Here is a 72,089-nt window from a genome sequence, read left to right on the forward strand (position 1 = left end):
AGATCATTAATAAAAATCTATGTACAGTATCATTTTGTGATAAAATAAATTTCATTTAATTTACATTTAAAACATGCTACACAATCAAACAGAATGATGCTCGTAGGTGTACATGCAGCCTGTTTAAAATTTGGTGACCGGTATATTTAAATTTTTGACTCCATTAATTTTTTTTAAGTACAGTTCAGTCAAAAAGAGAGGGTTACATTACACGGAATCTAGCGCCACTGTGTGGTACATAAACGTACCAACACTCATTCCTTTTGTACCCTGTTCTGGATTGCTGTAAATCCATAAAGAAATCACGCGCGGTTGACATAACCCGGTGGCATGCATAATTTACTGCTTGTGTTTTTCCGGTTTGGTTTTCATGTTCGGGTTGATGAAGGTATTCAAATCGAGCCCACCCTTCGCGTCACAGCTTTCGGGTGTGGCACAGGTCGCTAACAGGAGCTAACAGGTAGCGTCAGGTAGGTCGCCAAAGAGCAGCCAGCCAGCCGTTCTCCTCCTCCTGGGCAGCTCGGAACTCGAGTCGGACGGCCAAATATTCCGAATTACGTGCGGCTTCTTTGTTTAGTCGCTGGGAGGAAGGAAAAGGAAAAACTCGGGGGACTATAATTATCCTCAAGAGCCATTCCCCCCCCCCTGTCGTCGTCGTCGTCCTCAATTTTCATTTGAGACGGGAGACAACGACGCCGGTTAGGAACATGGAGGCGCGCCACTACTGACAAAAAAAAAAAAACCCAAAAAACGAGATAAAACAAACAAAAAAGAAACTCAACGAACCAATCGACGGACGATTGAAAGTTTCACTCATTGAAGTATCGAGTCGATATTTATGTTCGGCTCCTATGCCCACGCTTCACGTTGAAGTTTGAGGTGAGTTTGCCTGTTTAAATGACACCTTTTTGTCAATTTTTTTAAGAGTTGTATTGAATGTTTATTGTTGTCTTAACACAAAGGTTTGACAGGAAGTAAACAACGTATTGTACACTACTGTATGGTTTATTTCCCCTCAGGCTAATGAGTTTTCAACGACATTCGCACGGCACTGTTTTTCATACAGTATATCTATCTTGGTGTATCTATCTCGAAAGTAAATACGTTTTTTTTTTTTTTTTTTTTATAGTACGTGGCAAGTTAGTAATTTAAATAATTGTCCAGTAGAAAGCATGTCTCACCATCAGTATGTTTTACTTTAAAAAAATAAAATAATGATTTTAGGGGTGTTTCTCCGAATTGAAAACTCTTATCTCAATTTAACTAATTTGAAAAATATCTGAAAAAAGATTTTGGGTGTTTTTTTTTTCCAGAGGTAAATAGCAAATTATAGTTTTTTTTCTTTACTCAAATTAAATTTCTATTTCCCTGAAAAACGTTTTTTGTTTTTCTGAAAGCAGCACATCCTACAAATAACCCACTCCACTCCCCCAAAAAAAAAAAAAAAAAACCCAACATACCCTTCTCAAATTGTATCTTATTTATTCTCTGCTTTTTCTGTGATTGTTTTCAAAATTTAATTTTTATTGCCAAAATAATGTTTGTTGTTTTTGCAAGTGAAAACCCCCTCACCAATCTCAATTGTATTTAGGCATTTTTTTCTTTTTTGCAAATAAATTACCTTTTTCTAAAAACAAATGTTTTTAAATTTTGCTTCTCCCCTAAAGATTTTTGTTTTGTTTTGGGTTTTTTTTAGACCTAAAAAAACACACTTCTCACACTTTAATATTACAAATCAAATTTTCTCTATATATGTATATATATTTGTCTGGGAAATAATGAAGCTAATTTATTTTTTGCCTTTATCCAAATTTGTGATTTTTTTTTTATGATTAAAAAAAATAACAACATACTATTAAAATGCCTGCTTTGCTGGCGTACAGGTACGCAGCGGCAATGGCCGACGTGGACCTGGAGCAGCGGGATCCGTTCCCCGTGGAGCGACAAGATGAGAAACTGGGTCGAGATGACCTTCCAGATGGGAGGCAGAAACTGGGATGCTGCGAGAAGTTCCAGCAGATCATCTCCAGGTGGATGCTCCCGGCAGACGCCCGCAGCACCTACTTGCAGCGGGCCAACTGCTGCCCTCCACCTGTTTTCATTATTGTCATCAGTGTTGTAGAGGTAAGAGATATGAAATGAAGAGCCCGTTTGGATACTGGCACAGAGTTTGTGTAAACTGAGCCTCAAGCATCACTTCCTTCCTCCTCTGTGGCTCGTGATTCATCATGTGGGCTCAAAGGAGAGCAGGAGCCTTCCAAAAATCACATTTGCTCTAAACAGTCCAGTTGAATTATGGTTTTAAGGGGTAAAATCCATTGCGGGATGGTGAGATCTGGGTACATAAATAGCGTGACATCATAGCGTGGCAACACCCAGTGTAAGGGACCATTCAGTCCAAGAATAATTCGCCTAAAAAAAACTTACTATGAAAAGTCGTAATTATGCAAATAAATTTGATGAGAAAAAGGTTATTTACAAGAATGGGCAATATAAGTTGTAATATTACAAAGAAAACGCATGATTATATGAAAATAAATCTGAAACTTTGAGAAAAAGGTTGTCATTTACAACAATGGGCAATGTAAGTTGTAATATTACAAAGAAAAAGCATGATATGAAAATGTAAAACCTTATGAGAAAAATGTTATGGGTGAGGGTAAATGTAATATTAAAAATAATAATTTCGAGTTATTTATGAGAATGAAGTCACAATGTTGTAATTTTTAGAGAACAAAAGCAAGGATTCATTTGTAATAGTGTTCCCTCGCTATATTGCGGTTCACCTATTGCGGATTCAATGCATTGCAGAGTTTTTTTCATATTCATATCACATAATTCATCATATGGCAGGATTTTGAGTGTATGCTGTAATTTTTTGTGGTAAAATCAACATTTCCTAGCCTAAAACATCAAAACTGTTAAAAAAAAAAAAGGGAAAAAAATAATTACAACACACATTACAAGGAAACGTAATTAGTGTACAATACTACTGTGCATTACTGTATGTTTATAAGTTTAAAAGGTGTTTAAGTGTATAGAAAGTGTTTATAAGAGTATGGTAGAATGGTGGAGTTTAATAGGAGTGTTTAGATTAATGAGTCTGGAGTGGTTCATACAGCTTTAAAATATTTATAAATAATTTTAAAAAAATGTGGTCACTACTTCACGGCTTTCACCGATTGCGGGGGTGGTCCGGACCCTATCCCTCGCAATAAACGAAGAAATTACTCTATAAGTAAAAAGCTATTTGCGCAGGTGTAACGTGGTAAATTCAAAGGAAAAATGTTTTGACTTTTTTTAGGATAAATTTGTAATTTTATGATAAAACAGCTGAAATGTTACAATTAAAAAAAAAATAAAATTTGGCTCATTTCTGGCTCAAAGTCCTAAATATATCCAGAGATATAAAGATATGACCATAAAAAAAGCAAAATTTTAGTGGAAGTTTGAGAATGTCGAAAGTCAAGTTATTGCGAGAAAAGGTTGTAATTTCCAAGAATAATTTGTAATATTATGACTAAATAGTTTAATTTTTCAAGAATGAAGTGTTGTGTAGAAAAAAATCTTTGAAAACGAGTAAAGCAGTAATACGAGACAAAACGTTATTTAAAAACAAAAATAATTAATCGTCATATAGTGAGGAACAAATTTTATGTCTACCAATTAATCACTGAAATGTCTCTCCCACCCTCTCTTGGTGTTACCCCAATGAGAGGGTACCAAAAAGTGTTACTGGTACAAATTAGTTATTTTTGGTACCTCTCACAAGCTCGAACAAAGGACTTCAATGCCACTAACGGATGTTTAGTTAATACCAAAGACTGTTATCTCTGAATATAATCTGGATTCATGATGACTTTTGCAGATGTTAGCCAGTCATACAGGAAGCGTTGCAGTGATGTGTTCAATGACACCCCCCCCCAGAAAAAAAACCCAAAACATTTTCAACGTCGGGAGGACAAAATGGTCACAATGAGTTCAACGCAAACAAAGTGTGCATGTGCTGTTATATGTCCAGCTTTCCATGTTCATCTACTACGCTGTGTGGAAGCCTCAGAAGCAGTGGGTGACTCTGGAGGAAGGCATCTGGAACAGCCGCCTGACGTACCGACCCGAGTACAGGCAGGAGGCGTGGCGCTTTCTCTCCTACATGTTTGTCCATGCCGGGTGAGTGCAGCCGAACGTACAGGCTACGTCAGAGAAGTATCCAATTTATAATATCCATCCATCCATCATCTTCCGCTTATCCGAGGTCTTGTCGCAGGGGCAGTAGCTTCAGCATGGACGCCCAGACTTCCCTCTCCCCAGCCACTTCATCCAGCTCTTCTGGGAGATCCTGAGGCGCTCCGAGGCCAGCTGGGAGACAGTCTCTCCAGCGTGTCCTGAGTCGTCCCCGGGGTCTCCTCCCGGTGGGACATGCCCGGAACACCTCAACAGAGAGGCGTCCGGGAGGCATCCGAATCAGATGCCCCACCCACCTCATCTGGGTCCTCTCAATGTGGAGGAGCAGCGGCTCTACTCTGAGCTCCTCCCGGATGACCGAGCTTCTCACCCTATCTCTAAAGGAGAGCCCGGACACCCTGCGGAGGAAACTAATTTCGGCCGCTGGTATCCGAGTCGAGGTCAGCAGCGCCCCATCCCCACTATACACAGTGTTGATGGTGCACTGCTTCCCCCTCCTGAGACGCCGGATGGTGGACCAGAATTTCCTCGAAGCAGTCTGGGAGTCTTCCTCCATGGCATCACTGAACTCCTCCCATGTCGAGTTTGGCGACCACCAAAGCTGCATTCCGCTTGGCCAGCCGGTACCCATCAGCTGCCTCAGGAGTCCCACGGGCCAAGAAGGCCCGATAGGACTCCTTCTTCAGCTTGACGGCATCCCTCACCGTTGGTGTCCAGCAACAGGTTCGGGGATTGCCGCCACGACAGGCACCGACCACCTTACGGCCAGAGCGCCGGTCGGCCGCCTCAGCAATGGAGGAGCGGAACATGGACTCAGACTCAATGTCGCGGCCTCTCCCGGAACATGAGCAAAGTTCTGTTGGTGGTGGGAGTTGAAACTCCTTCTGACAGAGGATTCTGCCAGACGTTCCCAGCAGACCCTCACAATACGTTTGGGCGTGCCACGTCGGACCGGCATCTTCCCCCACCATCAGAACCAACTCACCACCAGGTGGTGATCAGTTGACAGCTCCGTTCCCCGTGGACCCGAGTGTCCAAGACATGCGACCGCAAGTCCGATGACACGACCACCAAATCGATCATCGAACCTAGGGTGTCCTGGTGCCAAGTGCACGTGTGGACAGCCTTATGCTTGAACATGTTCGTTATGGCCAATCTGTGATGAGCACAGAAGTCCAATAAGAGAACACCGCACGGGTTCTGATCTGGGGGGACTGTTCCACCCTTCCAGGTCTCAGTGTCATGCCCACGTGAGCATTGAAGTCCCCCAGCAGAACGATGCAGTCCCCAGCAGGAGCGCTCTCCAGCACCCCCTATAAGGACTCCAAAAAGGGTGGGTACGCTGAACTGCTGTTTGGTGCACATGCACAAACAACAGTCAGGACCCGCCCCCCCCACCAGAAGGCAGAGGGAGGCTACCCTCTCGTCCACCGGGGTGAACCCCAACGTACAGGCGCCGAGCCGGGGGGCAATAAGTATACCCACACCTGCTCCTCTCACTGTGGGCAACTCCGAATGGGAATGAGTCCAAACCCTCTCAAGAGGACTGTTACCAGAGCCCAAGTCGTGTGTGGAGGCGACCCCGACTATATCTCGTCTGAACTTCTCGACCTCACACACCAGCTCGGGCTCCTTCCCTGCCAGAGAGGTGAGATTCCACGTCCCTAGAGCCAGCTTCTGTAGCCGGGGATCGGATCGCCAAGGTCCCTGCCTTCGGCCACCACCCAGCTCACACTGCACCCGACCCCTATGGGACGGGGGACCAACGTTACCCTTTCGGCCTGTGTCTGGCCAGGCCGCATGGGTGCTCGCTTTCAAGCCCCACCTCCAGGCCTGGCTCCAGAGGGGGGGCCTGGTGCCCCGCGTCCAGGCAAGGGAAACCTCAAGCCATTAATGTTTTTCATCATAGGTTCCTATTTGTCTGGTCCCTCACCTATGCCATGGGTGACCCTACCAGGGGCGGGAAGCCCCAGACAACTTAGCTCCTAGGATCATTGGGACACACAAACCCCTCCACCACAATTTATAATATGATAAAATATTTTATCTGTATAAATATTACAACTCTGAAAAAAATAAATAAAAAAAACAAGAAAATAAAACTGGTGGCGCGGTGTACGACTGGTCAGAGCGTCTGCCTCACAGTTCTGAGGACCGGGGTTCAATCCCTGGCCCCGCCTGTGTGGAGTTTGCATGTTCTCCCTGTGCCTGCGTGGGTTTTGTCCGGGCAGGAGGCGTCTTGAAGCTGTCAATACAAAGAAAGGCTGTTGTCCAAAGTATTAAATAAATACCAGTTGGTGTGTTCAATACTTTTCCCCCTGTGTTATTTCGCATTATTAAAGGACAGGGAGTACTAACTAACTTCAAACTGTCAATGGCTTCCATTCAGTGTGGAGCACATCGTGGGCAACCTGTTCATGCAGCTCCTGCTGGGCATCCCCTTGGAGCTGGTCCACAAAGGCTTTGAAGTGGGAATGATTTACCTGGCAGGAGTCTTGGCAGGTGAGGAACGCTATAAACGTTACATTAATTTATGACACTTTTTTGTATAGAAATGAAAACATCAATTCCAACACGTTCCCTTCAGGCTCGCTGGCCAGCTCCATCTTTGATCCCCTGAGTGCCCTGGTGGGAGCTTCCGGGGGTGTCTATGCCCTCATCGGAGGCTACTTTATGAACGCTGTGGTGGTGAGACTTCTTTTGTACACAGTAGTAATCAAATCACGGGGTTAGGAGAATAAAAGTCATAAATAGAAGATTACAATGGGAATTTTGTCACAAAAAAAACTATAGTGAATATAGAATATAGTGAAAAGTCGTAACTGTACAAAAATAGTTGTATTATTACGAAATGAATGTGTAATTTTACAACAGGAAAGTTGTGATAAGGAAAAAGTTGTAATTTTACAAGAGAACATTTGGAATTGTACAAAAATACAATTACAAGAATAGTTGCAATATTGCAACAAAAAAGTTTTGATTTTATAATAGAAATGTTTATTTTACTGTTACAAAAAAAATCTTAATTTCTGAGAAAAAAATTTAATAGTAAAAAAAATTACGATTAAAATGTCATAATTATATGGAAAGAAAAATGGAAAAAAGTGTAATTGTCCGAGAATAAAGTTGTAATATTACAAGAAAAAAGCCACAAATTTTTGAATTGCATAAAAACTAAGTTGTAATTTTTTTATTGTAATTTAATAAATATAGAAAATAGTTGTAAATTTATGAGAACAGTCGCTATTTTATGTGAAAACGTTTTAATTTTATGTAGAGGAAAATTTTGTCGGGGAAATGTGTGAGGCAAAAATTGTAATTTACAAGAATAAAGTTGTTAAATTGCGAGAAAAAAGTTGCAATTATGCAAATAATGAGAAAAGGGCATTATTAAAAGAGAATGAAGTTGTAATTAAAAAAGGCCATTCTACCAGTGAAAAGTCATACTTGTACAAAAATTAAAGTTGTAAAGTCGTTATATTACAAGAAAATAGTAATTTTTCAAGAATAAATAAAATTTTTAAAAGTTGTTTCTTGCTGCAGAATTTCCGAGAGATGATCCCTCTGCTTGGAGTGTTTCGCATCTCGTCATAGTGATCATTGGTAGGCAGACCTCTTGTATTTAAACCAGCTATCTTGTTCTATTCTAGTCAGTTGAGATGTATGCTGTGTTGTAGTGGGCATGGACTTTGGCTTCGCCTTCTACAGAAGATTTGCCGGCGACGAGGGCAGTATGAAGGTGCGAGTATCTGGTTGCTGCGTGTTTGCTACAAATCCAACTTACTCGCCTCTTGCATGTCACATAACCTCGCCACAAAATGGCTGATGTGCCAGTAGATCAACTGCTCATGTTACGACTTGATTTATGCTTCTTATAGTTTATCTGCATCGAAGAAATGTCCTCATAGTTGCATTTATAAACCCAATAAATGCACTTTTTCTGTCATTACTGCTAGGAGCCGCCCCCTAAAACTCCAATCGCTTTTCGTATTGACAGTGGCGAATGACTAGTGACTCACAATCGAATTGTTACAAAATAATAGTCCAACAAATGAAAAATCCAATCTATTTGAAAACTATCTATTGAACCGGTAAGAGAGTACGCTGACACAATTTGACTTTTGACTGACACGTTTTTGTTGCATACAGAACACTTTTTCTATTTTGTTTAAAATGGCTTACTTCAAAAATGATCCCTTGCCGAACCTTGGCTACAGGTAGAATCCTGGATCTGTTTTTTCGCTTGTTGGTGCCAGAAATCCTTGCTAACTGACCAAGCTGCAGGCTTTCCAGCTAGCCTGAAGCTACCCAGCCACTTAAGCGTCACGGCATGCTGTGTTGGCGCCGCGACGCTCTCTAGCTATGGCTCTTTTTCTCTTCCGTGGCTTCCATGTTATCTGTGCAGCTCATTGGAGAGCAAGGCTACTTTAGGGAGATCTCGGTGAAGCTGAAATGCTTACATGTGCAGAAGTGCTGCGCATGAAGTCAAAATGGTGGCGGAAGTAAACAAAAGCGTTGTAACGCTTGTCAGAGTAAATACGTACTTTGATTTTTTTTTTCATTAAAATGCAAACATTATGATTCAAGATATAAAAAATAATCATTTTGATACGCTATTCAAGCCGAATTCCCACCAATTTATTCATAGTACTATCTTTCATATTGACAAAAGTGGAAGATGTCATAACTAGCTAGTAGCTAGCTAACTCACGAACAGCTAACTCTCTAACTAGCACTGCAATTAACGATTATTTTAATAATTAAGGAATTTGCTAAGAAAAAATTCTGGTTAATCGATTAATATGATTTAAAAAAAACATTTTTAATATACGTCCCTTTTGTCAATAATAGTATGTTATTTCAAATTGACAGTGCAGAAAATGCAGAAACATACATTGATTTTGATTCAGTTACTGGTCTGGATTAACATAACTAACAGCCAGATGGCTTAATAACTAACAATCTAGTAGCTACATTGCTAGCAGCTATTTTACAAGGAAACTAGTAGCTAGATTACTAACCCAGTAGCAGACTAACTAGTATCTACTGCCTAACTTGTATCACAATAATGACATAAGCAAACAGCAGTTCACTTACTGCCAGATATCTAGCTCACTACAAACTAGGAGCTATCTTAGTAACTAGTAGTAGCAGCTAACTAGCAAACTGCATAACTTGGATATATCCCACTAACAAGTGTATTAACTAAGCAGCAGCTGGCTAACTAACTCAGTAAATTATGAGCAAGTATTAGTTAGATTGCAGACATTAAGCAACTCAGTAACTACTGTAACTAGCTTCTCTCTAACTAAAAAGATTACTTACAGTAGGTGAACAAACTAGTAACAAAGTAACTTTAACAGGATCATTTTTGTGGACACCCAACTAAATTTCGGGCCATCGCCCCGTTTATAGATATCACAGACAAACTAGCAACTAGCTCACCAAATAGCTACCTACCAAACTAATATGAATAGCTAACCATTCTGATTAAATTTGGTTTTACATATATACATACATACATATATATATACATATATATATATATATACATACATATATATATATACATATATACATATATATATATATACATATATACATATATATATATATGTATATATATGTATATATATATATGTAATAAAGCCATTAAAGTAGCAAATCGGTCCTTCGTGCCTTTATTGTTACCGTCACCCAGCTCCGCTGTGCAACGAGAGAAGGGAGTTAAGCCCTGCGTCTCCCGACCACGGTCAGGTGACCGTAGCAGGAAAGGTTAACACTTCGTATAAAGAAACTAAAATACATTAAAATAAAAAAATAAGATGCTGTACTTACCATTACTGCTGAGTGTGAAAAAAGGCAAAGATACTCCCGGCGCACAAACACAGACAAGCACTATGCACTAGCTAAGCTGAAACACTATGGTGCTGGGACAAAATGGCGGACGAGGGACGGGCGTCGTAAAGTCAAAACGTCGTAGGTCGAGTACGTCGTAACTCGAGGACTTCATGTGTGTGTGTGTGTATATTCTTATTAGCTCTGATTAATTTAGCTCACTCATCAATTTTCCATACTGCTTATTCTCACGAGGGTCACAGGCGTGCTGGAGCCTATCCCAGCTATCTTTGGGCGTGAGGTGTGGTACACACTGAATTGGTCACCAGCCAATCACAGGGCACACACACATACATACATACATATATATATATATATATATATATATATATAAATATATATATATAAATAAATAAATAAAACATTCACACCTACAGACAATTTAAAGTCTTCAATTAACCAACCATGCATGTTTTGGGGATGTGGCAGTACCCGGAGAAAACCCATGCAGGCACAGGGAGAACATGCAAACTCCACACAGGTGAGGCCGGATTTGAACCCAGGTCCTCAAAACTGTGAGGCAGATGTGCTAACCAGTCGTTCACCGTGCCGCCAGCAGATAACTAATGCCAAAATGCTTGACTGATCCCTTGTAAAAGGCAAGTTTAGGAAGTTTAACGCATCATTTCCTGTGGCGGCCAGGTGTCGTTCGTGGCTCATTTTGGGGGGATCGTGGCCGGCATGACGGTGGGCTACGTGTTCTTTAGCGACTACAACAAGAAGCTGCTGAAGGACCCTCGCTTCTGGATGTGTATAGTGGGCTACCTGGTCTTCTTGCTCTTCGCCGTGCTCTTCAACATCTTCATCTCACCTGCGTCTGCCTAGTATAGTAGCTCACTATTTGTTAGTTTTAATTTAAGTGCCTTAAGGTTTTATTACAGCATTAAGTATTGTATTTTGTTTTTTTCATGCAAGTTGCGATATTAAAAAGTCGGTTTTTATACTGTGTCTGTCTTATGTGGACAATTGTAGTGCATTTAGTGAATGAAGCTAATGACTCGTATGGGAAATGACCAGAATAAAGTTGCTAACTAGTTGCTGTCTTCCTAACAGCTAGGTAACAAATTAGTAGCAAGATAACTAGCAGCTATTCTAGCTAAGTAACTAACAGCTAACTAAATGTAACAAAATGTTTACAAAAGTTGAAACGCAAACGTTTGACTTAATTATGATTTTAGAGTGTAATAGTTACTCTATTAGCTAGCTGTTAATAAGGTAGTTAGTAGTTTAGCCAGCTACTTTTTTAAAATTAGTAACAAGTAGTTAAATTACAGTGTATGCTTAAAAGGCAAGTTGAAAAGTAAATCTTTGACTTCATTATTATGAGTTTAAACCAACGTGTGAATTTAGTGAGTGGTCATAGATTCGTTTGGAATTTTGTGTTGAAATTGTAGCATGTGAATAAAGGAGTGGTAATAGATTTCATTTCAAACATTTTGAAACATCATAAATCGTTTTTGCAGAGCACCACGCTCATAGATTGAACCAGTCCTGTGTGGACAATAACATTGACGAGGGGTCCGCAATGTCACCTTTTCTGAATGTAACAAACACACACTGAATGTTAATAGTCATGTTATTTACATTGTGTACTGTATAGTATGATTATATGTACCACTGTCGTGTACACACCTCAGTGTATTGATGCGATATTGGATATTTCCAAACAATCCAGAAGCCCTGCAGTTATTGAAGTCAATAGAAACCTGACCTAAATGCACACAATGTTCCTGTGGAGCTGATGTTGACACTTTTTCCTGGACGTCACCGAGCGATGCATGTCACTCAGGACGTGAGGTGACGCCATCCAATTTTTTTTCTTTATTTTTGTTTTGGTAGACTTTTGTCGGGTGAGAAGGGCGAGGGTCGCATGACCCGTGGAGATTTAAATCACCATCGGCAGTCTGTCCGTGCCTGGGCGGCATCCGTGAGGACGTGCACACGCACTCCACGATGGTGGGAAAAATGTGGCTGACGCTGCTACTGGTGTTCCTCATGCTAGTGCTGGGCGTGGCGGCCGAAGACGTGGACAGACAAGCAGGACCTCTGCATCTGATGTGCAACTAAATAAAATCACTAAATCGCCATCATTTTATGGAAAGTCATTTTCACATAATTTGGCACAATTAAAGAAAAATCTAAAAGAACATGTCAAGACCTCCATAGTTTTATGGAAATCTGTCATTTCCACATGAACCAGCATGTGCAACTAGATTAATCAAGAAATTTACCCCATCCCTCTATAGCTGAATGCAAATTATTTCACATAATCTGCTAAATCTGGAAATTAGTTGAATTTTATTTTCAGATAATCTGGCATGAAAAACTTTCTTAGTTTTATGAAAGTGATTTGTTTTCCCACAAAAAAGCCAACCAATAGGTAAGTAGCATGTGCAAAACATGTTTTAATCATTCAGATACTCAGAAATGTGACAAAACTGAACCTCTACCTGTCTATTAAAATCAAACATAAAACGTACAGGACTTACTGTATAGTTAAAGTATTATGGTTGTATATGCAAATGACTCATTTCCTCAGCAGTGTTCTGCTTTAATTGAAAACCAGTTAGTCAATTTAAAGTAAAAAAAAAAAAAAAGTTTAGATTGATGTCAATATGTGACATTGCAACCTGAACATACACCTGAGCATACCAACAGACTTATGCAATTATGATCATCATAAACTACAAGTAGTGATGTGTGCCACTCAAAGATAGAAATCAGTGATTCATATTTTCTAAAGGCGTCATCTCCCTAATGTGCATTCTGAATGACTTGGGTGGTGATAGAGAAAGGCACCTTTTTTTTTCTTTATAAAAAGCTGCACTAACCAAAACAAACATCAAAACGTAAAGTAATCGAACCCCTTTGGAGTTTAGGCTGGAGTCTATTCCACAACAGCGCCGTCCTCAGGTGGCTCGTGGCGCTGCAGCTAGAGGAAGGGGACAATGTTAACTACTGGCGAATACAACTAAATCAAGAAAAACTCCAGAATGCAAAAAAAAAAAAAAAGATGAGGATGAACTGAAATGTGGTGCAATTAATTGAAACGAAGAATGTCTTGGAATGGTTTTAGTCGGTCCAAAAATAATTTGGGAATTTTACTGTGACGAGTTGGGAATTATGGAAATGTTTTAAATCAGTCAAGAAATATAGAAGTAGGAGGTAAGTATGTCAAAATCTCTTAATTTGGGAATTATACTATTAAAAGTGGGGAATTTTTAGAATGTGGGAATTCTGGGAGCTGGAAATACTTCCCAAGATGTCCTGAATAAGGCCTGGTACACACAAGGATTTTTCAAATCTTAAAAGATTGTTTATCTGTTACAAACCCCACAGATGAAGATGAAAAGAAATCAGTTAATTTTTGGTTGTACTGTGTCTGGTCTGTTCCGATATTCCCAACACACATTAAGATTTTGTCCCACCACCGATCTCGAATCTAGACCGCCAAGACAGAAATTTCACATGATCTTACAAAAACAAAGAAGAAGGACCACTAGCAGATATGTTGCGCTGATATTTCCAGAGTGTTTCTGAAGGGACTGCAGGCGGTATTCTTGTAGAATGGCGATGTTGTTACAACAGACTTGCTTTGCTGGAGAACCCACTTAACACAAGATACGACATCGGGTTGGACATGTTTGTTTTTATTCACGACACTTCCTTGTTCATCAGTCAGCTCACTTCTTGATTGGCTACATTCCGTTAGCAATGGTTTGAATCGGTCAAGTAATGTTGAAGTAAGAGTTAAATATATAAAATGCTTTAAACTGGGGAATTGTACTGTTAAAAGTGTGGAATTCTTGTGGGAATTCCCAACAAGTCCTGAATGAGCTGAACATTTTGAAGTTGGAATGGTTTGAATCGGTCAAGAAATGTGGAAAATATGTCAAATATTATATATCTTTAATATGGGAATTTTTTTGGTGACAATTTGGGAATTTTACTGTGAAAAGTGTATAATTTACGAAATGTGGGAATTCTTGTAACGTGGAAACTAGTTTCCAAGATGTTCTAAATGAGTTCAACAGTTTGATTTTGAAATTGGAATGATTGAGAGCTTTTTTTGTGGAACGTCTCATTTACTTGACTGTTCTTTTGTGTGAAAGGTGAAATTCAGAGAAAATTGGGACACTCACCCTGGCTTTGAGGTCTACGTTTTCTTCCTCAAGACGGGAACACCTCTGCCTCAGATCCACCACCTCCTGCTGCAGAGCCTCCGTGTCAGCTGCAGTGAGGCCAGGCGTGCCAAGGTGCTGCTTGACAAATCTGGATGGTTAGGGTTAAAGGTATCTAAATACAGCATTGGTCTTTAAAGCAAAACATGAGATTATCTTAGTTTATCTTAGCTGTGAGGATACTCCAGGGCGTTGGTAGGCTTTTCTGGTTGTTCATACAATGCCACTAACACTGAAAAGCGGACAAAATGCAACTTTATTCATACACTCATTTACTTAACTACAGTGACAGTAACATACATTTATTAGGGGGTAAGGAGCACTATTTGTACAAACATTTTTAACCTAGTTTTAAATTATGTTACATGTTTTGATTATTACTTTTACACAAATAACCATTAAAATCTATTGTCAGAGCACAATGATTTCGTGATTCTTTTAAAATAACAAAAGTAGATAATCTTAATAACAGCTACTATGCTAATCATTACCTAACAAGCTAACCAACAAATTAGTAGTAACTACTAATCTTACAGACATCTACTGAACTCAAAACAAATTGGCTAGTTATCTAACAAACAAACTAGCTAACCAACGAACTTAATAGGTAATTGCATAGCTTACTAACCGACAAAGTTACATAGTGGCTAACTAATTAGTACTTATCTATTTTATTTGTGTTTGTTATTTTTTTCAACAAATATGCACCTTAAAATAATGTAGGCTTACTGTCCTTGGCCAAATAATTAAAATGTAAATATGGTTTGGAACCCCAATTCCAATGAAGTTGGGATGTTGTGTTAAATAAAAACAGAATATAATGATTTGCAAATCATGTTCAACCTATATATAATTTAATACACTACAAAGACAAGATATTTAACGTTCAAACTGATAAACTTTATTGTTTTTAAGCAAATAATCTAACTTAATTTTAGGGCTGCAACACGTTCCAAAAAAGATGGGACAGGTGGCAAAGAAGACTAAGAAAGTTGAGCAATGCTCATCAAACACCTGTTTGGAACATCCCACAGGTGAACGGGCGAATTGGGAACAGGTGGGTGCCATGATTGGGTATAAAAGGAGCTTCGCTGAATTGCTCAGTCATTCACAAGCAAAGATGGGCCGAGCTAGCTTGTTAACTCACGGGCTAGCAAATGTTATAAAAGTTAATGTTCCCTTAAGTGTCTCTGTTGCGTGGATCTATGTGCAGCACATGGAGCCAGGCTGTGTGCAGTATTGGACGGACCCAACGCCACTCCGCCAGTTCATGAGCACTCGAATGCCTAATAGCTACTAGCTGCTAGTAGCAGGCCAATTAGCAGTGGAGCCGTCCAACGCGCCATTGGCTCACTGCGTGCGTAGGTCACCACAACAATGTAGCCCAAATAACACAAAACACTTCAGGGAAGATGCATTTTTCAGGTTGTAGGCATAGTTTGATTGCTAACTACTAAATCGTGTGAACTATTATTACTAAGTAACTCGCAATTGCAGTGAATAGCCACTGATGCAAAGATGGCGCTCAGTACTAGTATAGTAGGGGAGGGGCGACTCATGCCAGAAAGTATACACTCCAGCCCACATGCGTCATTGGGCTAGTTTTCACGTTTTCAGCACTTGCCTTCAACATATTTAATGTATTTAGAGAAGAACATGACAATGACTTTACAGGCACTTTAATATCCGACTAATACACGGGATTAGTGTGCTTATTGTTTTAATTGCATCACTCATGGCTATAAGACCTTTGACGAGTTTGGGACTGTTGTGAAGCATTAAAGACTTTTATTTATTTATTTTAACAGCCAGAGGCGCACGCTCTTATGTGCATGGCTGGCGACGTCTCCTACAATTGTATTCAAAGACAGCATCATAAATCGGTGAGTTTTTTAGCATATTAAATTAGGGATTGAACAGGATTTTGGGGGTGATGTGTTGACGTTAGTCTGCAACGGTATTTGATAGCAATATAAGGTAATAATAATACCAACTTGAACGAAGCAGTGTTTGTGAATTCTTCCAAGATGGCGTGTTTTTTTTTTTCCTGAAAAGTAGTCATGTATAGAACATGATGTACTGTAATGTTGTGTGTGTATATAATGTAATTTTATATTATACATACATAAGTAACATGTAATGTTGTATATTTACCCATAACATTAGATGTTATATATGTATATATAACTATGTAATGTTAGTGTTAGTTTTTCAAGATAGTTTTTATTAGTCTAAAATAAAAAAATATATATAACCATTATGTATACATAGTTTTAAATATTCTTTAACGTTCCAAATAGTTTGGAGGTTTAAAAAAAAAAAATCCACAAATTATAATTTTACAATTGAGCAATGTAGTAGTTACTTGTTCGGCAGATTTTGCATCCGAAATAAACAGGACAAATGCACGTTTTATTTCATTTTTATCTTACCACTGGTGAGACTATCAACAACACCGGCTTTCTCCAAGTATCTCCGAAACTGCTCTCTCTTGTGGTCTGGAGCCTGTTGTGGATTTAAAAAAAAGAACACAATACCGAAACTTTGACACGAGTTTCGCCATAAATGAGTTTTGCAACTCTTTATCAAATTAAAACACTGCATAAATTAACCATTGTTTAAATATTTTGGGTGAAATGAACATTTTTGCAACAGGTGTTTGGGCGACTAACTCTTAATTGCAACAACTATTCACTATGTTACGGAATAACAACCGCTTGTCAACTCTTTGATGAAAAGAAACTTACCTTATAATGCGACATGTTGCCCCGTAATGTTGAACTTTATCAACAGAAATGTGGTGTTTTGTTTAGTTTAGTTTAGTTTTGCTTTTTACGTCCCACTTGGTAACGAAGCTCCCCACCCGTGGTATGACGCTGGTCTGGAGTCAGCAATGACAATCTCCGGATCAGACCGGAAATAGATTTATTTTTGAGTTATTGCTGCTCCTTAATTGAATTCATTTTTGGTTTGTGATATCATTGTGCATATAGTATTACAGTGTTAACAAAAAAATCATGAAATTAAATTCAAGCAATGTTTTCAAGTTCCTGGGGCGTCGTGTTAATGACGTAACAGCGCCTTCGATTGATGTTACACTCGATCCTCACTTTGACACGCTGCCGTATTGTCACATCAGACAGCTTTATCAACAAGTATAAATATGGTTGGCGTATATGTTTTAAGCTTTCACGAATATTTGGTTATAATAGCAAGTGACGACGCCACAGTGCCTTACGTCATATCCTGATGTTACGCGAGCGTCAGACTTCATAATGAGTTGTTTACAAGCATTGTATTTTCGCATATTTTGATTGTTTTTAAAGTTGTATAAGATCGTGTCAAAGCTGTGATAGTAATATGAATACTTTATTTACTTTTCATGTTGTTAGTTTTGAAAAAAACGTATATATTATAGTGAATTTACTTTTATTTTGTCCTTGAAACTAAATATCAGATAGTTTCCGATATTTTTGTGAGCCCCGAATGTCTCACGGATGTTGTCACTGTTTTACAGTGCAGCCTCACGCCGCCTACTATTTTAGCGTGTTTTTAGTTTTAGAACACAATTATCCAGTGTTTTCGCTGACATAATAATATAGTTTATTATTTTTACTAAGAAAATAACAAAATAGTGTGGAAAAATGCTTCTTTTTGGAGTCTGCTCAGCAGGTCACGAAACAAGTCAGGTGACAGCGATGAGCCCTCTGCGGAGTGACAAATGATTTGGACCAATCGTATTTTGCATTGTAGGCCGACCATCCAATCAGAACCAAGAAGGGCGGGATGAAATGCCTACATTTTTCAAGGGAGAGGAAATCCGAAGGAAACGTGAGGGTTTAGCACGGTGGTCACTAGTCAAATGGAGCATTAATGGCCGGGTAGTCGCACTTTTTTCTCGGCTACACTTGAGTTGAAGCCCGTGGGTTGGAATACGGGCGTGGTGGCCGACAAGTGAAGGTTGGCACGGGACCCGGGAGAAGGGTGGGGGGGATACCAGGGGGATACTACCCGGGCGATAAGGCGACCGTCGCTTTTGGCCCAACATGTCGATCCAGTACGAGGTGGAGCAGCTGGCCGGCAGCTACGGGGTGGCAGACTCATTCCCCAAAGACTTCGGCTACGGGGAAGAGGAAGAGGCGGACATCGAGGACAGCCCGGCGCTGTCCGACAGCAAGCCGAGGATCCTGCTCATGGGTCTGAGGCGAAGTGGCAAGTCATCGATACAGAAGGTGTGCTAGCCCACAGCTAGCTATGTGCTTAGCCTGTAGCTACAAATATCACATAACCAAGTACTCTACTACTATTAGCCACCAGCAAGCCCCAATGCTCAGCTAAACTGTCTCCTAATTCGAAGGTGAGGCTATAAATTATTAAGCGGTCGGAAAATGCTCTCAGTGCATCTCCCTGATTTGTGTTGACATATCGTCATGTGACTTAAAGGGTATCAAACAGTGTGTCCGCACTGGCCCGAGCAGAGCAAAGCAAAGCAGCCACACCTTCCCTTTCCTGTAAGGTAGCGGTTATCAAACTTTTGACACCAAGTATCACCACCCAAAAGACTTTCTCTCTCTCCAAGTACCACCATGAACGACATTAAACTACAGTAGTGTAGTAGGCCTATGTGTTAATAATAATAATAAAAAAAGGTAGGTTTTATTCCGAAAACGTATTATTGTAAGACAGTCTCACACGATGCACAGTTTGAACATAAACACTGTGCTTAAATAAGGGAAAATAAAAAAAAGCTATGCTTCAACAATGGTTCCATTAAAATGTCATGCTCACAAAAGTTAATAAAAATTCATCTGTCCAGTTTCCATACCGCTTATCTTCACTAGGGTCGTGGGTGTGCTGGAGCCTATCCCCGCTATCTTTGCACGAGAGGCGGTGTACACCCCGAACTGGTCGCCAGCCAATCGCAGGGCTGAATAAACTTTTGAGAATCACAGCTTTAAGGCATAAAAAACAGCAGTGCAACTGCCAAACATTCCCTTTGCTTCTTGTTTTGCCACTATTCAAAATCATTTCATGTCAGTTTGTTTGATGAACTTCAGGTTTATAGATGCCATGTCTCCTGCACAGTTGGCATGTTGTTAAAGACACCCACTGCAGTGAGGTTAATTGGGTAGTTGGTTGTTTTTTAAAGTTTTTCTAAGCAGGCGAAAAGTGGGACATTTATTTGGATCTGATGTGTTTATTAAATTGTGGTGCAGCGTTCATTAACGCTTACGTGCTCGGTGACCAATTGTGGCACCGTATCTCAAAAAGAGCTACGGGCAAAATTTGAGCAAATAGTTTCAGGCATCTACTGCATTTGAGGCATGGTGTTTATTTGAATCACACCTGGCAAATAAATGGGCCACTGCAACAATCTGAGACAGTGTGGTAGTTTAAGGCATATATTTTTTGCGTGGTGTTTGGTGATTAAATCAAATGAACCCGATGAACCCAGTGATTAATTGGGGTGCAGTGTCTGTTACAGCGAGAGCCACTATTTGAGGAAATGCAGTAGTCTCAAGGATACCTAATTCCCTGAACCATACAGGCACTGTGTCCATTAGAACGCAGGCCACTATTTGATGTAAAGCAGCAGTGTTCATTTATTCTGGTAAACCATGCAATTAATTGGGGCACAACTTCAATTAGAGATGAGTGCCATTAATTGGCATGGTGTACATTAGAGCAGACACCATTAGGTGATAGAGGCGGTGGTGTTTGAGGCATCTTATTTGCGGTGTGTTTATTTACCCAAGTTAATAATGCACCTGTTGATTAATGTGGGTGTGGTGTCAACAGGAGCCCTCAGTATTTGTTTTTTGAGGCCCCTTTTGGTTACCCAAGGCTATATGTCATGTTTTTGTCTTGGCTGCACTGTGCTGGAATAAAAGACGAGACTTCCTGCTGTATTTTATTATTGGTGGTCAAATGTAACACCTGTGTACTGCAGGGCACGCAGTTTCTTTGCAGTAATCCGCTTTGATTAGGACCGGCAAACGTGATGTGGCTTTTTGCTGCCTCACTGCCCCTGCCACTTGAAGAGCTCACACACTGCTGCCAACAATATATATATATTTTCTCGTTATGAGCTGACAGTGCTGATTGTATGCTACTTACATGTTGTTTTCCTGGCACTGCTGTGTGCATGTGACATCTGGCTGATGTCACATACGAGCTTCTGAAACTGCCCTATAATACGAAAAACCTTGTATATAACGCATCAATCTGGATTTGATTGGATTACTGTCACTCTCAAAACCAGATATGCTAACTGTGAGATTAGGGTTTCAAAGTCTGGTTTCAAGCCTGGTTTATGGTTTTGAACAAAAGTTAGGATTTAAAGCCAGGATTAGTGTTTCAAAATTGTGTTTCACGCCGGGGTTGGGGTTTCAAAAGAGGGATGCGAGTCTAGGTCCCAGTTTTAAACAAAGGTTAAGATTTCAAATAATTTTTTTAAGGCTGGGTTAGGGTTTAAAACAAGGGGTTCGGTGGGTTTCAAACCTGGGTTGGGGCTTCAAAGCAGGGTTTCAAGCCTGGTTTAGGGTTTTAAACAAAGTTAAAGATTTCAAATGTAGGCTTTCAAGCCTGGTTTAGGGTGTTAAACAGGTTAGGGATTCTAACTAGACTTATGGGTTAAAACCAGGGTTAGGGTTTTGAAGTGGAGTTTCAAGACCAGGTTTGGGTTTTAAACATGAGTTAGGTTTCAAATTAGGTTTGTAAGTCTGCGTTAAGGTTTTAAAAAATAGTTATGATTTCCAAGTGGGGTTTAAAGCCATGGTTAGGGTTTCAAAATAAGTTTTCAAGCCCAGGAAAAGGCTTTAAACAAGAGCTGGGCTTTTAAATCTGGGTTAGGTTTTTAATCAAAGGTTAGGGGTTTCAAATTAAGGTTTCTTTTTAGTCCTGCAGTCTAGTATATCCTCCAATAAAGCCCCTAAAAATTAAAGCAAGACGCCAGCCTGTTCAACTCATGCTTTTTCTTTCACTTTTTTTGCAACACTTATTCCAGAAGAAAGCACCGTGTCAACAAGGAATGTTTAAAGAAGAAGAATATAAACAACAAGTTAAAAGCAAGATAAGAATGTTGAAATGTTAATCATAGAGTGAGCAGTTCTGCTCTTTTCTACACTTGTACGTCGGTTAAGAATGTTCAAATGTTTTCGTCCATTTTGTGGCTTTTAGGTGGTGTTCCACAAAATGTCGCCCAACGAGACCTTGTTTCTGGAGAGCACCAACAAGATATACAAGGACGACATCTCCAGCAGCTCCTTTGTCAACTTCCAGATCTGGGACTTCCCGGGCCAGGTGGACTTCTTTGACCCCACCTTCGACTACGAAATGATCTTCAGGGGAACCGGAGCCCTCATATTTGTCATCGACGCTCAGGTGCAGCACACAGCCACACGGCATCCCGCTATCAGATTATTTGAAACTCTTTTACCGCTGAAAGGGGAAAACAGTTTTTAACTCCGAAGATGTAAAATTGCAACTTTTTCCCCCCATTTTGGAATTGCGGGGTTATTGGCCCTGATCGTACATCCAAAGGCTGTACATCGCCAGGTTGACCTCTTACCCCCTTTTCACAGGCAGTGACTCATCTCCGTTATAGCGCTGATGCTACCCATGAAGGTGTAAAATTGCTGGGTTACGGCTCTGTTACTGTATCAAATGGCAGTCATTTGCCGAGTTGTGGCGTTGATACCGCTGAAGGTGGCAATTGCCATGTCAACTTTTTACTCCCATTTTAGCATTACAGAATCCATATAGACAGAGACCCGTCTCTGATCTTGCCTGGGAAGGCAGAAAATGATCAGGCTCCAACTCCTTTACTACCTCGAAGGCTGAAAATTGTCAGGTTGACTTTGAACCCCTCTTTCCGGCATTGAGGAAAGAGAAAACCAACGAGGAAGAATGCGCATGAAGGCGTACTTGTGCCCAACGGCGCTGGTGAACAAAAGTGTGTCTTAACTATGTTAAATAAATGACCAGTCACCTCAGTGCAACACTTGAATTAAGATTTTATTGTGCAAAGGAGGCTTTCACGGTGAGTAGAAATCCGACACGCTCCCTACCGCTCCGCGCCTCAGCCTACACCGCACAGAACTTCAGTGAAGTCAATTGGGTGAATGAAACAATAAAATAAGTCTATGCCAACATTGAGGCAGCTAACAAGTTAAACGGTGGGTTGCACTGATGGTTTTTAGCGTTTATTTTAGTCTTCAAACCAACGTAAGAGCTGATGACAGACACAAAAATAAAATCGAAATTACCATACTGGAAAGAAAGTACAAACAGTCGCATTACAAGCTTAACATTGAGATAAAACTTCACCAAAGGTCAAACTAACAACTTTATATCACAATGAATTGGGACAAAATTCACAAAAATGTTGTCTCACAGTATCAAAAACATTAATCTTGTCTCATCGGTGGTTAGGTAGAGGAATCAACGTTTTACAGAGCATTTGGTTCCATTCATTACTCTACTTTAGTTTTTACCGGTGTCGCATGAAGTTATTTTTTGTGTCAAAATGCTGAGTTCCGGTGCGTACCCTTCAAAATAAAAGGGTACATGCTTAAAACAGGAAGTTAAACTTGTACATATAAACCATTTGATGTGAGAAAACAGTTGCAAATTACTATTTAATTACTATAATGCTATATTAAACTTTTAGCTAAAACAATTAATGAAAATTAATTCAGTTGCTTTAGTTCCACACACATTGCTTTTTAGTTCATAGGTTTGATATTGATACTGGTTATAAAGAACCCAGAGTTTATGACACAGGCTGCTAAGAAAACGGATGTTCATAATTTGGGCGCCTTTTTATTTAAACCATGCAAACGCTTTTGACCCAGCCCCCTACACACAGGCAACAACCTGCTTCTGTTACAGCTCTGATACTACCTCAAAGAGCTGGGTCAACCTTTTTCGGCCATACTGGCTTTGCTGAATACCTACCTACAGGCAGTGGCCCTCCTCTTTTTTACGGCTCTGATTCTACCTCGGAAGGAGGAAAATTAATTAAAACATCATCCACTGTTTACCTACAGCTGTGTATATATATATATATGTATATATAAGTTATAAGTATTGATATTGCTTCTGTGTCTTATACTGGGCCAATAAAGCTGATTCTGATTGTGATATTTCCTTTTGTATTTATTTTCAGGACGACTACGTGGAAGCCCTGGGGCGACTCCACCTGACTGTGTCGCGGGCGTACCGGGTCAACCCAGACATCAACTTCGAAGTGTTTATTCACAAAGTAGACGGGCTCTCTGACGACCACAAAATCGAGACCCAGCGGGACATCCACCAGAGGGCCAACGACGATCTGGCCGACGCCAGCCTGGAGAAGCTCCATCTCAGGTACACTACATGGATGACATATTATGATTAACAGTATTGGTTTGCAACCATTCTGGGTAGGCTGCAGGAAAAGACAAATCCATCTAGTCAGTAATGGCATATCGTAATTTCTCTTGTATAATACGCAACCCCAAAGTTGACCTCAAAATTCTGGAAAACCCTTCTATGTATAATGCATTTTTACAATGCATGATTTTGCTTCTACCTATATGATTAAAACATTAAGTATTATCTGTATTTTGTTAGTTTCTTTTCAAATAATTATTCTGAAGTTAAGCACTTTATTTGAACACGTAATACTTTTTTTTTTTTAATTGCTCTTATTTTAAAAGTCACAGCCCTACTTTATTTAGTAAATGAGAAAACACAGTTGTGCTCATGTTTGATTACCCAGGCAGAATTTGTAAGATGGGTGCAATTCTTTAAAGAAAACATGAAGTGCCAGGCAAAACACATTTTATTTTAATGGGATTCAAATTAAACGGTCAAGCATTTCAGAAAAGCATTATCATTAAACAAAATATAACCATAAAGAAATTAATGATGGTTGTTGTTCAGTCATATTTAAAAAAAAAAAACAATATTTCACAAATTCTGCCAGGGTATGTAAACTTATGAGCACAACTGTACATATGCAGTCATACGTACCCCCTTTCATATTGGAATGAAAGTGTAGGCTACACCTTTTTCATAACCACTAGGTGGCGGTGGCATATTAGAATGAAAGTGTACACCTTTCTCGTAACCACTAGGTGGCGATGGCATATTAGAATGAAAGTGTACAGCTTTTTTGTAACCTCTAGATGGTGGCATACACTTATAAAATGTGCAAGGTTTTGTTCCATTTTACCCTATACCTATGTATAATGCGCACTATTGACTTGACAATTTTTTGGGGAAAAAGAATGCGCATTGTATACGAGAAATGACGGTATATCATGGATTGTATTTTCCCTTGTAGAAGCTGCACTTTATCACCAAACCACCCATTTACACTGCAGTTCATACACTATCCTTGTATGTGGCGCACAGACAACTTTGACAACAAGGTTTCAAAGCTGTGGGCCTCTGCTGCAGATATTTATTTACTCATTACTTTAATGCGTCTCTGTTACATTCCTCTTGCGCCTTCTAATGGAAAAAAAAACTGAAGAAGATGGGGCTACGCAAATGTTAACAGCCATATGAGCTATCTTTGAGCATGACGTATACAGTAAACCCTGCCAATATGCAAATTAAAGTTTTTGCCTTGTTACCACCAATGATTTGCATTACGGCCATGAGTTGGCAAGATCAAACTTCACAACATTAAAAAAGAGAAGTGTGCTAGCTTCAATCCCAGTTGAAGTTTACTATAAAATTAAACAATACAAAGACAATTACGTGTTGAGTATTTAACCAAACCACAATACTGTTGCTTTACTGAAGTCAGCTAGCTTAATACTTGCACACAATGCAAAACACCATAGATGGGCTAACAAAGCTAGCATCAATGTTAAGGTAGTTATAAACCTTTAAACAAAAGTAATTTTATTTTTTATTTAAAAACAATTTTTGGGTCTTTCTTTTTTTGGGTGTGGCTGGAACAGATTAATGGCATCTCTAGGGAGGCTGTGGAGGTAGAGCAGGTCGTCCAGTGATCGAAGAGTCACTGGTTCGAATCCTGGCTGCGACTGTCCGCATGTCGAAGTGTCCTTGGGCAAGACACTGAACCCTAATTTGCTCCCAGTGGGCCTGGCAGCAGTCGCCCATTAGTGTATGAATGTGTGTGTGAGTGGGTGAATGTCAGGCTTTGTAAAGCGCTTTGGGCGCTGTGATGGTGTAGATAAAGCGCTATATAAGCGCACTCCATTTACTATTTATTGAATTTCAATAGGGGAAGTTGATTTGACATGCAAGCGATTTGAGTTACAAGTGTGGTATTATAACTTTGAACGCTTTATTTCTCCTGAAACACAGGCTTTCACTTTTTTTTCCCCAAGCATTAAATTGAATGCAGAAAGAATGGAAATAAATATTTTCTTTAGATGTTATTATAAAAGTGCTTCCCCTTGGAGGAAATGTCCTTTAAACACAATCCCAAATATTTTAACAAAACATTTGAGATGTACAACAATTTAACAATAAACAAGGTAACATAACTTTAAATAAAAAAATGAGCGTATCTATCACTGAGTCCAAAACGTTATAAAATGGCTAATAGGAAAATAATATTCTGTATTTTTACGGGTTGCGAAGCGGTGACATACATGACAGCGTCCTCGCATTTTCGCTGCATTTCTTTCCAAATCAAATCTCTGAGCCATTTATTTTTAAGGATAATGTTGTAAAATGAGTTAGAAATTATTTTAAAGTGTTTTGGGATCATAATTTGGGGTATATTTAGGGTTTGAAGTTTTAGCTGTTAATACAGGAATTTCTTTTGGGGTGGGGAGCAAATTTGTCAACTTTTCTCCATCTGAATCAGTGTCACATTTGCCAGTTTTCCTCTGGTCACGCATGTGACTGTCAGCTTATTGCTTTTTTTCAGGAAGTGAGCGGTGCCATCTGCTTCCTCACTTCCTGTTTGTTTTTCTCTCTTTTATGTGGCTTAGCTTTTACTTGACGAGCATCTACGACCATTCTATCTTCGAGGCCTTCAGCAAGGTGGTGCAGAAGCTCATCCCACAACTGCCCACGCTGGAGAACCTGCTGAACATCTTCATTTCTGTAAGGGGGAATGCATTTGTGATGTCACTTCCTGCTCGCTCACTTAAAATTTCACACTCCTCTTCCAGAATTCAGGGATCGAGAAAGCCTTCCTTTTCGACGTGGTGAGCAAGATCTACATCGCCACCGACAGTTCCCCTGTGGACATGCAGTCGTACGAGCTGTGCTGTGACATGATCGACGTGGTCATCGATGTTTCCTGCATCTACGGGTGAGGGCTTCTCAGTTCAAGGGGCAGAACGTTTTTTTTTTCTTTTTCAAAACATTAAAAAAAAAAAAAAAAAAAACATTTTGTCATTGGGGTTTCTGTAGTTCAAAATACACTATAATGGCTGTTGACAGGCTTTTTGTGACATATTCCATATATATATATGTATATATATATATATACATATATATATATATATGTATATATATATATATGTGTGTGTATATATATATATATGTATATGTGTATATATATATATGTATATATATATATATGTGTATATATATATATGTGTATATATATATGTGTATATATATATATGTGTATATATATATGTGTATATATGTGTATATATGTGTATATATGTGTATATATGTGTATATATGTGTATATATATATACACGTGCTCTATTGCCATTTTTTTCATTGAAGGGGAAAAAAATCAATTACAATTGGAAATCAGATTTTTTGTGGAAAAAATCTAATATTTTATTTTAGGGTGATATAGCAAAGCACCTAGTTTGACAAATCTCATTCCCCCCCAATGGTGGTCCAGTCTGAGGGAGGATGGCAGCGGCAGTGCCTACGACAAGGAGTCCATGGCCATCATCAAGCTCAACAACACCACCGTGCTCTACCTGAAGGAGGTCACCAAGTTCTTGGCGCTTGTATGCATCCTGAGAGAAGAAAGCTTCGAGCGAAAAGGTATAACACCCCCCAAAGTAATGTGACGAATTGTGGACCTCAAAGGCCAAGTGATTTAAAGTGCTCCACATTGATATTAGTGATCAAACATCAAACATATTGTGCAGCTCTAATTCAAATGTTTTCTTTGGAAATGTTCATTTAAAAAAAAATAAAAAATTATGAAAACAAGTTGATTCAAAAAATAATTCAAATTAGTACAAAATACATTTTTATGATTCAAAATTACATTTCAAGTGTTAGTAATAAATTGATACATTTCTTAATTAAATTGTAAATTAAATTAATACATTACATTTGAATTAAACAATTGTTTTCAAATGGAATATCATATTTGTAATTATCTAATTAGTTTTAATTTATTTTTAATAAATTAAAATCCATCCCTCCATCCATTTTCTGAACCGCTTCTCCTCACTAGGGTCGCGGGCGTGCTGGAGCCTATCCAAGCTATCATCGGGCAGGAGGCGGGGTACACCCTGAACTGGTTGCCAGCCAATCGCAGGGCACATAGAAACAAACAACCATTCGCACTCACATTCACACCTACGGGCAATTTAGAGTCTCCAATTCATGCATGTTTTTGGGATGTAGGAGGAAACCGGAGTGCCTGGAGAAAACCCACGCAGGCACGGGGAGAACATGCAAACTCCACACAGGCGGGGCCGGGGATTGAACCTGGGTCCTCAGAACTGTGAGGCTGACGCTCTAACCAGTTGACTAATGTGCCGCGTAAATTAAAATGAACATTTAATTTTCAAACTCAAAATCAAAATAGATTTGTATATTAAACATTATTTTAAAATAAATACATGTATTAAAACATTAAGGAATTTAAAAATTCATTAAAAAAATAATTTTGTAATTGGAAAATTCGGACTCAAAATTCCATTTTCAATTCCAATTGTCCAATTTGAATTTAATACAATACATTTCCCATCTCTTGTTTTGTCAGGCTTGATCGACTACAACTTCCACTGTTTCCGAAAGGCCATCCACGAAGTGTTCGAGGTGGGCATGTCGGCACAACGCCCACTCGGGACACTGCCCTTGGGCTTGTCGGCGTGCAGCAAGGCCGTGGCGCTTAACGGCACGCCGCGCAACACCGTCTAAGACTCTTTACGAACGGAAAAGACGTTAAGGACCAGCCAAAAAAGCGGCCAAAGGAAGAGGTGAACGCTACACGTTCAGCCCTAAAATGGCTGCCTGCAGCAGGGGAAGGGCTCTTTCTTTAGCTTTTCAAGACGACCGATGGGAGGGACCAATGGTCGCCACCTTGGCAGGATTGTGACACACCCACTAGACCACTTGTAAAAATAAATAAATAATGACGGTAAGGCGTGCAGGAAATATGGCTTCACCAATGCAGCATGAGCACCTGGCACCTCACACGCAATGCTGCGCGGACGTCACTTCCTCTGATTGCACGTCACTTCCTGTGATTGCACGTGTCAACGGAGCGCACTCGAAAGGGATTGTATGTCTGTTTGTGTGTGCGTGGGTGTGAATGCACTTATGAATGTGTGTTGGGTTGAGCTGTTGAGACTTTGTGTGTTCTTCTCAATAAAGACAACTAATTAAACTATCTGAATCAAGACTTAATTCTCATTTATTTTATCATGTAAAAGAACCTGCATTAACCCCCAAAGCTGGCATTTTTTGGGGTAGCATCAGAGACAATGAATAAAAACATGTTTAATTAAAATAATTTTTGCCTATATTAATAGTTAAAATTAGTGAATGAAAATCGGTCAAAAACTAAAAACGCTGGAATAAAATATGCCAATTACAGTATAAATTGCATTTATTGCTATGACTGCAGAGCTGCCAACCATTCACTTCCAGAACAATTTAAATTTCCATATTTTTTAAATTAAGAACATTACCGAAGTAGTTTATGTAGTATATTGTTTAAATGGGTAAAAAATAATCCTGCATATTGTTCAATTGTACATAGTCACTACTCTATAATTGGAATTGTTAAATTATGGATTCAATATTTATTCAAATATATTCATTGCATCAACCTTGTAATGGTGGATGCAGCTGCAGTTGTTTTGCATGCTATTTTTTCTATTTCCTGTATTCACTACTGCTGCTGAAACGATGCAAATGTATTGTGGGACAAATAGAGGTTCTAAATGCTGTATTTATGTAAGCATTTTATTGAGCAAAGTGTTTGATCCCTACAACTCAGCCAGAATTCTGGCTCCCACATATTGGCTGGTGGCACAGTTGTGCACAACCGACCAGTTACCAGTAAGCAACCCCAAACCCACGAGTGAAAAGATACAATCTAAAAACCAAGAGCGAAACGATACAATCTCAACGCTGCTTGTTCATTCAGTCAAATTACAGCTTGTCGTATGCATACCAGTTCTAGAACTAAGTGTGTTACCTTCTAGTCTCTTGCATCATTCTGGGCAAGACTAAAGATGTCAGGGACTACAAATGATGACTACAAATTGGGGGGGGGGGGGGAAAGAAAAAGACAACCTGAAAAATTTAGCTTTTTTTCTCCCCCATTTTTTATTTGTTTATTTTTGGGGGACAAATATATAAAAAAATTAATATGATCTTTTTTTTAAAAAACAATTGCTGGATCCCAGCCGACTTTATGTATGACTGTTGCAACCCTCTGCATTGGTCGGGCACATTTACAAAAGCATTCACCTTCACACTTTTGGGCAATTTATTTGGAATCATTAATGAACCTAACATACATGTATTTTGGAATGTGGGAGCAAGCTGGAGTACCCAGAGAAAACCCACGCAAACACAAGGAGATCATGCAAAGTCGAACCCAGAGCCTCAGATGTGTGAGCCAGATGTGAAAAACACTATTTCACCATGCTTCCACCTAAACGTACAATTCCATGTTCTTTCTTTTCTTTGAATGCAGAATTAAAAAAAAAATATATATATATTTTTTTTAACTTTGCGTTTACCCAATGAAGTGCTTTAAAACCACTAGATGGCGCCGTAGGACCGCTAAATGTTTTGTTGCCTTTCTCGATTTATTAGCATGAGTCAATTTTTAGACTGAGGAAATAATAGATAGGATGCTTATGTAGAAGGATACAGTTCATGGCCATAATTTGATCACTCGCTATGCATTCAGAATGTATTGTTAATATTGTATATTGTGATTGACAGAACATATATATTATACATGATCACAATTATGGCCATAATTAGTCCTTTATGTGAGTCTATGATATGAGACTAGATATTTAATGTTGGTTAGTGGACATAAAAGCAACAAGTTCAGCAGTTGAGGCTAATAATCCTCCCAGTCACTATCATTATGGTCCATACTTCACACACAATTTCGCCTCAATAAAACAGTGATAGCTTTTTTTTTTTTTTATTATTTTTTTTTTTTAGAAAAATACACCCCCGCATTAATCCCTGCCGCATGCATTCTACGGTTTGATGCTCACTCAGACGAGCGCTAATTTGAGCTCTTTTATGCATCTGCATGCAGCCATGCCTTGCTGGGGATGCAAAGTGTGACATAGGAGGGATGGAGAATTAAGGCAAAGGGGGATATGGTGACAAAATGATGATGATGATGATGATGATGATGTTGGTGGTTTGGCCTTCTATCACCCTGAGTTGTTTGTTTAATCAGTTTATTTAAAAGGGGACAATGCAATTTCATAAAACACATGAAATACACATGGTTAAAAAAGCCAGAATTAGCCAGAAGGCTAGTTTTCATCTGTAGTCCCCTGGCCATGATGTAAAAAAGCCGTAAAATACATCTACAAGTTTGAAAGTCATGTCATATTCACACAAGGTTAACAAGGTAACAGTTATTGTGAGTGACATTGCATAATACCGAAAAGTCTACTTAATATTTTGGTGGCCTTATTTAGCTCGATAAGGGGCAACGTAGAGATTGGAAGTGTGTTTATCGCCAGTTCTCCCTCTACAATACAAGAGGAAATTTTTTTAAAAGTTACAAAACTAAAAAAAAAAAAAAAAAAGCAATTTACTCCAATAAGAATTGTTTTTAAATACTAAAGTAAAAATACATTAAAACAGTAAGAAAAACTGAAAGGGTTGCTAAGTAAAAATTATTTTGAAATTTAAAAAAATGCAGGATTTGTTTTTACCTTAGTAAATCCTACAAATTTATAATGTAAAAGATTGCAAAAATTTTTAAAAATGTCATTAGTTAAGCATTTTCTCAATAAATAAAATAGTAAAAATGGAACAAGTTACGACAGCAAAAAGATCATGTAATGCGCTCCAATAATGAAAGCAATATATTTAAAATAATAATTAAAACAATATAATTAAAAATAATATGGCAAAAAAGTCAATTAATTTATATATATTATATTTATACAATTTAATAATGTACCCCATCTCAATTACAAAATACTGGAGAAAGTTACAAAAGTAAAAAAAAAAGTTGTGTAATATACGTCAATGGCAAAATTAGACATTTTAGATTTTTATTTTTTTCTAAAAGTTTAAAAAGTTATCAAATGACAAATAAATAAATGAAAAGAAAATCCAGTTCTTCTAAATGAATACAATTAAAAAATGTAGTTTCTAGAGTAAATAAAGATCCTGTAATGCCTTCCAATTTTTAAAGCAATATTTATTTTTAAATGATTTTTTATCTATCTATCTATCTATCTATCTATCTATCTATCTATCTATCTATCTATCTATCTATCTATCTATCTATCTATCTATCTATCTATCTATCTATCTATCTATTAATTAATTTAGAAAAAAAAAAAGTCATGTAGGCCTGTTGTGCGCAAGAAATTAAGTAAAATGAAGCCTCTCAAATGTTCAGATGCAACTGTGTAGAGTAAAGAAATGGCTTAACACTGTGATTCTCAAAGTGTGGTGTGAGTACCACTAGTGGGACAGGGGCTTTCTTTAGTGGTACACGTAAGCATCACTGACAATACAATTAAAATTTACAATATTTAAAATAAATGAAATACAATCAACCATATGAGAATGAAGCTTGTAGCTATGCAACAACTTAAGTTTTAGTTTTTTCAAATCCGGTACGGAAATGTTATTATCTTTTTTTTGAAAAACATTTCCTGTACAATTATTATTTCAAGTACAGTACATTTTTTAAAGTACAGTTCCACTGTTTTTAAGTACAGTAAATGTGCTTTTTAGGACAAAAACTGAGGCTCTATTTTTTTTGACTGTATTTTAATGTTGGCCGTTATGGTGGTACTTGGAGTGCTGAATATTTTTGGAGGTGGTACTTGGTGTAAAAGGTTTGAGAACCACTGGATGTGATGTGATGTACAGAATCCACCCACAAGGTAGAGCTGTTTTCTGCCTCGAGAGAATGAACATGTGGTTCTCTTCCTTCTAAGAGAAATGATGGAGAACACAGTCAGGAGAAAAGTTACTCTACGATGTATCATAAAATGTCTTATTTGATCATAAACGCGAAGCTGACTCTCTAATGTGTCTAATAATAAATGAAGATCTAACGGTAATGGCATAAAGCAAGAAAAACCTACTTGAAAAAGATATTTTTTCATGTGATAGCCCACTGTTCATCTTGGCTATCATTACAACCATTAAGCTCTTAATAAAACGCTGCCGTTATCTGCCATCTTTTATTAGGTGCTGAGGGATGAGGGCCGCAAAATGAATTTTAAGACACGTGTGAATTCATTTGTTCGATTGTCAGACAAATTATTCACAAGTACAGCGAATACCCGCATATTTGTGGTTTTGGCAACACATCCTCTGTTATTCACTGAAATGTATTTGCTATTTTTGTGCTCAGGGATAAAAAACAAACTAAAGTATTATTTTGTCGCCATCTGGTGGATTATTGGTTTTGTTGGTAGGTTTAATTCATTGATTGTGTTTTTTTTTTTTTTTTTTTTATTTGGATTTGAGATGTCCTGTTTTGTTGGCGGGTCTTTGAAGGAACCTCATGCAGCATCAAAAGTGAAAGTATGTCTCTGCTTCTCTCCCGGTGCAATTATAGCTGTGTAGTCATAATTTCCGTTACAATTTGCCTGTATTTCCCAACACTTATTATTGTGTGTAAATGCCAGAATGTGAGTTTCATGAATTAATACCTGATAAGCGGGACAGAAAAAGGATGGATGGATGTGTAAAGTGCTGCACACATTTGTTTGCCCATGTATGTCACGTCAGTTTGTGCTAGCATGTTATTTAGGCTAGTATGCTAGCAAATACTATTGATGAGCCTCATGGGAAGGTGGTTTGTTTGCGTTGAATAATTTAACTACTTAATGTAGTTGTTTATGTAACATCGGTTCATTATTGTGTTAATACTAGATGCATGGTGTTGGTACTTTATGATCCTCTCTGTTTTATGTGCTTTTCCGCAATCTTTTGGGGAGGGGTGGGGGTGGTGTCAATTATTCATGTTTTTTTTGCTTCACAATACACCTGCAGTGCACAACAAATTTTGCCTTTACAAAGATAGTAATGCTCAGTGAGTTATTCATTTAGCCAAGTGTTTATTATGGCGTCAGCTCCGGGCTGCGGATTTAGTCTGGCTTGTGTTTTCGTGTTGGAAAGAAGAGTATTTGACACACTTCTTACTTGCAAAAGAAGTTTATTAGATGTAATGAGGGCACGCCATTAATTCAATGGCGTCTCCTTGTTGACGATTTCAAACATCAGGCAAATGGGCTTTAAAAAGAATGTTGATTATAAGGCAGATGTCCATGTTTTTGTTTTGTCCATAGACAGCACATTGTTTTAGCAATTAGCACTGCAGTTAGCATTGGAACGTCTCTATGTGGAATTTGGACATTCTCCATGTGCTTGCGTGTTTTTTTCTTTCTGGGTATTCAGGCTTCCCCTTGTATTACCAAAACATGCATGTTAACTTTATCAAAGACTCTAAATCAGTGGTGTCCAAAATATGACCGAAGGGCCATTTGTGGCCATCCGTCCAGTTTTTACTACAACTGACGGCATACAGGAAAGAGTTGACATGGCCCTCAACGCTGTTAAAAAAAAACAAGGTGGGGGGAGTGTAAAGGTGTGAATGTTGTGACGAGCAGGGTGACTAGTCCAAGGTGTACCCAAAGTCAGCTGTGATAGACTCCAGTTACCAAGATTACGACCCTAATGAGGACAAATGCGATTGAAAATGGATGTTTGTCTGTATGGACAGACTGCATTCTGGTTGGTGCTGAGGGTTAATTCATTCATTCAGACCTGCAAAAAATGACGGAAAACGCTGTGATATGCGTACCAGGCCAATAGTTGGCGATATCTTTTGAATACCATTTATCAGATGTGATACATACTAAGACTTTGGTAAGTAATGCATAACTTCTAACTACCATTTTTACTAACTACGGTCAACGACAGTAATGATAAAAATCTCTACTTTGAGAACGTTTGGGTTTTCAGGCTCCGAAAAGTGGTTTTCATGTCAATGTACTCCACTCGCTGCATAGTGGCCGGCTGGTTAGCAGATTCGCCTCACAGTGCAGAGGTCGTGGAGGATAAGGATGGGTGGATGACTACAACTCAGTTTAACTGTTTTCATTAAAAAATAAAAAAAAGTCACAACTATGCTGGAGATCTTTAAAAATATCGCTATCGGCAAAACTGACCCTGTATTAACTTAATATTGGATTGAAACCAACCCAATCCTGCAGTATCAATTTATAAATTTACCGAAGCATCCACCTTAATTGTTAAAAAAATTATACAGTGAGACTAGTCTTGTATTGACGTGATATCATATTGCTCCCAAATCTTGCGATATTGTATTTAGTAATTTAATGATGCATCCACAAATTAATTATTAAAAATACATATTATATCCGTAATAGTGGACCTTTATTGACTGCATTGGATTGATTCCTATTCTCGCAGTATCAGATTTAACAGTTTGATGATGCATCCACTTTAATTATGCCCCCAAAATATCAGTATCGGCGATACTGGGCGTGTATTTATCTGGTATTGCATTGATACGAAATCTTGCAGCATTAAAGTATTGTTATGTATTCACTTGGTATCAAATCGATTCCAAATCTTGCAGTATTATATTTAGCAATTTGATGTTGCATCCAACGTCATTATTATTATAAAGCATCATTATAAATTGACTTCATGTTGATGTGGAACATAATTTGAGCAACAGTATTCATATTTGGTTTTCACTGTTTAACATTACTTCTGATTTCAAACTCAATTTGTTGTTGAATATATATGACATATACATCATAATGAAGGCAACTTGATAGAGCGACTGCCTCACAGTTCTGAGGACCGGGGTTCAATCCCCGGCCCCGCCTGTGTGGAGTTTGCATGTTCTCCCTGTGCCTGCGTGAGTTTTCTCCGGGCACTCCAGTTACCTTCCACATCCCAAAAACATGCATAGTAGGTTAATTGCCAACTCTAAATTGCCCGTAGGTGTGACTGTGAGTGCAAATGGTTGTTTGTTTGTATGTGCCCTGCGATTGGCTGGAAACCAGTTCAGGGTGTACCCCGCCTCCTGCACGATGACAGCTGGGATAGGCTCCAGCATGCCCGCGACCCTAGTGAGGAGAAGCGGCTCAGAAAATCTTGCGGTATTAGATTTAGCAATTTGATGTTGCAACCACCTTAATTATTCTAAAGTATCATCGAATCGATACCTAATCAGATTTAGCAATTTGATGATGCATCCACCTAATTATATATCTGCGATACCGGCCCTGTATTGACTTGGTAATGTAGTGATCCCAAATTTTGCAGATTAAGATATAACATTTTGATGATACATCCATCTTTATTATTTAAACATATCGGTATTGGCAATACGGTCCATGTCGACTTGGTATTGGATCGATACCAAATATTGGCAGTATGCATCCACCTTAATAATTAAAGCGCATCCCCATGCATTGACTTGGCATTGGATCGTCACCAAACTTGCAGTATTGCACCCCACTAGTGTGTACCTGTGAGGGGTGGCTTATCATTGAGAGTCCGAGGTCTCCCTATATCGCCTACACGTCCTCGCCTTGTTACACCAAGACGGATGGATCAGTCAGCCGTTGCTTCACTTAGAATGTATGCGGTCTCTGTGAGCACGCACATTGTATTTTTTTTCAGGGCCCAATTTTTATTTATTTATTTATTATTATTTTATTAATTAATTAATTTTTTTATTATTATATATATATATTTTTAGTGCAGGCATGTTTGCACACCCTCGTTAAAATAAGCGCTGCTCAGCCGAGGATGTTCTGGTCATTTGCAGGAAGCAGAATGTGGAGGCTGTCGAGAGGGTGCATATGAAATGGCAGCTTTGTGCGACCACGCGGTTATGAACAGCAGGATTGCAAGCAGCCATTTGTTGAGTTTTTGGCGCTTAGAGAAAGAGAAAAAATATGTTTTTTTTTTATTATTAAAAGGCTGTTGTGATGTTGGGTCCTGCTGTGTCTTCTTCTTCTTGTACTTCCTGCTGGCTACCACACTTCAACAGAAGAAGAAGAAGGAAAAAAACAACAACAACAGTTTTATTTTGCTTTTTAAACAAATCAACTGCTTAGAAGCGTTTGGGAGCAATAGGGCAGCTTTAAGAACAAAAACTGCTGACAAAGCTTCCCAAAGAGTGATTGTTAATGAGAGTAGTCAAACTCTCATTTAAAAAAGCCTTCTGGTAGGATACATTTGGTGTTTAGATGATAATGATAATGATAAATAATCGGTACCGCCCCCCAAAATTAATTTCCTTAGATTTTGCATACTTTTCATACTGTTTCCGCACTAAAAGGACACAAGTCCACAAGTGAGTAAATAGTACAGAAAATAACTTTTACAGACATTATATGGTATTAATTATATGTTTTAAAAAAAATACGGTACCATTTGACCAAGTTTCAACTTTAGGTTGTAAATGAGTGAAAATAAAAACTTTTTTGTGAGGTTTCATTCAACTTGGGATTCCCATGATGAACGTGATTCAGATGAACTATCATAGGCCAGTGGTTGGTGTAAAGTGCCCTGCATGAGATAACTTCTGTTATGATTTGGCACTACATATAGGTATGTTACTAAAATTTCTGATTTTCATTGGATAGAGGAGTGTTACGTGAAAAAAAAGAGCCCTACTTTGTAAGAATCTGATGAGGTTTACGGATTTTATGCCACTTTTTACATAAAAAAATTGCCAAAATATTCTGCTCAGAAATCAATGTAAATCATGAAGGAATGTGAGACCAAAACCTTGACTCTTTGGTAGAAAAATGCCCGGCTCTTTCTTATTAGTTGAGACGTAAATGTGATGTTTAAACAGGGCGGCGTCTGCTCGAGCCTTCTGAGCATCTCATTTTGATGATCAAACTGAGAGCAACATGATTGTCAGAATTACTTCAAACATAACAGAAAACAAGAATAATAAAAGTGAATCACCGCCATATAGTCTATCATCTATCAATCTATCATTACCAAATCTTAACGTGTGATTTTCGACGCCGAAATCTTTGTCAGAAAAGATGAAAATCTCAACCGAATTGAAAAATTCAATAAAGGTGGTAACAACGTAATTGAATATAAGTATTACCTTGTGTGAAACAATGAGAAAACACTATTTTGGTGAAATGTTGTAAATTGTATTTGTTTTTAATTCAGGGATTCTTTTGCGAAGAGAGAGAGAGCCCCCGTCTCACGAGTCTCGCACCACACTTTTAGAATCACTGTATTATAAAAACATTATTGAAATCCTTGCGGTATTTGGACGAAAGTATGTCATAGACCTTTTCTTAAGACACAGGGGAACCATTTTAAATTCTAAAAGAAAAAGAAACAAAAAAAGACTGGTCTCTTTGAATGTGGCTGCGCATCACACGACGCGAAGGATCATCACTGCGGCCTCTTGCTCGATCTACATTTCATCCTTGCTCTTACTCTTTGGTGTGTGACTGACTGTGTTTTATATTCGTGCTTACACGCACACACTCACACACACACACGCGGCAGGAGGCCCGCAGCCCTCCTGGGTGTTTTGCGGGTCGGATTCACACCGCTGAATCGTCTGACTGCGCCATTGTTATTTAAATATGCGAGGGCGATCAGCGGAGAACATTAATGGCATCCGCGACATACACACACGCGCACACACACTTGAGCGTCAGCCTTGTGGATGCACCTTGAGGGCCGCATGAATAACAAACAGCAGGCGACTATTTCCAGCGTTTTCGCCGCATTAGTCAGCAGTCTTTCGACTCAGAGGGGCTGGGGGCGGCCTCTATGCAGCGCTTGGCGTATTAGCGACGCTTTCCAACCGCCGTACATTTTTAAATACGACGGAATTAAAATGTAACTCAGGAGGCGCCAATGATTAAAGTCGGACCAAGTGGGATGGGAGTTGGGGGTGGGGGCTGAGGTTTTTTTGTGTTCTGTCAAGGCTAATCAGAGTTTGGACGGAGTACGTGAGGTGACGGTATTGTTTTAACACTGGTGAAGACCCCCACTCTACTCACCAAAATGGGATTAGACAGGCACCTCTGGCAATTAAAAAACAAAACAAAAAAACACTACTGCTGGAATTGCTGGGCATGCTGCCTCTCAATTTAGGTGTCCTGATACAATTAGATTAGAGTTATTGATCCAGGCCAAACAATCAAATTCATCATTGGTCTTGGTTATGGAATAGGCTTAGGTTTAGATAGTGAAAGGGTTAGTGTTAGAATCCTTAGAATTCTATTCCTTGATGCTTGCTTATAGGTCACCTCAGCGTGCAGCACAAAAGCCCCCCCAAAAAAGCGCAGAGTGACATTAGCGGACATCAGAGCAGAGTAGCAGCGGGATGTCGCACGACACTGCGGCATATGTAAGTTAACCGACTGGCATCGAGCTTTGAGTGCGGCTGCCGCAGTCTTGTTTCTTTTTTTTTCTAAAATGGAATTAGACAGGCCGGCATGGTGGACGACACTGTTCTGAGGACCTAGGTTCAAATCCCGGACCCGCCTGTGTGGAGTTTGCATGTTTTCCCTGTGCTTGTGTGGGTTTTCGCCGGGTACCCCGGTTTCCTCCCACATCCCCAAAAAACATGCATGGTAGATTGATTGACGACTCTAAATAACCCGGAACTTCCGACTGCAGCGCCTACAGCGCTTTACGCCGCAGAGCTGACAACTACTTTTCAGCTTACATCAATGCGTTATGCACCGAGGCAATGTCTTTAGTCTTGTTTTTGTTGTTTTATAATTTGACGTGTCCCTAAACCCCCCCCAAAAAAAAAAATATATAGTCATCTGCTTAACCCGTTTCTTTTCACAAAAAGGTTGTTTTCTCCGCTTGTTGATTAGAAACTGGTAGTTTTGGTGAAACTAACTCATGTTCTACTGTTGATGACTAAAGAATGGAAAAGGCTAGAAACAAAGTTTTTTTTTTCAGATGAAAGAAGAGTCTAATGTTTCTTTTCTGTGCTTATATGGTCACAGAACAACATTCTGTCGGTCTTGAAAGATCAGTCAAACTGCTCCAAAATGGCTGGCAATATGGGGAACTGTGCTTTGAAAATGTCTGGCAGTGAAAGAGTTAAAGTGAGTCAGTTAAGAATTTTTAAATGTTACTTAATGAGTTGTCTGTAAAGTTAATCAAAGTGTTTACGATGGTGACAGCTTGACCCCACATCTGATTATTTCCATTTCCATTATTTCCTTTGGGGGGGAAAAAAGTATTTAGGAGTGCAACAAATAGCTGCCTCACCATAAAACAATGCCAACTAATGCCCAAGAGATGATGGTACTAACATTGTTCTCTCGCTAAGCTTTTTCGTGGCCAACGTTCTCACTTTTTTGTTGTTTGTGTGCGTTTTTGTTGGACTTTGTGTGTGTGTCTGTTTCAGAGTGTTGTCACAAGTGATCCCATTTTCATTACTCACCGCCTCAAAGGAGGAGGTGAGGCCCTGGCTGGCTCGCCGCAGTGATAAATGCATTACGCCAATAAACCCTGTCGCCACTGAGGTGCTGAATGCTGACACGCACACACCGACATACAAACACACACACACACACACACACAGGCGCGCACACACGCGTCAAGTGAGAAAAGAAGAAGGATGATGCCAGTGGCGAGAGCGATGGATAGATAAAGGGAGTAAAGAGACAAGCAAATAGGAAGAGAAAGACAGTGACAGCCCACAGGAGATGAGAAAGAGGAGATGGAGGACGAGAAAGAAGATAAACAGCGATTTGAGCGAGGGGGTTGAGGGTTTTGGAGGAGGTTTGGGGGGGTTGAAGGAAAAGTGACAGGTGCTGAAGAGCGACAGGAAGGAGTGGAGACGGACAGGAAGTGGGAGGGAGCAGGTGGGAGGTAATGGGTAGCGGGACTAGCGGCGTACTAATAACGGTGTGGCGCTAAAGAGAGAGTGATGGAGGGATGTTGAAGGATGAAACCATGAGACGACCTCATTAGAGTGGCCAGCACTGATTTGCTAATGCTAGGAACGGATGACTGCAGAGTTGTGTTCCTACTTTGGCGAACTAAAACTAAACTAAATTAACTAAGATATGTACGTAAGTTTGAATGCTAACCTACGCTGAGTAAAGTCATAATGACAGTAAATATAGGTCTAAAAAACATTAGTGTTGTCTCGGTCTGATCACGGCATTAAAAATTGGTGCTGATCACATCATTTTCAGTTTATCGGTATTGGTATTTTCTTTTAATTTGTTTTTATTTCACATTTTTCAAATGTTTTTCTTTTTAATTTTACTTTTAATTGAAAGATCAAAAAGCGACAAAACAATGCCGAGGTACAAAGATCTTGCCAAACAGAACAGCAATAGCTTAGTTTTATATTACATAATGTAACATGTTGGGTTTTTTTGTACAGAAAATGGATGGATGCTATTTTAAGATTCACAATAAAAGAATCTGGGCTCTCTAGTGGGTGGTACCTCCCAAAAACCGCCACAGTGAGAAGTGGAAACATTTTGCTTAGATGGCCGACAGTTTGAAGGTATTGCTTAGCACCTGTTGTCACTCTAACGCTGTCAAAGTATTGCACAATCTGAAGATATCTGATTCCATGCAATTTCTTTCTATTCACACTGCAATGATGCAGATCCCAACTCTGCGCCTTTAAGTTGTCTCTTGTACGCTGCAGTGTAAATCCAGCCATAGAGGTTACACAGGGCATAGTGCTATTTAGGTTCGCGCAGCCAGGTGCCCTCCCTCATAATCACCCGCTCCCTCCCTTACTCACCTCTCGGCCCCGCCGGCTCGCCACCTCTGGTAATGAGGTGAAGGTGGATCAGAACCCTTAGCGCAAGTGAGGACCCCGTCCCGGTCGGGCCTTTCCCTCATTAGCCCGCCATCACAGGCTGGCTAGAGCCACAACACAACCATCAGAACCGTGGGAGTCGCTTGGAGAAAAGTGGGCTTTTTTTCTTTTTTTTTAAATGTCTTTTGGGATGCTTGTGGGGGAGGCTGGAGAGGGGATGGTGGGGTACAAGGAGCGGCTAAGAGGGGTGGAGGGCAGCATACAATTAAAAGAGACAAGGGAGTAAAGAGGGGATGACCCGGTGATATGAACTGAGTGGGTTTGGAGGACGGGAAGAGGTGGGGGGCGGCGGCTTAGTGGGGGGTTGCGTGCGCCACATAATGAATGGTTGAACTTTTGGGCATCCGGGTCGGCATACCAAATCAAGTCACCTTCCAGGAGTGCAGGGAGAAAGGGAGGGAAAGGAAACAAGAGGCGACCCGGACGACTTGACGAGAGGTTTAGACTTTAACGAGGGACCAGGGAGTGGGAGGCCCACTTGCCTAATAGGTGGCGAGCATAGCAAGGGAGGGACGGCAAGAGAGAGGGGGAGAGAGAGAGAGAGAGAGAGGAATGGAGCCCCCCCCCCTCCTCCTCCTCCTCCTCCTTGTGGCTGCCACGGGGGCCTGAGTGACAGAAATTAATAATTAGTGACAATGATTGACAGCGCTCCCTCCATCTGCGGCTCCTCGCCATGCCGGCCTCCGCCAGCGACCGCGGGCACAATGAGCTCCAGAGGGATTGTGGGAGACGCACGTGATTGACATCTGCCTCGTGAAGAGACAAGAGAGGGAGGGGGCTGAGGAGAGTTTTTAAGGAGGGCTGGGGGGTGCGGCTGGATGGTCCTCTCCGTCCCCTCCCCTTGTAGTACCACCCCAGCACCCCATCTCGCCTCCTCGGACTGCTCATCTCGCCATCCCATTTTCCAGCGCTCCACGCCACGCCATTATGCAAAAAGTGACAAATTGACCACAGGAGGGAAGAGAAGAGCACGGATAAATAAAGAGAAGAAAATGAGAAAGAGGGGGCTTAAGGCCCAAGCTATTCTGTCGCAAGAGGCTGCGGAAATAGCCTGTAGATAGCCATCAACGGGGGATTTGTCACTTGTCTCCTCTCCTGTCCCGTTCTTCCATCCTCTTAGACCATCCTTTAGCGGCGTTCTCTCTCCGACGTCAGAAGTGACATCATCTGGCCGGGGTGGGCTAAACATCCTTGATCCCAAATTGGTGGCATAACTTCTGAGAGATTTTGTTTGCCATGAATTGGATTTAGAGACAATTTCAGGAAGATCATCTTCAGGCATGGATTTTCCAAATTCAATTTAGCGCCTATATATATATATATATATATATATATATATATATACATATACACACACACCTCACTCTTCATTCAACCTTTACCTATAAAATAACACATTTGCTCATGCCAAGAATGTAGGTAAACAACATGCATTTAGACACACGTGCTGCAGAAAAGTCATTCATTCTGGTTTCATCTATCCCAATTTTTACTAATCCCTGTCCTCCCCTTAGGTGTAACCCCTGACTCTTCATCTTTTTTTTTTTTGTATTCCCCTTCCACACACCAGGGCTGTTTCTGCCTGCCGTGACAAGGCCCCGCGCTAATGTGCTCCGTTATGGCTTAATCGGTGCACTGGGTCTCCAAGGCTTACCGCAGCACACTGCTACAAAGTACACTATTTACCTCGGGGGCCATAAAAAGAATAGGCTTTTCTCAGAGAGCCGCCAAATCCAGTAGGGAATCAGTTTCACATCACAACACATTATTGATTTTTCTTTTCTTTTCTTCCCTGCCCCAAAAGAGACATTGTTGCCCCGAGTCTGGCTTCCTATCTCAGCAGTGTCCGCTACAGAGGTAGCTAAGGAGCTCAGGATGAAGGTCGTACCCTCAAGCTAACCGCTGTAATGTGTCTTATTCCACCACCATAACTATCAATTCTCCTGGTAACTGAGGCAGTTTGCGCTCTCCGTAGCTATCTAACACGTTCGTCTTTAAGCAGGGTACACACGCATACCAATAATTGGGCCGAATTTAAGCATTTGTCAGATGCCTCGAAAAAAGATTATTCTAACTGATTATCCTGTGGTGTGGGGTGTGGTAAGTGGGTTTTTTTTTCCCTCCCTGGCTTTGCACAGAAAAGGTCGGGCCCACAACGGTGAAGCTTGAAAATGTTATTTGTCATCGCAAATCCAAACAACAGACTCTGTGATTGTGATGAGAAACCGGAAGTGGGTGAGGAGCAAAACTGATTTTGAATAATGTCTATGTAATTTGCTTTTTCTATGAGGATTAAAAAAATAGATGAATGGTGAATTGGAGAACCGCAGATTTTATTAAGGCCATATCGCATCCTTGCCGTGAACATACGTAGTTGTGCTACATGTTTGTGTTTTGATATTTTGAAGTCAGTCATAATGGCTTTCTATGACACTAAAACCCATATTTATGAGTCATTTGTCTTCCTCATCGATATCTAGCAAGGTAAATAAATATTTTCCACGTCGTCCCCAAAGCATCAAATTGGTGTTTTTACATTAAACTCCGCATAATTTATAGTTTCGTGGTTAATTTAGCCACATTTTTGACACGTGTGCAGCAGTCAGACTCTCTTCAGTTAAAATATACCTTTTTATTGTCAATATTCTGCAGAAATATACATTTTTATGCAAGGCTGTTCGTGCTTGAAAACAGTTCATTAAAACAATGTTGTCAATAAGCTTGTCTCTTCAGCCTCGGAGTACATATTTTTAAGGATGTTTCATGAAGAATGAAACATGTTTTTATCAGTTGTTTGGCTGCACACTATGAACAGTCATTTTTATTTGCTATAAGTCTAATTAAAAAAATACGATTGTACATACTTGGTCTGATTTTTACTTGAAAAGAAAGTTGAAAGTGAGCCAATGTTGTTCTTGAAGGTCCCTCTACATTTTCATCTGGCCCAGATGAAGTGTATAACTTTGCTTCAACCCTTTTAACACACACACACAGGCAAATACACACACGGCGCAGACGGCTCAGTGTGCACGTGGAGTTGACAGCTGGTAACTGCAGGGCCCAGCAGGTGCAGGGTGTGTGTGCTCCCGGAGGGCCCCTGACTCACGGCCAGAGAGGCTAGAGGTCTGTGTGTGTTTGTGTATGCGTGTTTGTGTGTGTGTAATAGCAATTGGACTAGCCGGGAGTGGAGTTCACTTCAGCTCCGGTGATTGATTAGAATTGGCCCGGACGTGGGCCGATGCGTTGCCTTTGGTCACGAGCTTTGACTACCTGCATTACATCAATACACCAGCAGCAACACGAACACCTCTTCTTCTTCTTTTGTGTTGTTGCCTTGTTTGCTCTTGTGGCCATTTTGTCGACTTTGAAAAGTTGACGTCATCACGTGACCCATTTTGGCCGTGGCACAAACTTCCTCTCTGTTGTGTTTTTTTGTCGAGGAAAAAATATTTCTGTAAAATATGTCAAATGTAAAAAGAAAAAGAAAAAAACATGCATTTTGAATCATCGTCATTGGTGACAACAAATCTAGGCCTAGAGATAGGTTAGGACATTGGCATTGGTCAGGGGAAGGAATGTAGGACTCAGTATAGAAGGTTAGGACTAGTTATGTAGGACCAGGCATAGAAGGGTAGGATTAGGAATGACCGACTAAGGATAGAAGATAAGGACTAGGGATAGAATGTTAAGACTAGGAATGTAATCCTGCGGATAGAAAGTTAGGACTAGTAACGTAGTGCTTGAGATGGGTAAGGGCTGGGAAGGCTGGATTCAGTATAGGTTAGGACAAGAAAATTAGGGATAGGAGATTAAGGCTAGGGATAAAATGTTGCGACTAGGAATGTAGGCCTGACAATAAAGGTTAAGACTAAGTAATGTAAAGATAGAAGGTTAGGAGTAGGATTGCCGCACTCCGCATAGGACAGGACTACAGATGTAGGACTAGGGAGAGATGGTTAGGAATATGAACGTATAGATGGTTAGGACTTGGAATGCCATACGAGATGTAGACGTTTAGCAATAGGGATAGAGTGTAAGGATTAGGGATCGCGCATTAGGACTAGAAATGTATGCCTGGGGATAGGTTGGGACTAGTTGTGTTGGACTAGCGATCCAAGGTTAGGACTAGGAATTTTGGAAAAAGGATAAAACCGTAAAACTAGGAATATAGGGCAAGGGATGAATGATTAGGATTAGGAATAGGTTATGACCAGGGATGTAGGCATTCAAGGTTAAGATTATAGGATGAGGGATTGGTGATTAGGGCTAGCACTGTAGAGCTAAGAATGGAAGGGTAGCAATATAGGGTTAGGGACAGGTTAAGTCTAAGAATGTACTTGTAGGTCCAGGGATAGGTAAGGGCTCGTAACGTAGGAGCAGAGGTCAAAGAGTAATCAAAATGTATGGATCTTGCTCTCTTTCTCTCACCTGGTCATCACTTGATGGAGCGCAGCACTTCTTCCCCCGGCCCACCGCCACCGCCTCCACCACCACCGCGCTGACATGTTGAAAGGCGAGGCGTCTGTGGCACACACCTGGCCACGCCGGCTGCCTCTTTGGTGCGTCTCACCTTTTGTCAGCGCCGTGTTAATGAAGGTGCTGTCAGTGTCCACCTATCGCACACCGGGGTGCCTTTTAATGAGTCTGTCGTTTGATCACAACAGACACTGCGCTACTTCGCTCTCTCCCTCCTTTCTGGATGATGCTCGTTCACTCGTGCCTAAGGAGGGAAGGAGGGCTCATCAACTGATTAGTGGATAACAGAAAGGGGGAGGTCGTTGCGATTAGTGTGATAGTAAGTGTGATAGTAAGTTAGGACTAGTAATGTAGGACTATGCATAGAAAGTTAGGCCTAGGAATGCTAGTCTCAGAAGGCGCAAGAATTAATCAGTTAATCGACAACTAATCACTTATCAAATTGACAACTATTTTCGTAATTGATTATTGATTGAGACCTTAAAGTTGTTCAAATCCTCGGAATTTCAGCATTTCAACAGTAAATATTGTCAGATTTCTGTTGTCATCCATGAATGCAGACTGATTACGTCTGTCTTTAATCATAATAAGACATTTGCAAACATCTGCTTTTACTCTGGAAAACAATATTCAGCATTTTTACCCATTTTCTTACATGTTACGGACCTAACCAGTAACTCAATCATAGTCAATTTGTTTGTGCATTTTCTGCGCTGTCAATTTGAAATAATGTTCTGTTTTTGAATAAAGGGATTGAAATTAAATATATATTTTTTAAATAATAAGATTGGTCGGTTAATAAAAAAAAAAATTATCGTCAGATTAATCGATTATCACAATGATCGTTTAGTTGCAGCCCTACTTCGGATAGGTTAGGACCAAGAATATACCGTATGACCAGGGATTGGTTAGGACTAGGAATGTAGGACTCGGGATAGAGGTTTAGACCTAAGAATGTAGCAATTGGGATAGAAATTTAGGATTAGGAATAAAAGGTTAAAACTAATAATGAAAGGGGGTGGGTGCTTGTCTTTATAAGAAAAAAAAAGAAAAAAACACGTTATTTTTCTTCCCTCCTCCTGCTGCTGCTGTACCCAAGCGAGTCGCGGCTGAGATGAAAGCGGTCCGGGGCGAGGGGCTCCCGACAAAAAAAAAAAAAAAAAAGAAGTGCCAAGCGATCACAAACAAACCTTCAGATGAATCACATCAAAGGCGGCGGCCCAATTGTTGGCCCCTTCATATCTGAGAGAAATTGGCTCATTAAGGCCAAAAAAAGAGGGGGGGGGGGAATGACATTGTTTACATTAGCCGGGGCCCTGATTAGCGTCGGCCATGTTTGTTGTTGTGTCCGCTTCCATGGAAAGGCCACTTGAACGGCGGCAGTACACAATCGGTCCTTTGAAGGGTTTAGAAAGGAGAAAGAAGAGACGAACACACACCCAAACGGCCACAATTTGTGTTCGCGAAGCACACACAATGGGACGCCGTAGCAGGCTTTTCTCTTTCCCCTCGTCGGCTCATCAGCTCTTTACGACTAATTAGGCCGCTCACGGAAATGGAGGCGATGGGATCGGACGCCCCGTGGCCGCGTTTGTGCCGTAATTGCTCAGATAAAGCGGCCAAAAGAAAGCGCGACAATGAAAAGGCCTCCACCTTTTGTTAGCTGACACCACATCTCATCTACGGGTCTCAGACGTGATTTATTTATTTATTTTTATTCTTTTAAAGCGTGCGTTTGATCCCGTGATGTCACGCTTAAGGTTCCTTGCACCGTCTCATCCGCCACTACAGCTCCTTTCTTTTCTTTCCCCACCATCCAGCATCTGTAGAACAACAATGCAGTGTTTAATCTTTCATTTCTACCAATAATATTTGGAGTATACCCGCAAATGTACCACCATACAGTTGATATAAGTCTACACACCCCTGTTTAAATGGCAGTTTTGTTCTGTATAAAAAAAAAATAAAAATCCTACTGAGATTTTACAACCTTTTTCTCCAATAATGTGACCCATAACCTATAAAACTCAATTGCATTTAAAAAAAAAAAAAAAAAAAAAAAAAAAAGGAGGACTAAGAACAAATAACTGAGGTGTGGTCGCGTAAGTGTGCACATCCTCTTATAATTGGGGATGTGGCTGTGTTAAAACCTCGTGTTAAATGGAGTCAGCGCACACCTGCCACCATTTAAAGTGCCTGTAATTAACCCCCCAAAAGTCTAGCTGTTCTAGTAGACTTTTCCTGACATTTTTTTGCTACTTGTTTAAGTTAGTTACTTAGTTACAGCTGGTGTTACCTTTATACAGCTACTTAGTTAGAGATTACTTAGGTTACTTAGATACTGGAGATGTACTTACATACTTTGCTTTGCTTTAGTTACCTAGTTACAGCAACTTAGTTACACTTACTTAGTTACAGTTACTCAGTTACACATTGTGGATGTGGCTCTGTCCAAAATTAACCAATGACGTCCACACACTTGCCATCATTTGAAATGACTCTGATTAATCCCAAATAAAGTTTAGTTGTTTGAGTAGGCTTTTCCTGTCAAATTTGTACTTACTTGTTTGTCACTTAGTTACAGTTACTTGGTTACAATTCCAGTTATTTATACTTAGTCAGAGTTACTTATGTGGCTTACTTTGCTTTAGTTACCAAGTTACAGCTACTTAGTTACAGCTAAAATGGCCAAAAGGTTCTGCCTTGGTTTCAGAATTTAGCAAAAACATTGAAATCTCCACAACACATGGAAAAATGTGTTATCTGTTGAACTTTTTGGTAATAACCTTTAAATTACCTATCGAACCTATAGAACATGGATTCCCAAACGCTGTATTGTATGTTTAACCCTACTACCCGCATTTACCTTTTCTTTGCGTTTTGAGCTGAACTTTTTTGGCAAACTTCTCCCTACAGACCCTCGACAAAATATATTAAAATTCAAGAGGGTGCGTTTTTTTTTTGAATCCGCTAGGAGCACGTGGTGCCGAAGAAGCGAGTCTTAGAAAAAAAGGGTGAGCAGGTCACGGCGCGTCGCTAACGACAGCCGGCGACCCGGCGGCCGCCCCGCATTACCCGTCACCTCCCGCTGCTCCCCCAGGCCGCCTCACCTTTGCCCCGCCGGCGAAATGGAGTCGTAATGATAATCGCTGAGATCGGGCCGTCCTGTCTCTCCCCCTCCCCCGTCCACTCCACCGCTGGCCCCTGGACACTCGGCCCCGGCTGCCCCCCAGGTCAGCTGGCACATTATGAATCCTCTCTCCTCCTGAACTCTCTGACTCTGCATTTACATATTTTTTCCACAAACTACCTTTCTTCCTTTTTTCTAGTTTGATACTCTTTTTAGCATTACGACACCGTTGAAAATGTTACCCCTTTGTGCAAGCTTTTTGTTTTCAGCAGCGAAGGGACAAGGATATGAGAGTAAAAACGTGTGAAAATTCAAATATAATGGACATAAAAATACACCAAATTTTAGAAAAAAATAAAAACATTTTAGCAAAAAAGAAAAGTAACCAATTACAAAAAATATAAAATAAAAAGAATTGTACGTCAAAAATATTTGGGCGAAAATACACATCTTAAAAAATGCACAAATATATATATATATATATATAATACAGATGAAAAATGTATCAATATTTGAAATTAAAAAAAATACAAATACAAAATATGAAACAGAAAATAGACAAATCTTACAACAAAAATAAAAAACTACTGCAATTGCCTGGCAACCAGTTCAGTGTGTACCCCGCCTCTCTCCCAGAGTTAGTTGAGGTCGGCGCCAGTACGCCCATGACCCTAGTGAGGACAAGCGGTACGGAAAATGGATGGATGGAAATACAAAAATATATAAAGAATAATATATTAAATATAATTCAATCTAAATATTAGAATACATTGATAAATATTTAAAAAGGAATGGAAAATATAAATAAAATACACAATTATTAAATAAGAAAATGCATTATTATTAGAAATATATGCAAGTATATTAGACAAGTAAAAAATTTATATTAAATGGAAAAATCTAAAAATACAGTATTAGGAAATGGTACGAAATAAAAAAGAGAAAAAGAAGAAATATGCAATTAGAAAAAGTACACATCTGCTCTTTTTTTTTTTAAAATATTACATTTCTATATGGAAAAGTACAAAACTATTAACTGAAAAAATAAAAATTAAAATATTAGAACATAATACAAAATATTAAACTAGAAATAAAACATATTACAACAAAGAAATACCCAAATATTGGACAAAGTAGCCAATATTAGAACAATTAGGAAAAACAGAAAAATATTAGAATTAAATATAAAATTAAAAATGTTAGAAAAACAAACATACGTAAAATATTTTGACAAAGAATACACAAATATTTGAAAAAACTGAAACAAATTATGAGTACTATAAACAAATATAATGCAAAATATTAAACAAAACATGCAAAAATATAAAACGAAACATACTAAAATGTTATACAAACATATTATAGAACTACACAAACTAGGAATAAAAATATTGAAAAAAATAATAATTATGAAAACATTTTTACGTGTATCTTTTTCCTATTTGGATACACTTTTAACCATTATGGAACCACCTCTGTTTTCTGCATGTCTTCTGTCCTGCCCCAGTGTGCGTCTTACTGAACATTGTAGAATAAATCAGCACAAAAAAAGAGAAGAAAAAAAAAAAGAATAAAGCAGCACATCTCTGCGGGAGGGCTGGCAGGCATGTTTGCCAATACAGAGCTGTTTGCTCTGCGTTTTGAATTTTTTACCCCTTGACTTTTGACAACCTTTTTATTTCCAGGGGAGAAGGGGACAGGGCGAGCTGACTTCCATTTGTCTTTAAAGGACCCATATGGAAAATATAAATTGGTAGCAGCGGGAAAAGGGGCGAGGCCGCCGACATTCCTCGCGCCTATCTGAATTCATGAGCTAGCACTGCGCCTTCATTCTTGCCCCGGAATCTCAAAAGAATTGGCACAGGAGGGGAGATACAAAGAAAAATCACACATATCCACTGGACTTGCATAATCTTTCTGCACATTCTCCATATTGAAAAAACAAAGAGTTGATTAGAGTTGAGTTGATAAATTATGCACTGTGATAAAACTAAAATAAAGTAAAAGTATTCATTCTTTGAAGACACCTGACAGAGCAATATGGTCACCTAGTGGTTTGTTATAGGTAGTGTTGGAATTAAAAAAGCCCTGTGATATTCAAATATTAATTTTATTAATTATAAAGTATGGTCTCTTTATGTATTAATTAAAATTAAACAATTAAAAATAGTATGTATTTTATGCTAAAAATGTGACAAAAATACCTAAAAATACAAAAATATTAGACATGAAAAGACCAAATTATTAGACAAGATTGCTTTCTTCAAAGTCAGAAATTTACATACAATGAGATTACTATGCCTTTAAACATTTGGGAAAACCCAGATGATGATGTCATTTCTTTGGAAGCTTCTGATAGGTTTATTAACATTATTTGAGTTAATTAGAGACACACCTGTGGATGTATTTGAACTAGGCGCACCTGAAACATATTGTTTCTTTGTGTAACGTCGTGGGAAAGTCCAAAGAAATCAGCCTAGATATCAAGAAGTATTGTGGACTTGCACAAGTCAGGTTCATCCTTGGGTGCAATTTCCAGATGTACCACCATGGGAATGTCCAGTCATCATAACGTTCAGGAAGGAGACGGGTTCTGTGTCCCAGAGATGAAAGTGGCTTGGTCTGAAATGCGCATATCAACCCAGGAACAAAAATAAAGTACAATGTGAAAATGCTGACTGACGCTGGTAAGTGTGTGTCATTATTCACAGTGAAGCGAGTACTGCACTGACATGGTCTGAAACGCCACTGTCAAAAATAGATGGCATCATGAGGAAGAACTTTATGTGGAAATACTGACGCAACATCTCAAGACATTAGCCAGGGAGTCGAAGCTTGGGCGCAAATTGGTCTTCCAAATAGACAATGAACCGAACTATACTGCCAAACTGGTTACGAAGTGGCTTAAGGATAACAAAGTCAATGTTTTGGAGTCGCCATCGAAAAGCCCTGATCTCAATCCTATTGAAAATTTATGGACCGAACTGAAAAGGCATGTGCAAGCAAGGCGGCCTCCATTTGTCTTTTTAGGTTCCACATTCTACAAGTAAACAATGTTTGTAAAAACCAATGAAACCCTCACATTTGATCCTTTGACATCGGCATGTGCTTCCTAGTCTCTCCTTACGAAACAACTTACATAATTCATCTCTTTTGAATTTTTCCATTAATTTCCCGTCGGCCGACTTTATAATTTAAATGATAATTTCATCCCTCATTAGCACCGGGAGTTAGCGGAAGTCTTCGCTCACTGAGCCGTTCTTATTGGAAAGCATTCCAAAATACTCGGTAAATTCAAGCAGCACTTTGTCACCCTGGGGAAAAAAAAGTCTGTGTAAAAAAAAAAAATACACAAATGTTCTAAAAAAAAAAGAAGTATTCATTAAAATTAAACAGTGGAAAATAATTGGAAAATATAGAAATATAATTGTAATGATTAAATATTTATGTATTGTAACAAAATTATGTAATATCACTTGCAAAAATAGGCAAAATAAAATTATACAAAAATATTGGAAAAACAGAATGAAAAAAACAAACACAAAATATTAGACAAGAATACACCAATATTAGAGAAACATATAAACATTATACAAAAATGTTAGCCAGAAATAAATATTGCATACAAAATGTGAAAATAAAATTAAAAAAAATAGCTGAAATTATATCAGTTATCTGAGCTGCCTTCCACCATTGTTCGTAGCAACTCACCTTTGAGAGCATCCCCAAATACTCATATTAAAAGAAATACCAAAATATTACTAAAGAACACAAAATATTAAAATATTAAATGGACATTTTAAAAAATAGCAATATTGGAGAGTTACATAAAAATGCTAAAGCAGAAAATACAAATCTATCAGGTTGAAAAATATTAGATTTAAGAAAAAAATAAAATATTTGAAGAAATACTAAAATAATTTTAAAAAATTAATATGAAGAATACACTAGCAATCACAATAACATTATTTAAAAACAAAACTTTAGGAAAATAGTACAGAATCATCCAAAATCTTTCAAAAGAATACAAAATGAGGATATTACAATATCAGACAAAACTACTGGACAGTCAAGTCAAGTTTATTTGTATAGCTCTTAATCACAAAAGAGTCTCAAAGGGCTTCACAGGCCCACAGTTGGCAATGATTGACAACATCCCTTAAACTCAAAACCCCATTTGGGGGAAAAAAAATAAACCTTCAGAAGGGACTGCAAATGGTGGGGATCCCCCTTTCAGGATGGACCAGGCTGCAATGGAAGTCGAGTGGGCAACATTTATCACATAGTCTGGTGCTGTACAATGTTCATTAAGATGGCAATAGAGTCCATTTAAAGAGAAAAGGCGCCACAGGGTAGTTGCCTTCGGTGGTTCAGCCTCAGGACCTGGCCCGGTCGGTCAGAGCAGAATCCTCCATGGCAACGACTCCGGGCGAAGTGGTTCACCTCAGATCTTGTCCCAATTGGTCGGTGCAGAGCCCAAACAGTAACAGATTCAGAAACAATACAATATATTAAATGGAAAAGTACTAAACTAATACAAAAGAAAATGACTATTAGACAAAAAAAAACATTACTTAATTGAAGCAATATAAAACTAATTAAAGGAATACACAAATATCAGAAGGAATACATACAAATTAGTAAAGAGTACAAAATAATAAACAAAAATATTAGACACAAATATTAGAAAATTAGATACAAATATTAGAAATAAAACAAATGCATCAGGTTGAGAAATAAAAAAACATTAAATGGAAATATTACATGGCTCCAATCTAGGCTGCTTTCTGCCACATTTTGTAGTACCCTTGGAACCATCCTTAATAAACACGCCTTTGAGTAGTAAAATGTGTGTGTGCGTTTGTGTGTGTGTGTGTTGAAGAAGAATCGTCACTGGGGGCTTGGGTGGCTATTTGGCTTCACGGGGACCACATTAGGAAGAGGTCGTGTCCGACTCGTGGGACAAGCGCGACCTTGTGGATAATAAGTGCCACCAGGGTTCACCACGATGCTCGGAGGGGGTATGAGCGAGAGACCCTGATAAAAAGAGAGAGAGAGAGGACAAAGCTCCATCTTATCCTGCTTCTCTCTTCCCAACGTGCGTCACTGTGCCACCGCTATCTGGTTAAATGGAGCATTATGCAAAACTGTGATGATTTTGGCTTCAGGGGGTCCGATAGCGAGAATTGTGGGAGGGTCGGGTGGGATAAGGGCAGTTAAGTTGGGGGGTGGGCGGTGTAAGAGGTTAATAAAAGTGACGAGTGTTTCATTCTATCAGAGCCACCTTCCTTCCCCCGGACAGGTAACTCACTTAGAGGATTTGCTGAGTGGGGGAGTCAGCCGCCAATTGCGTGTCTTTTTCAATATAAGCCACAGGCCCTCATCCCCCCTTTTTTTATATTTTTTATTTTATTTTATTTTTCTTTAAATGAAAGCCCACCTGAGGGACAGTGCAATACAGGCCAATGTAATATGGCCACAAAGAGAATTTTCCACAGCAAAAAACAAAACAAAAAAACCAACTTGATTTTGTGTAGGAAAAGAAATTGGAAGCTATTTGCAAACAGTAATTCTCTAAAATCACATACAGCAGGTTGACTTAGGAGAGTCGTTCATATCCAATCTACAAGCTAAATAGATTTACTCTCACCCGACTCGATAGAAAAAGTTATTGGAAAACAGAGTCCGACCGTGGACTGTAGACGGAAGTGTACACTGTTATGCCTTTGAGGAATTTCTGTGTTATTGCTAAAGTTTTGAACCATTTCAGACCAATTAAATAAGAATTTTTACACCGACTGTCATTTGTGAAGGATTATGAAATGAAATAGTCATAGATCATTGAGACCTGTGTTTCTGAAACTTTATTGAGCCAAGGCACATATTTAGGCACCTAAGATTTTGTCTCGGCTGGTGATGTGGAGAATTTTTTTAGATTGACTAGATTACACTAGTATCAGTATCAGTAGTACATCCCTAATTTTGTCAAAATCAGATATATATCTGTAAGCCATTCATTTTTAAGGGTAATGAGTATGAATGATAAAAAATTTTTTTGGGGGGGGGGCTTATAGTTTGTGGAGTAGTTAGACTAAACTATTATTACAGACAGCTATTAACATTATTGGGGAGTGTCAGCTACTCACATTTTGTCACTTTTCACAGCACGGCTCAAATCCAATCTTTGGTATCGTGAATATGAAAATATGAATATTTATCACATTAAAAAAAACGGCTTTTTGATAGCCAATCAGCAGGCTGTTAAAATTTGACCCCGCCCCCTTATATTTGGGCTGTGTATCAGTATCACAGAGGTTAACCAGTTTTTCCTTGTGAAATGAGGGCCACTGACCCTAATATGAGGCGACTTAACACCCCCCGAATAAGACAATAATTGGCCGATGATGACTGTTTTGCCGCCCAACCCCCACCGACACTGACAGTTAATTGTAATAGATTACCTGCGTAGATGTAATTGTATGCGTGTGATCAAGAGCTCGCCGTGATGAAAAAGAAAAGCTCAAATGACTTCCTCCATCTCTTTGCGCCACACTGATGACTGTCATAATTGCGAGCTGGTGGGCTCGATTTCCCCTGAGGGGTTGCCCCCAAATTAAAAGAAGTCATCCCACTCTGGCGCACACCACATTTGTGTCATCGCATTTATGTCGCGCTCTAGGGATCCTCTGCTTATTTGAATGGAACTTTCTTGTCTTTTTTATTTCAATATTCCCAGCCCCTTCTTTCCCGTTCAAGTCGTGTGTCACTAATGAATAAATAAAACACACACAAGCAGTGGATTGACTTTCATGCTTGGCTGCACCGACTTTAATGAGTAACACACACACACACACATACACACACACACACACACACACACTTGCTCACAAGCTGTTGAGTCACACTCGGCTGAGCTATTTCTTAACGTGCGCTCTGAATGCTGATGACACACTCCTTAAGTTTTACAAGGCCTCCGCGTGGATCAAATAACACTAAAGAGCAAGCAATTCAGGGGCAAGTGGGTGAGAAAGTGACATGGCCCTCTAAGGCTTATGTTACGTACCTCAAGGCAGTTTCATGTCTGCACGTTAGTGGGCGGGAGTATGAAAGGAGTACCGTAATTTCTAGTGTATAATTTTTCCCCCCCCCAAAAAACTGTCAAAAGTCAATAGTGCGCATTATACATAGGTATAGGAGACAATGAAAAAGACTTTCCCATTTTATAAATGTATGCCGCCATCAAGAGGTTATGAAAAAGCTGTACACTTTCCTTCCACTATTCCACCGTCACCTAGAGGTTATTAAAAAGTTGTACACTTTCATTCTAGTATGCCACCTAGAGGTTATGAAAAAGGTGTACCCTACACTTTCATTCCAATATGACAGGGGTACATATGACTGCATATATATACAATTGTGCTCATAAATTTACATACGGAGGAAGAATTTGTGAAATAATGTTTTTTGTTTTTTTTAAAAATACGACTTATGACTGAACAGCAACCATCATTCATTTCTTTATGGTTATGCTTTTTAATGATAATGCTTTTCTGAAATGCTTGACAGTTGAATTTGAATCCTATTGAAATAAAATTTAATGTGTTTCGCCTGGTCCTTCATGTTTTCTTAAAAAAATTGTACACATCTTACAAATTCTGCCTGGGTAATCAAACATATGAATGAGCACAACTGTGTGTTTTCTCATTTGCTAAATAAACATATCGCTGTGAATTTCAAAATAAGAGCAAGTAAATAAAAATAAAATATGTGTTCAAATAAAGTGATTAACTTCAGAATAATGCTTTGAAAAAAAATAACAAAATACAGATAATCCTTCGTTAAGATCACATGGGTAGAAAAAAAATCATGCATTATAAAAATGCATTATACAACCCCAATTCCAATGAAGTTGGGACGTTGTGTTAAACATAAATAAAAACAGAATACAATGATTTGCAAATCATGTTCAACCTATATTTAATTGAATACACTACAAAGGCAAGATATTTAATGTTCAAACTGATTAACTTTATTGTTTTTAGCAAATAATAATTAACTTAGAATTTTATTGCTGCAACACGTTCCAAAAAAGCTGGGACAGGTGGCAAAAAAGACTGAGAAAGTTGAGGAATGCTCATCAATCACCTGTTTGGAACATCCCACAGGTGTACAGGCTAATTGGGAACTGGTGGGTGCCATGATTGGGTATAATAGGAGCTTCCTTGAATTGCTCAGTCATTCACAAGCAAAGATGGGGCGAGGCTCACTTCTTTGTGAACAAGTGCGTGAGAAAACCATTTAAGGTTCTCCAACGTACAATTGCAAGGAATTTAGGGACTTCATCATCTACGGTCCATAATATCATCAAAAGGTTCAGAGAATCTATAGAAATCACTGCATGTAAACGGCAAGGCTGAAAACCAACATTGAATGCCCGTGACCTTCGATCCCTCAGGCGGCACTGCATCAAAAACCGACATTAATGTGTAAAGGATATCACCACATGGGCTCAGGAACACTTCAGAAAACCAATGTCAATAAATACAGTTCGGCGCTACATTCGTAAGTGCAACTTGAAACTCTACTATGCAAAGCACAACCCATTTATCAACAAAACCCAGAAACGCAGCCGGCTTCTCTGGGCCCGGTCTCATCTAAGATGGACTGGTGTAAAGTGGAAAAGTGTTCTGTGGTCCGACGAGTCCACATTTCAAATAGTTTTTGGAAATTGTGGACGTCGTGTCCTCTGGGCCAAAGAGGAAAAGAACCATCCGGACTGTTAGGGACGCAAAGTTCAAAAGCCAGCATCTGTGATGGTATGGGGCTGTGTTAGTGCCAATGGCATGGGTAACTTACACATCTGTGAAGGCACCAGTAATGCTGAAAGGTACATACAGGTTTTGGAGAAACATATGCTGCCATCCAAGCAACGTCGTTTTCATGGACACCCCTGCTTATTTTAGCAAGACAATGCCAAACCTCATTCTGCACGTTTTACAACAGCGTGGCTTCGTATTAAAAGAGTGTGGATACTAGACTGGCCTGCCTGCAGTCCAGACCTGTCTCCCATTGAAAATGTGTGGTGCATTATGAAGCGTAAAATATGACAACTGAGACCCCCGGACTGTTGAACACCTGAAGCTGTACATCAAGCAAGAATGGGAAATAATTCCACCTACATCGCTTCAACAATTAGTGTCCTCAGTTCCCAAACGTTTATTGAATGTTGTTAAAAGAAAAGGTGATGTAACACAGTGGTAAACATGACCTTGTCCCAGCTTTTTTGGAACGTGTTGCAGCCATAAAATTACAAGTCAATGATTATTTGCTTAAAATAATAAAGTAGATCAGTTTGAACATTAAATATCTTTTCTTTGTAGTGTATTCAATTAAATATAGGTTGAACATGATTTGCAAATAATTGTATTCTGTTTTTATTTATGTTTAACACAACGTCCCAACTTCATTGGAATTGGGGTTGTACATAGGTTGAAGGGTTTTCCAGAATTTTGAGGTCAACTTTGGGGGTGCACATTATACATGGGTGCGCATTATACACGAGAAAATACGGTACTTAAAACATGTTCCACAAAACTTGTTTCGAGAGGTGAATAATTTGACAAGACAGAACCTGTTAAAATTATATGGGAATTTTACTCTTATTGTTCTAGTGCTGTGTCTAGTTATTGTACATTGATGGGGACCTACACGTTTTCCAGATACTCCATAATCAAATTGAAACCTTTCGTCCATTCTTAATGCCTGATGTTATCCTCCCTAAACCAGAAGGTAGCCCGCTAATTGACAAACGCAAAAAACTGAGCTCTCCAACATTCATTTTGTTCTTTTGTTGGGCCTTGGCAGAGGTCTGTGCTCTACGGAGTGCTACTCTAGTTGTTCCCCTAATCCCCATTTAGCAAGGTCCGAAACCGTATGCCAGTGCATGTTTAGGTTGCCCTCTTAAATGCCAAGGACCACTGTAATCGTGTTTGCAGAGCTCAACTACATGTGATTTAAAAAGTAACCCAGTGAATAAAATTATATTCTAACCTGATTATTTCGCACCCGAGGCGAGAGATCTGCGGAAAATTCTCCCGCTGCTCACGGATGGCGGTTAAATTTAGTCCAAGCGCCTGGATTTAGTCTCAACGTTTTCAGGCCTTATCAGACATTCACCCCAAAGTATTTGTGTGTGTGTGTTTGTTTATATGCTCAACGTGAGTGAACGCGGTGTGTAAAGTGTGCGAGTCGCGTTTCCATTTGAGGATTGGTGATTGACGGCCAACTTCCCCGAGAGTGCGTCGACTCGTTTCCTGGCAGGGAGCCAGAGCGCCTTGTTCGCTTCCAGAGCGTTGGCACAGGTTGCACGATTCACATGCCAGCGCACCGTTGCATCAGCAATAATCTCTCAAAGCAAACAAGAGACGAGAAAAGGGGATCAGGGTTTTGTTAATAGAAATGCCTTTATACCAACACCTCCTCCCATCTTAACCACCTCCACGCCAAAACACTAGTATTATTGGAATGTCTCCCTGTGATATGCAAATGTGCCACTAATCCTTTATAGCAGCATCAACATGTATTGTCGGGATGGGACATCATGTCATGTATCATTTTATTTTATGTCATTATACAGTATCAATAATAGACCTTTTCATAATGTTTAATAATATGTGCCAGAAGGCTGCTGACCTAAACTGAAATTAATGACAAAGGGGTTTCAGGTATAGGGTTACACCACCAAATATTCCCAGTTTTTATTTTTTTATTTTTTTTAATATTTCCTTTAAAAAAATACAAAAAATAAAAATTTGTCCAGTGGAACCTTTGGGTGAGGAGGATACATCGAGTGGATTTCGTAAATTGTTGTACAGAGAAAATTGCAAGACCTCGATTAAAGGGACATAATGGGAACCTAACCTGCAGCATTGGCTTGTAGAAGACAATGTATTGCAATGTTTGGTGGGTTTGTCTTTGAGTAATTTAGCAAAACATAATGGCGAGCCTGCGAGTCGTTGACCACACACTACCCATTTTTGCGTCAAAAGACCATGTCTGTGCGATTAATTTGAGGCACAGAAAAGTCAACTAATTAGCCGGTGTTGGAATTTCCAGCACATCTAATTTTGAATCAACTTACCTGTTGAAATGTAAATTACAGCCAGCATTCCATCTCCGTTGAAAGTAAGCAATCAAAGCTTTTACCTCATGTAACAGCTTTTCGACTGACACTGTAAAACTAAGGCTAAAATCATTCATTCAAGCCATTTACCCTGTTTGCATAGTAATCAGGTAATACTGTATATCGATATAACCATGTAACTGAAAGAAGCAGTTGTCTTACAAATTCAGCAAGATATGAAGGAAATGAAAAAATATATAATTGAGCCTAAAATGTTTTATTTACTACAAATAATGTATCTTTCTTTGTTCATCTATCTATCCCAGCTACATATCATGACAGGCAGAACAACTTGTCTTCCTCTCGTTGGCGGAAGGTAAAAACTAACCTGTGTATTCACCTGTTGCCATTCAGACAAAATAATTGTAGCTTTTTGTTCAAGAGTCCCAGATTTCACGCTAAGTCAATTTGTAAATTTAGACAAGATTGTCATTATTTCACTATATATACTTTTTTATTTCAATATGTTTTTGTTTGGTGGTGTGCTGTGAGATTTTTCCAATGTAAAATATGTTCCTTGCCTCAATAAATGTTGGGAAATACGGCTTCACATAAAGCAATGACACAGACATTTTTTAACTCTTAAATTGGCATCCTCATTTTAATTTAACTGATTTCACTCAGTTTGGACAACCCTGCTTTATGTCGGTCTATTTGCACTTTAATAGGATTGAGAAGCCAGTGCTCCAATGCATTCAGGTTGAGGGAGTTTCAAATTAGTTGCTGCGTCTGAAATTGCATTCCTGACCTAAATATAGCCTTATTTGTTTTGTTTTCCCTAATATGCCCTCGCATCAAACAATAGAATACTAACCTACATAGAGAGTCCACACACGCTGCGGATGATTCAATAACGTCGCGACATACTCCTAGTGCACGAGATGAAGGCCAAATTAGCTGAGTTGTATAAGCAATTATTGGGGCACACTGTGTACCTAAGCCCCCCTAATAGGTATGTAGAGGAGGCATTATTCAATTAGATTGGCGGCGAGGCAAGCGGGCGTGCGGGCGACAGTGCCGGTGTCTTCTCCTTATGAAACAACCTATTTAAGCTAAATCAACTCCCACTTAAGAGCAGTGGTAATAAGCGCATGGCGGCGCTTGCCGGCCCGCGGGGGCCCATCCGTCATGGCGTAATACGGGAGTCGGAATGAGTGATAATGCCTCGTCCTTCTCCAACGACTTAGCAGCCGCCGTCGCCATCGCTGCCGCCGCAGGAACAGCTCTTGCATGCAACAGATAATACACAGTGTGGATGATGTTTGTGTGGGACTGCAAGTCTGTGCTTTTTGACAGTTTACAAGAAATGCTCGTGTGCAAATACACAGGATCCTTGGTTTATGACAGTCCCAACATGCTGCTACTAATAGTAGTCAGTGTAGTCTACCATGCTTTCACAATTCACCAGTATTCCCTCACATTTATTATTGTGTGTAAAAGCCAAAATGTGAGTTTAATGCTTTGTACTGCTTGTGCAAAGTGCTAGTGAGCATATTTGTTTGCCCATGTGTGATGTCACATCAGTTTGTGCTAGTGCTATTTATGCTAGTATACTAGTTAAGACTATTGATGAGCCTCACGTGAAGGTGTTTTGTTTTTGTCGAATAATTTAACGACTTAATACAGTTGTTTATGTTCATGGGTTCATGACTGTGTACATCAGGGGTGTCAAGCTAATTATTGTCCCGGGCCGCATTGTAGTTATGATTTTCCTCAGAGGGCCGTTAGAACAGTGAAATGTTTAATCACCAAATCTTATTATTAGCATTGCACAACAAAGTGAGGGATAACTAGTTTGTTCAAGTATTGTTTAAGTTACTGTAGAAGAAGGGTTTGGTAACAGACAAATGCAATATCTCAACATTATTGTCTATTATTATGACAATTTGTAATTTGGGTACAGATTTTAGCAAAAATCACGGAAGTTGACGAGCATGATTTGCTTTCGCGGGCCACATAAATGATGTGGTGGGCCGCATCTGGCCCCCGGGCCTTGAGTTTGACACCTATGGTGTATATGCTGGGTACATGGTGTAGGTGCTTTATGATCTTCTCTATTTTAGGTGCATTGCTGCCATCTTGTGGCATCTATATGCAATTACAAACCCGTTTTATGGGGGTGCCAATCACTTGTAGATTTTCACCATTCACAGCCGGGGTCGACCCCTCTTCCCCTCGAATTGCGGGAGTTCACTCTACTTTGTGCAGTGTCAGTTAGTTTTCAGTTCATTGTTTTATCCAGGGTGTAGCCCCCCAAAAATGGACATAAGTGTTTTTCATGCAATTGTATTGTTCCACTTTAATTATGACTTTACTACTGCATTAGCATAGAATAGTTATAGACTATGGAGTGTTCTGACTTACAACAGGCGTTTGATGCATGAATGGAACATTGCGTTTGCTGGTAGAATTAAAAATGTATTCAAGCAGTCCTCTTCCTCATGCTGTTCACATATTGACACATATCATGAGACCAAGATGACAGCTAACAATTGATCAGCAGTACCTTGCCAATGGCTTCACACAGGATGTTCCCAGAGGGAAATGACCTCTGAGCTTAGTGTCACAGACTGTCATAAGCAATTGTCAATAGAGAGTGGAAGAGTCACAGAAAGGACATTGAAGTAGACGTCCTTGGAAATGTTCACTGATCAAACACCTGTTGGGAATTTAGCCGTTCTGCCGTTCTTGTTGTGTAAAAAGTATTCAAACATTGAAGAGTTAGACATGCGCATTCAAACTAGAAAAGGTCAAATTCAGTTCACCTTTAAAGGTTATAGTGCATTTTAGGGTTGTCATGAAATTTCACTCGATACTCAAACGTCCCCTAACTTTTTGAAAGAAGTGTAATTTAACGATTAGAAAAGTGAATGTGAAAAGAAGCTAGACTAAACAACAGCATTGCATGTAGCAAAAAAGATTTCACAGTTGGTGTTGCATTGTATCCAGAAAGGGAACAAAATGGCAAACACAAAAGTGCTTCCATTCTGTGTAAACAGGAACACATTTAATTGCATTTAAAATGAAAGAAAAAAAAGAACTGCAATTTGCTAAAGGTAAATTCAGCCAAAATGAAAGTCTCCCAAATAAACAATATATATATTTTTATAAATTCTGTGTATACATCTTCAATTCTTTTTAGGAGAATTCAACATATTTAACGTTTCAGACAAGATTGATATATTGTACATGTCGCTAGCCCTGATGTCTGCCAGCCAGTAAGGCTGAGCTGCGCTGCATTTGTTTACAAAGTAGACGTATTGCAGAGAGATTTTTTGAGGAAAAAAAGTTAACATCCTGAATGTGTGAATTCATGATAAATTACAGCCGTAACATTCTTGAAAGAACCCTAAAAACCTCAGCAGCAAATGCAAACAGGGGAAAAGATGTTGACTATTTTCCGGTTTTGAATCATGAATAGCTAAACGAACAGATGAAAACAACAACAAAACAGGGACTGAATGGTGGGAACAGAGGAGGAAGAGGGAAGGGGGTGTGGGGGAGAAGGGTACCCAATGAGCGTCACGTTTGAAACGTTTGAGAAATTTCACGGGCATCTTTCTGTTTTTGTTGACGACATATTTGTTTGCCGCATCGTGCTCCTTCTCTGCATGGCTCATCAGTGTGGCTGTTCATGGGTAATGACTCCCACTGTGGCAGGTCCCCTTTAAGGTTTAGGTACCCAATCTCCCCCACCCTGGTCACCCTCCTCCCCTCCTCATTCAGCAATGCATTATTCATGGATTCACAATCAAATGAGGGAACAACGGTTGGTAGCACGAGACGTGGTGCATGGCTCTTCCTCTTCCAAAAGTCCCCCGAGGTGCCCCAGTCTGCTACCCCCCATCTACTACTCCCACCCCTCCTTGACAGTTTATTTGATGGGGTGTGGGGTCCAGACACATTGACTCAATCCCTCCATGCTGCGCTGTCCACCAGTGACCTCCCTTACCCTTTTGGGGTACTCATTACTTCCTGTTCATCGCCACGGGGTACACTCAAATTGTCTGGCACATTTTTTTTTTTTTTGGACAAGAGGTTGCTTCGACATCACTGGCAAGCTGTTAGACCTCTGAAGATCAGTGCCAGCTAATGCTACGTTTTAGATTACATGTATTGATTGTACCTTAATATAACAACCTCTTCAGGGGTCTTCTATTCTGACATGAACTAAAAAAAAAATACTGGTAAAAACAATAGAAACATGAAAGCTTTTTTTTCGCCCAAAATGACTGACTTCCCGCATAATTTTAGGCACGAGTCCTTGAGACTTTTTTTGTGCGTCTTGTTATGATAGTCTAGGGCGTGGCAACCTTTAATACTCAAAAAGCTATTTGGACTGTCTCCCACGGAAAAAAACACTAGTAGCCCCAAGACCTTGTGACATCGCAAGAGAGGATAATATTTATTTATTTATTTATTTTCCTGCATGTGTAAGAAACTATTGTGTGCTGCATTTATTAAATCAATGAACTGCTACAGAGAACGCAAAACTTTATTCCTGGATGAAACAAAAACATTTTTAACTCTTAAAAAAGACAATTGGTTGAAGCCTACTTTCAAATAAAATAGTCAATTTTTTTATTTATCTATTATTCTTTCTTGTATTTATGAAATTAAAGCCAAACTTTAAGTGTCCACCTGCAGCGAACCAAAACTGCTGTTTCCTTTTGTGGTCTGTCATCATTTTATTGTGCGTGGAGCTCTTATACTTACTATTATACTTAACAATGTCAAATATATATTTGTAAAATAATAGCCAATTAAAATATTTATTTGACCTGGTGACATGATTTTTGCTCCTGAACCTCAGTGCAGCGTCGCCACATCTAGGCAATAAAACATTAGCTGTCATCTGTGAGGCTGTAAGTGATTTGTTTGTTTTTAATATCATTCATGTAGCATGTAGAATTCAATCTACGTAATATATTCTTCATATTTAGAACTAGGCAGCACGGTGGCCGACTGGTTAGCACATCTGCCTCACAGTTCAAATCTGGCCTCGCCTGTGTGGAGTTTGCATGTTCTACCCGTGCCTGCGTGGGTTTTCTCCGGGTGCTCCAGTTTCCTCCCACATCCCAAAAACGTCCATGGTAGGTTGATTGAAGACTCTAAATTGCCCGTAGGTGTGAAAGTGAGTGCGAATGTTTGTATGTTTCTATGTGCCCTGCGATTAGCTGGTGACCAGTTCAGGGTGTACCCCGTCTCTCGCCCAGAGGCAGCTGAGATAGGCTCCAGCACGCCTGCGACCCTAGTGAGTGTAAGCGGTACGGAAAATGAATATGAGAATTAAATTTGAAAAATAAACAAGCTAAAATAAAAACTAATTGGAAAATAAATGAGTATTGTTGAGTTGGTGAAGCCGCCCTGATCCTAGCATACATTGCGCCTTGCAATGCTGAACTTTAGCTGTTCGAAGTACGTTAATCCTTTTCATCCATGTTTGTTGCCAGTTGTTCGTTGAATGTGTAGCTTATTTAACTGTCTGGTTATGAATTACGTTTCACTTTGTTTTTATGAAACTCTGACTGTTGGTTGTGTGCAATACAATGACGTCCCGGTCAGTTCCGCAACAAACTAAGCATAGTTTAAAAATCGCTCAATGAAGTCTTCTTTTTCTGCGCGGTAAAGGAGCTGTTGTTGTTTTGTAGGACTCAGCAGTTCCACAGTCCTATTCCAGTTCCTATGCCCTGAATTGAACTGGAATAGGAATCAAATAGACTGCATTTTAGTTGGATGCAGCCATTTTGGCAAAATTCTCGGGCTTGTATTCTGAAAAATTACCGAAAAACTGCATAAAACCAGCCTTAAAAAAATGAAAAAAAAAAAAAGTACTGGGGAATGTATTATTTAGTTTAATCAACATTATCTGCCAATAAAACAGGAAAATTTAAAACAAGTAAACATAGCTTGCCTCAAACCCCCCCACTGATGTCTTAAAATGAGCGTATTTATATTACCTACATCTATTGAAGTATGGTACTTATTTTGAGCTTAACTCACACATTACAGTAATAAAATCTGAATATGAACAAGTTGAAGTACTTTTAGATTTCTAAGGGAAAGAAATGCATTACACAAATGAAAAGCTCTTATGCAAAAACTGCCTGGGAAAAATAGAACTATCTTGGCACATGAAGAACAAGAGTGTTTTGCTTTGATTGGAGATACTTCATCTTGAGATTTTATATTCTGGAGGAAAGCAGGTATCCCAGCCAGATGGGCAGTGCTAAATTGCAAAGCTTCTTTTTTATTTCTTTTTTTTTTATCTCGGCCGTCTAATGTGGGCAAGAGAATGGTTTCAAAACTTGAACATTTCGAGGATTCTTGGAAAGTTATCAAAATATTTTAAAACATAATCTAATTGAAAGCGAGAACTTTGTTATGGTGTATCGCTTAAAGCCACAGCCGTATTCTCTGTCGGTGCGCAGATCACCCCCGCTTTCCCAGTCCAGAAATACCCCATTATGCTCCTCTTATTATCCTCATTACTGGGGCTGCAGGAGCGGCGCTTGCGTCCATCGCGGCTTTCTAATGCGGGGTCTAATGGTTCTGACCCGTGCGGGACACAGGTGGTCCCCAGAACTACCTTTGATTGGTTGCATTTATGAAGCCACTCTGGCGATGGAGAGGGTCCCGGTGAGTGGTTCGTGTGTGGAGAAGGATCCGTTCCCAAGGACGGGAATCTTGGCCCTGTGGCTGCAGCTTTGTTCTGTCTTAATGCCCCAATTAAAAAGGTTAATTTAGAGCGGGACCCCCTTCAAATCTGTCATTAGCACCGCGCGCCCTATCCGCATGGGCTGAGAGTCACATTGGATCTCGCCATGCGATATTATTCTCATATTTTGAGAAAGATATTCTCACGTTACAATCATGAAATACTTAATATACTGTACAGGACAAAACTATGGATGAAATGTGATTTTAAAATCATTTCAAACTCAAACCTTTGCTTGAACGCCAAAACTTTATCTTGAAACTCTCACCCTGGTTTGCAACCCTAATTTGAAATCCTAACCTTTGCTTGAAACCCTTACCCTTAACTCTACTTCAAAACCTTGACTCTGGAATGAAACCCCTAATAAAACTCTCTCTTGAAACCGTACTTTGAAACCCTGAATCTGTCTTGAAACCCTATGTTGAGACCCAAACTGTGGCTTTAAACACTCATTTAAAGCCAAACGCTGTTTTGAAACCTAAGTTTGAAATCCTAACCCTGTTTTAAAAGCCGACATTGGGACCCTAGCTTCGAACCATAACCGTAATTCCTAACCTTTGCTTGAACCACAACTTTTTCTTGAAACGCGTAACCTAAGTTAAAACCCAAAGTCTGTCTGAAATTAATGATTCAAAACCCTAACCATGTCTTGAAACCCTACTTTAAGACTCCAACACTGTCCTGAAACCCTAATTTGTAACTCTCACTTGAAATCCTAACCCTGTCTTGAAACCTTACTTTCAAACCTTAACCCAGACTTGAAATCTTAATTTGAGACCGTAACCATGTTTTAAACCCTAATGTTTAACCCAAACCTTGTTATGAAACCCAAATCTTTAGCTTGAAACTCTAAACTTTGCTTGAAACCCTCACCCTGTCCTGAAACCTTACATTGAGATGCTAACTGTGGCCCTAAATGCTAATCTGAAACCCGAACCCTGTCTTAAAACCTTACTTTGAAAGCTTAACCCTGTCTTAATACCCTACTTTAAGACCCGAACACTGTCCTGACACAGTCAACACTGTCACTAGAAATCCTAACCCTGTTTTGAAACCATACTTTCGGTCCCTAACTGTGGCCTGAAACGCAAACCGCTCGTAAAACCTTACTTTGATACATTAACCCAGTCTTGAAACCCTACTTTCAGACCATAACTGTGGCCTGAAACGCTAACATAAAATGCAAACCCATGTCTTAAAACCTTACTTTGAAACGTTAACCCTGCCTTGAAACCCAAATTTGGATCCCTCACTTAAAGTCCCAATCCATGCCTTGAAACTTAACTTTAGCTTGAAACCCCCAACCCAGCCTTAAAACCCTAACTGTGTCATGAAATCCTGATTACGAACCCTAACCTGTCTTAAAACCCTACTCTGCCACCCTCATTCAAAAGACTAACCTCGTATTGATATGTAATCTATGCAATTAATCCTGCTATTTTAGTCCCACGCCCAGTATATACTGTACTTCTCCCCACACATTCGTTTACACACTAGAGCTGTTCCCCACCATAAAGCACACATTTATTATTCATGGCAATCAAATAAGTGAGCTGCTTGAAGAAAGTTACTCTCGTTCTCTCTCTCTCGCTCTCTCTTCCTCTTCTTTCTCTACTCGCCACCTGCGTAGAATAGCTTTCATGGCGGCAAACACTGTGTGGCGGAGCGTTCGGCACCGGCAGCAGGCGCCGCTGCTGCCCGGCCGCCGTCCCGCCAGCCCTCCTTCCTCCCCCGTTTTGGGGAAATGAGCAATTCTCTCATTGTAATAATGCGCTTCTGTCATCTCCCCATTATCGGCGTGATAAAAGATGAAATATTCAGGGAGGCTGGCCTCCTAACCTGATCTGGGCGTGATATTGGGCCTGTGGAAAATGAGTTTTATCAGCTTTAATATACTCCTTGGCAGACTGACCCTTGAAATTAAACATTATTACAGAGCGGATATTTAAAAAAGCGGGGCCACAAATGACATCAAAATGAAAATATTAAGGAACATTACGGCTCCATCAAGTGGCGTTTCTCCCGCCTTCCCTCCTCTCTGCCCCCCACCTCAACCAACCATGATGCTCTTGGTGTCACTGTTATCTGTGTGCGTGTGTGTGCGCACGTTGGGCTGGCAGCGGAATAATAACAAATTCCGCCTGTCCCGCCCGCTTCATACGTCTGAATAAACTAATTATGGCTCCACGCGCTCATCACCTGCTTTATTGAGAATGCAGCGCAGAGGAACAGTGTGTTTGTTTGTACGTGTGTGTGTGTGTGTGTGTGTGTGTGTGTGTGAGAGAGTGTGTGTACGTGTGTGTCTGTGTTTGCATGCCAGGAAAATGGTAATAGTGCACAATCAAACCGGTGTTTGATGTGTACACGACACACAGCAAGTGATAGTCACGACTGTGTATGCTGTGCATACAGGACAGTAAGTACCATGAATTTAGTAGGATTTTGCACACAAAAGTGGACTGCTAAGAAGAAATATATTTGAATATATTATTCATATGTATTTTATTTGACTGATTTGATTTAGTATATTTTGACCCCAATTTTGTTATTTTTTGAAAACTGCAAACTCTACCCTTAACATTTGCTTAAAATGTTGACCCTGGCCTGAAACCCTAAAATTCAAACCATAAACCTGTTTTGAAACTCTTCTTTAAATCCCCAACTATGGCTTAAAACCTCATATTTTTAAAACTCAAATTCTGGATTATAACCTTAATTTGAACTCCTAACGCTCTTCTGTAACCGTACTTTGAAACTCTAAACTTAGTCAGTCCAGGGATCGAACAGGTATGAAATATTTAGTCATCACTATGTAATCATCCAGATAAACTAACACGTGGAGTGAGCTGTGTGTGTCTGTGTGTGTGTGTAGAGGCAAGTCATTTTCCCTAATCACTTTAAACATAAAACCCACAGATGTGCGCTTCCTCCTCAAATGCGCAGAAAGGTGACGTTAGTCCTGCGAAGTGTGCGCTGATTTGTCACTTTGTGACGGGGTGGCGGCGGCGGTGTATGAGCAATGCAATAAAAGGCGGAGGAGAGATGTGATTTGAATAGATTTCACAGGAAGCGGGTCCTCAGGGCGGGAGTCGGATGAGTAAGCGGTGTCCCAGAGGAACGAATTAAAACTTTACTTTTGGTCACGGCGAAACCGCGCCAGTACGCCCCTTTCCCTCACTTCTCATACCGTTACTTGGCTTATCATCTAAATGTGTGTGTGATGACTGATGTGTGTGTCTTTGCTCACGTGTGTGTGTACCGCCACGGAAAAGAAGCAGACTCCCCTTCACCCTGCGGTTCTAGGGGTACACACGCACCTCCTTCCGCCAAGCCCAGATGAGCATTCACAGCAGCATGTCCCTCTTCCTGAACCCGGCAATGGAAAACGAAGCATATCCACACACTGTTCTGTATATATCTAAGTTAGTGTCAGGGAGGAGTCAGCTCCCATCACAATTTAATAGCAATTTGCATAAAGTACTTTATTTAGGTTTGTTTATTTACTTAAAATGTTTCAAGTGAAGGTTAGGCGTTAGGGTTTCAAAGACGAGGATATGGTTTCAAATTGCGGTTTCAAGCCAGAGTTTGGGTTTCAATGTAGGGTTAGGGTCACAAGCAAAGGTTAAGGTTTCCAATTAGGGATTGAAGCCAGGTTTCAGGTGAGTCGTTTCGAGTGAAGGCGAAAGTTTGGAAATAGGGTTTCAAAGAAGGGCAACAGTTAAAGTTTCGAATTTGGGATTAGGGTTTAAATCAAGAGTTAGTGTTTCAAAATATGGTTTTAAGCCAAAGTTAGGGTTACTGATGTCATTACTGTCAGTTTTTATAAAGTACAATATTATAGTGCTATTTTTCCTCCATTAAAAATACTTTTAAAAAAAAAAATTTCGGGGTAGGGGGCTGCAATGGATTAATGGCATTTCCATGAATTGCATTTTGTTGTTGTTGTTGTTATGGGGTACAATTTCGAGGTACAATGAATTTATTCAATTTTCGAAAAAAGGGTGTCAAACTCATTTTAATTCAGAAGCCACATTTACTCCAATTTGATCTCAAGTAGGCCGGACCAGCATATTTGTGGCCTCACAAGCTATAGATAGCAATTCCCTTTTTTGGTGCAAATAATAAATAAGTATATTTTCCAAATATACTCGTTATTATATATAAATATATACTATATGAAGTAGGCTTACTTTTCTCCTCAAATTTGGCATCTTTTAGACGTCACAAGGGCATCAATATCAGGTGTCAAATCTTGTATAGCAGCCAATTTCTGAATGTCATTTAAGTGGTAAGTGGTAATTTAAGTGGTTGTCAGTGCGCCCTGCAGTGGACAAAATTAGCAACAGTTACTTTTATTGAAAAATTACAGTTAATGTGTTCTTCAAGTTTCACACTTTGCCGAAATCTTCCCCACGGGCAGTATTGGATCCCCTGACGGGCCGGTTCTGGCCGTACGTAACATAACGAAATGGTGTAACATAACAAAATGCGGAAAAATGGAAGTGTTCCGAATAGTTTCTGGATGCACTGTTTGTTTTAGTCAGGCACGCAGAGACGGGGGGCTTAAACCTTAAACCTTGCATTGTGTCAAATGTGTAGCTCAAGAAAAGCCTATATTATGAGGCCAAGCAAAGGCACAAAAACTGGGATAAAAGCGGGGAAAAGAGAGGGATAAATGGGAAAAGGAAAATGCGGGATAAACACCACGGGGGTTAGTCGCCAGGAGGGGAAAAACACAGCAGAGTGATAATGGTTTTCTCTATCCCTTCTCCCCCACTCTCCCTCTCTCTTTTTCCTTGCCACTTGATTCATTATGCTGATATACACACTATTTGCTTCCTGAGCGAGCCCCCCCATTCGTAGAGCACACACACACACACACACACACACACACACACACACACAGTATGAAACACACGGCAAGGTGGCGGTGCGGCTGCCATAAATATAGCAAATGACACAGCCCGGCAGCTGAGCAAGGTCAGCCCGGGCCCGGGATGACAGTGCCGAGGGCGCTGCACCGAGCTCTTATTAGGAATGCACA

At 39.7% G+C, this 72,089-nt stretch overlaps 3 protein-coding genes across 4 annotated transcripts; 2 read left to right on the plus strand and 1 right to left on the minus strand.

Annotated features, from left to right (window-relative positions):
- Positions 1–297: 297 nt before the first annotated feature.
- Positions 298–11,024, plus strand: rhbdl2 (rhomboid, veinlet-like 2 (Drosophila)). The gene is given in 8 exon segments (XM_061776997.1): positions 298–879; positions 1,884–2,124; positions 4,022–4,170; positions 6,575–6,687; positions 6,773–6,873; positions 7,729–7,772; positions 7,840–7,924; positions 10,726–11,024. Coding segments are annotated over 7 exon segments (903 nt in total). The 5' UTR covers positions 298–879; positions 1,884–1,896; the 3' UTR covers positions 10,909–11,024.
- A 1,444-nt stretch (positions 11,025–12,468) lies between these two features.
- LOC133479694 (c-Myc-binding protein-like) lies at positions 12,469–17,170 on the minus strand. The gene is made up of 5 exons (XM_061776996.1): positions 17,012–17,170; positions 16,697–16,769; positions 14,448–14,496; positions 14,226–14,355; positions 12,469–13,015 (listed from the first exon to the last, which is right to left on the minus strand). The coding sequence occupies exons 1-5, from the start codon at positions 17,024–17,026 to the stop codon at positions 12,971–12,973; spliced, it is 312 nt and encodes a 103-aa protein (XP_061632980.1). The 5' UTR covers positions 17,027–17,170; the 3' UTR covers positions 12,469–12,970.
- An 885-nt stretch (positions 17,171–18,055) lies between these two features.
- rragca (Ras-related GTP binding Ca) lies at positions 18,056–28,846 on the plus strand. Of its 2 annotated transcripts, none has more exons than XM_061777364.1 (7): positions 18,056–18,496; positions 21,444–21,647; positions 23,434–23,633; positions 26,228–26,342; positions 26,411–26,553; positions 27,107–27,255; positions 28,211–28,846. In XM_061777364.1, the coding sequence occupies exons 1-7, from the start codon at positions 18,311–18,313 to the stop codon at positions 28,366–28,368; spliced, it is 1,155 nt and encodes a 384-aa protein (XP_061633348.1). In that variant the 5' UTR covers positions 18,056–18,310; the 3' UTR covers positions 28,369–28,846. The 2 variants fall into 2 exon arrangements, with proteins under 2 accessions (XP_061633348.1, XP_061633349.1); XM_061777365.1 differs by having other exon boundaries at positions 18,484–18,621.
- Positions 28,847–72,089: the final 43,243 nt, after the last annotated feature.

Source organism: Phyllopteryx taeniolatus, chromosome 6 (assembly GCF_024500385.1).
Source record: "Phyllopteryx taeniolatus isolate TA_2022b chromosome 6, UOR_Ptae_1.2, whole genome shotgun sequence".
Taxonomy (NCBI): domain Eukaryota; kingdom Metazoa; phylum Chordata; class Actinopteri; order Syngnathiformes; family Syngnathidae; genus Phyllopteryx; species Phyllopteryx taeniolatus.

What these genes read in the sequence shown, in the direction of transcription:
- LOC133479694 (XM_061776996.1), bottom strand. An exon ending in AAGCCTACCAACGCCCTGGA is followed by an intron (nt 14,356 to 14,447) that starts GTATCCTCACAG and finishes CTAACCATCCAG; the next exon opens with ATTTGTCAAGCAGCACCTTG. An exon ending in ACGTAGACCTCAAAGCCAGG is followed by an intron (nt 13,016 to 14,225) that starts GTGAGTGTCCCA and finishes CCCTTCCTCTAG; the next exon opens with CTGCAGCGCCACGAGCCACC.
- rragca (XM_061777364.1), top strand. Translation starts at nt 18,311, where the DNA reads ATGTCGATCCAGTACGAGGTGGAGCAGCTGGCCGGCAGCTACGGGGTG. An exon ending in GCAAGTCATCGATACAGAAG is followed by an intron (nt 18,497 to 21,443) that starts GTGTGCTAGCCC and finishes TGTGGCTTTTAG; the next exon opens with GTGGTGTTCCACAAAATGTC. An exon ending in TATTTGTCATCGACGCTCAG is followed by an intron (nt 21,648 to 23,433) that starts GTGCAGCACACA and finishes ATTTATTTTCAG; the next exon opens with GACGACTACGTGGAAGCCCT.